At 48.7% G+C, this 72,089-nt stretch overlaps 2 protein-coding genes and 1 pseudogene across 2 annotated transcripts; all 3 read right to left on the bottom strand.

Annotated features, from left to right (window-relative positions):
- Window positions 1-23,292: 23,292 nt before the first annotated feature.
- Window positions 23,293-29,426, bottom strand: LOC142312719 (uncharacterized). The gene is made up of 2 exons (XM_075351708.1): window positions 29,423-29,426; window positions 23,293-24,880 (listed from the first exon to the last, which is right to left on the bottom strand). Exons 1-2 carry the CDS (start codon window positions 29,424-29,426, stop codon window positions 23,802-23,804), a joined length of 1,083 nt encoding a protein of 360 aa, XP_075207823.1. The 3' UTR covers window positions 23,293-23,801.
- A 5,095-nt stretch (window positions 29,427-34,521) lies between these two features.
- On the bottom strand, window positions 34,522-58,910 carry LOC142312720 (uncharacterized; annotated as a pseudogene).
- A 9,048-nt stretch (window positions 58,911-67,958) lies between these two features.
- LOC142312721 (uncharacterized) lies at window positions 67,959-69,627 on the bottom strand. The gene is made up of 2 exons (XM_075351710.1): window positions 69,612-69,627; window positions 67,959-69,318 (listed from the first exon to the last, which is right to left on the bottom strand). The coding sequence occupies exons 1-2, from the start codon at window positions 69,625-69,627 to the stop codon at window positions 68,240-68,242; spliced, it is 1,095 nt and encodes a 364-aa protein (XP_075207825.1). The 3' UTR covers window positions 67,959-68,239.
- Between the last annotated feature and the right edge of the window lie 2,462 nt (window positions 69,628-72,089).

The raw sequence follows: 72,089 nt of genomic DNA on the forward strand, positions 1-72,089 counted from the left end.
CTCATCTGCCTTCCTTTTCCCGCCTTCAGGACTGTGAACTCCTCAGTGGGTGGGGCCAACCGCCTGGCTCCACCCCACCTGGTGTGGACATCAGCCCCTGGAGGGAGGCAACAAGGATTTGGTGTCTGGCTGATGTGCCTATCTCGGGGTGTGGGGTGTGTTGTAGTACCTGTGACGACCTGGCTAGTCCAGGGCGCCACATTCCCCCTTGGTTAAATGCAGACCGTCCGCGGGCTGCTCGTCCATCACCAGTTTTATTTTGCAAAACTGTAGAAAGATAGAAAAACATATAAAAAACATTCAACAAAGCATTTTGTTTACGGATCTTCCTTTAAAGGGAGGCACGGTACTTCAACATTACAAACACATTTTTATTAACAATAACGGTCGGCTTCCGCTCTCCCACCCAAACAACCTGGCCCTGATGCTGCCCCTAAGAAGTGGGCAGCACCCCTTGACCCCAGTCCAGATCCAGGCTGCCCGAGCGGGAACGGGTACGGTGTTTCGCACCCTTCGGTCATTTCAGGGGACCCCACGTCCATGGGGGACCCCTGACCCCCCGGAGGATCGCCACCGGTTGCGGTAGTGGTGGGCCTGGGCCATCTCTTTCCTCCAGGCCCATCCTCCAAATCAGCCTCTCCGGAGGCGGTAACGGAAACATGCCAACATATTTACATTTCCACCAGTTTGTGGTTGCCCTGCTAGTTCTCAGGCATGTCCATAAGCAGTTCCTTATGCACGGTGCAAAGGGTCCCTATGGGGACTACTTGCCGGCAATGGCCGGGTCAATCACTGTCGACAATCAGGTAACATCTTCGGTTGATTACTTTCATTCAACAGGTAACGGTACTAGTGGTCCCAACGGGGACAACGGTGCAACGGAGGGACCGCTGACTTTACTTTAGATCCACAACGCAGACCGGATGAGGGGGCTGGGCCGGTTCTTGGGCCTCCTGGCCTCCTCTCAACTTGGCATCCAGGGCAAACCAGCCCCTCTCTCCACAGTGCCGCGTGTAAGTGACTAAGTCGCCTGGGAGCAGGTTGCGGCCCGGGTGGCCCTCTGGCAGATGGGCATTAACGTCCTGGCGGGCCACAAGCACCTCGGCCTCCAGGCCCGGCTCGAAGATAAATCCGTATCCCCGACGGATATTAAACCTTCTTACTTGCCCCTCGTGGATCGGGCCCCGTACCCGGAAGGTGGCTCTGCGGAGGCTTTCTTTTTCCTGTATGGTGCGGGCTATCAGCTCAGCCTTCCGGTTCTCCCTCTCCGCAATCTCTCGGCCCAGCGGGGTCGGTTCCCTGTCCCAGTAAGGAGCTGCTGCTTGCCCCTGCGCGCGGGTCAGGCCCCGCGGGACTTCCACTACACTGCCCACTACTGGCGCCCTCGGTGGAAGATCCCACGGTGACATGGCCTGGGGCGCTGCCTTGCAGCAACGACCCGGCGCAGCCTCAGCCGAGGCATGGGGGATGGGCACAGGGGTCCTCTCCCGCTTGACCTCCGCCCCCTCCTGCACGGGACGGATCACCGGAGCCGGAACGGGACTAGGCTCGGTCGCTTCTGGTGCCACTTGTACGTCTTCGCCGATGGGCCCTGTTTTCGGGAGCTTCCAGGGAAGCGGCTCGGGGCAGCTACGGGCTTCGGTTGCAGGCTGGTCCGCTTGGGCAGACAGGCAGGGTTCTGCTACCGGTTGCGGGGGTAGCGGGCCTAGTGGTGGGGCAGTGGCATCCAACACGGGTAGCGGGAGAGGCAGCAGGGCGAGCGGGCGCAGACCGGGCCCCTCAGCCGCAATGACCGATCCGGTAGGAACACAGGGGCATGGGTCGCTTACCCGCTCTTCCAATTCTTCCTCCACCTCGCGTCTCCGTATGGCCGCCACCATGTCCGCCATGTCGGCCTCCCACTCCTCCAGGAGGAGCTGCATTCGGACCTGCAGGCGGCTACTCAGCTGAACGGTCCGGACCTCCACCCACGCCGCGGTACCAGGCGCGGGAGCGGGGACTGCGGTGTTGCCGGATGGACGGTGCATACTGGCAGCGGTATCTCCCAGGAACCAAATATGGCCGCAGAGTCCTGGCGTCCCTGCTTTTATAGCCGCGGTCTACATACGGCCGGACGCCATTTTTCAGCACCTCCTCTTCAGGGGCGGAGCTTCGGCCTTCGCGCCTCCACTGCTCGAGAAGACGCTCGAGCGGGAAAATCTTCGCGCTCAAGATGGCGGCTTCTGAAATTTTTCGGCCGGACACCGCCGGCGGGACACAAGGCGCACTTCTACCAGCCGCTAGAACGGTAAGATCCTGTTCATGACGCCAAGTTGTCGCGGGCGGGGAGGGCGCTGCGCTCACCACGCTCGGGTCCGGTGCTGCTGCTGCTCGGTGGCTCGAGCGGTGGGCCAGATCCTTTGACTTGAGCGGTGCTCCTCGCCCGTGAGTGAAAGGAATGGTTTGGTTTGGGGGTTTGGTCCGTGACGCCACCCACGGTTTGTGGTGAGGTTGGGGCACCACCGCTGCTATTGACGGGGATCCCGAGAGCGATGGCAGGGAGCAGCTGGGATGTTTCTCTCCCCTCCATGGGTAGGGGGGTTGGTGGTCCCGGGGCCCGGTGAGCTGCGACGGGGAGGCAGGGTTGGTGAGGTGCAGGGTCGCGGGGGAGCGCGGTGCCGGATGGCACGGTGGTACTCACTCAGCCAAGAATGGATGCAGAGTCTCTGGTAAAACAAACGGCTGGATGGACAGGTCCCGCAGCCGGCTGCTGTGGTTTCTCTCGGACGGTTGGTGGTGGCTGCCTCTCCCTGCACCTTTTGTGTATCTTCGGTCCCGATGGCTTCCCACCGGTAACCTGCTCCCCAGCGTGGATATATGCTGGAGGAGCCCTTTTGCCCGCAGGCTCTGGCCCTGGGAATTCTAGCTGTGGCGGTTGCTGTATTTCCCTCCCACTGTTTGGACGGTTGCCTTCAGTCGGGACTTGGCTGTTTGGAAACCCCTGGGGTTCCAGTCACTAACGGATTTGACCTGTTTAACGGCGACTCCAAGCCTGGTCGGGGTCCGCAGGCCCTGTCGGTTTGTGCTGGCTTCACTTCGCTCCCCGGTTCGGTACCGGCGGGCCACCGCCTGTTCCCGGTTCTATGGTTCCGTGTCGATCTGCCTCTCCTCCAGACGGCCACCACCGTCTGCCAACTTTGCTCTTGGTGCCCGGGCCACGTACCCGGACACGGTCAGATTGCTCCTCCACTACCACTTCTCTAACTGACCTCTTCACTCTCCCTCACTCATCTGCCTTCCTTTTCCCGCCTTCAGGACTGTGAACTCCTCAGTGGGTGGGGCCAACCGCCTGGCTCCACCCGACCTGGTGTGGACATCAGCCCCTGGAGGGAGGCAACAAGGATTTGGTGTCTGGCTGATGTGCCTATCTCGGGGTGTGGGGTGTGTTGTAGTACCTGTGACAACCTGGCTAGTCCAGGGCGCCACAATACTCCTTCCATTTCAATATGATCGCTTGCACAGTGCTCCTTGGGATGTTTAAAGTTTTGGAAATCTTTTTGTAACCAAATCCAGCTTGAAACATCTCCACAACAGTATCACGGACCTGCCTGCTGTGTTCCTTGTCTTCATGATGCTATCTGTGCTTTAAACAGAACACTGAGACTATCACAGAGCAGGTGCATTTATACGAAGACTTGATTACACACAGGTAGCTTATATTTATCATCATCAGCCTTTTAGGACAACATTGGATCATTCAGAGATCCTCAATCAACTTCTGGAGTGAGTTTGCTGCACTGAAAGTAAAGGGAGCGAATAATATTGCACACCCCAATTTTCAGTTATTATTTTTTTAAAAAGTTTAAAATAAACAATGAATTTCGTTCAACTTCACAATTGTGTCCCACTTGTTATTGATTCTTCACCATAATACTGTATTAAAATTTGTATCTTTGTTTGAAGCCTGAAAAGTGGGAAAAGGTTGAAAAATTCAAGGGGGCCGAATACTTTCGCAAGGCACTATTTATACATAATAATACAGATACTGAATATTACACCCAGTATACAGGACAGGAGGAGTGGTACTGTGCAGTGTATATATATATACAGAATAATAATGATACTGAGGATTACACCCAGTATACAGGACAGGAGAAGTGGTACTGTGCAGTGTATATACAGAATAATACAGATACTGAGGATTACACCCAGTATACAGGACAGGAGAAGTGGTACTGTGCAATGTATATATACAGAATAATACAGATACTGGAGATTACACCCAGTATACAGGACAGTAGAAGTGGTACTGTGCAGTGTATATATATACAGAATAATACAGATACTGAGGATTACACCCAGTATACAGGACAGGAGAAGTGGTACTGTGCAGTGTATATATACAGAATAATACAGATACTGAGGATTACACCCAGTATACAGGACAGGATAAGTGGTACTGTGCAGTGTATATATACAGAATAATACAGATACTGAGGATTACACCCAGTATACAGGAGAAGTGGTACTGTGCAGTGTATATACAGAATAATACAGATACGAGGATTACACCCAGTATACAGGACAGGAGAAGTGGTACTGTGCAGTGTATATATATATATACAGAATAATACAGATACTGAGGATTACACCCAGTATACAGAACAGGAGAAGTGGTACGGTGCAGTGTATGTATACACAGAATAATACAGATACTGAGGATTACACCCAGTATACAGGACAGGAGAAGTGGTACTGTGCAGTGTATATACACAGAATAATACAGATACTGAGGATTACACCCAGTATACAGGACAGGAGAAGTGGTACTGTGCAGTGTATATACAGAATAATGCAGATACTGGAGATTACACCCAGTATACAGGACAGGAGAAGTGGTACTGTGCAGTGTATATATACAGAATAATACAGATACTGGAGATTACACCCAGTATACAGGACAGGAGAAGTGGTACTGTGCAGTGTATATATACAGAATAATACAGATACTGAGGATTACACCCAGTATACAGGACAGAAGAAGTGGTACTGTGCAGTGTATATATACAGAATAATACAGATACTGGGAATTACACCCAGTATACAGGACAGGAGAAGTGGTACTGTGCAGTGTATAAATACAGAATAATACAGATACTGAGGATTACACCCAGTATACAGGACAGAAGAAGTGGTACTGTGCAGTGTATATATACAGAATAATACAGATACTGGGAATTACAGCCAGTATACAGGACAGGAGAAGTGGTACTGTGCAGTGTATAAATACAGAATAATACAGATACTGAGGATTACACCCAGTATACAGGACAGGAGAAGTGGTACTGTGCAGTATATACACAGAATAATATAGATACTGAGAATTACACCCAGATAAAATGTAGTTTCTCTCAACGGCATCCAGAGGAGAAAAAGTAAGGTTTTTTTTTAAAACAATATTTATTGAAAAAGTCCATTAAAATCATTACAAAAGAAAAAAGGGAATGGATCCCCAGGGAATCAATATTCTTATTATACTTCTTGAACATGAGATTTCTTAGTCATAGTATGTACATAGTATGGCAGAGCTGTACACCCCGTACCAGCAATGCTCTGCTGCACGTACGCCCACCCGCAATGCTCTGCCGCATACACGCCCTCAATGCTCTGCCACCCGCTCTGCTGTATTCCGTGCTCCTCTGTATACCACGCTCTGCTGTATTCCATGCTTCGCTGTATACTGTGTTCTGCTATATTCCGTGCGCCGCTGTTTTCTGCGCCCTGCTGTATACTGTGCTGTGCTATATTCCGTGTGCCACTGTATACCGCATTCTGATGTATTCGATGCTCCCCCGTATACTGCTCTCCGCTGTATTCCGTGCTTTGCTGTATACTGTGCTCTGCTGTATTCCATGCTCCTCCATATACCGCGCTCCGCTGTATTCCGTGTGCCGCTGTATACCATGCTCTGCTGTATGCCATGCTCCTCTGAATACCGCTCTCCGCTGTATTCTGCGCTTTGCTTTATACTGTGCTCTGCTGTATTCTATGTGCCACTGAATTCTGCACCCTGTTGTATACCGCGCTCTCCTGTATACCATCCTCTGCTGTATTCCATGCTCTGCTGTATTCTGTGGTCCTCTATATATTGCGCTCTGCTGTATTCCCTAGGAGCGGCGGCCCAAGGTGAGCACATGAGTGCGAAGGGAGCGGCGGGGGGAGGGGCAGCGGTGGGGGGAGACAGCGGAGGCGGAGGGGAAAGAGTGGGGGAAGAGGGTTGGTGGGGGTGAGAGTGGCGGGGGGAGGAAGGGGTGAGGGTATTGGCGGCAGCCCGGCACCGGTACTCACACATTCCGGCGTGTGACGGGGAAAGTGCAGCACACAGCATAAGCTGTGAGCTCCACAAAGATGGCGCTGATCTACTCCCTCTGCTGTGATCTGGACAGCCCAGGGGGCGCATCCAGGTCATGGCAGGAAGCAGTCACAGTGCAGGAGATAGGGTTGCAGTCCGATAACGGTCTTCTATGCACAGGGGCTGCCATATTTGAGGTGAGTAACTGTCGATACACACAGCCAATCCAAGATGGCAGCCCCCAGTGCTTCAGTAAAACTAGAATTAAATATAAACTGAATAATCAGTGAATTTAATTTTGTATTAAAAATACTTGATTTCATAATCATTATTATTAATAGAAAAATAAAAAATCGCGACACCTTCCCTATAATTAAAAAAACAAACAAACAAAAAAACATGAAGATAACCAAGAGGAACCCGAGTCAGTATCAGATATATGATCATTTTATATTTTATATCATTTTTATTGAAATTTATACATACAAAATTTAAAATATTATGATTAATATCAGAGATGTAATCCCAGTCAAAAATATGCTATTCTGATTGATCCACTGCAAGGGATATAATTTACATGCTATATATGTTTAATACAGTGTGTTGCTAGTCTAAACCGTTATTATATTCACATGTATTAATTTCCATGTCCCACCCTGAAATCTTAAATTATTGTTTAAGACAAAGGGCCTTTATATAGAAATGCACCACAAATTCCTTATATTTCCCTCTTAAACTCATATGAGAGAGTCTTTATTTCGATGTTCTTGTATTCTATTAATCTATTACAAGTATTGCAGAATTATTCAGTGCATTACTACATAGTATTCAGTAGATGGCAGCATTTCCCCATCAGGTATAACTATCAATATCATCATGAAGCAAAAAAAAACCTTTTTACAGAAATGCATCAGAGAATCATTTTTATCTCTATCACAGATTATACAAACAACCTACATATATCAATTCAATACTAAAATCCATCCATGTTGCTTACACAATCTAGAAATCTATTACAAAAGTTCAAATACAAAAGTGTATTGTTTAGTGCACTACTGCATAAAGCCCAATAGGTGGCGACATGTCAATTACCCACTGAATAGCATATCGATTGCATCCATCATCGTCTTCACTGTCACAACATAAATTATTCAGATCGGTATAGTAGTAAGATAAATTAAAGATTATTATTTACCCATTGCCAATGTGGACCACACAGACAGCTCTGCAGATATGAAGTAGTCCAAACTCTCTACAGGGTGTAAAGGGTACTTTACACGCTGCGATATCGGTACAGATATCACTAGCGAGCGTACCCACCCCCGTCGGATGTACGTTATGGGCAAATCACTGCCCGTGGCGCACAAGATCGCTAACACCCGTCACACGGACTTACCTTCCCTGCGACGTCGCTCTGGCCGGCGATCCGCCTCCTTTCTAAGGGGGAGGTTTGTGCGGCATCACACGGCAGCCGTCCAATAGCAGAGGAGGGGCGGAGATGAGCATCCGGAACATGCCGCCCAACTCCTTCCTTCCGCATTGCCGGTGGAGGCAGGTAAGGAGATGTTCCTCCCTCCTGCAGTGCAATGTGTGCAGCTGCAGGAACGACGAACAACATCGCTACTTACCAGACAACGATGTTTGGTTAATGAACGACCTCTCATATACCAACGATTTTTGTCTCTTTTGCGATCGTTTAAGGTCGCTCCTGCCTGTTACACGCTGCAATGTCGCTAGCGACGCTGGATGTGCATACCTCCCAACTTTTGAATAAAGGAAAGAGGGCCAAAGTATGCGGCGCGCAGCACGCCACGGTAAATTTTTACCACGCCCCTAGCCACTCCCATTTGGCAGTAAGGGTCATTCAGCAGATGCCCCAGACTGTTCGTTAATATTTCTATGTGTCACTATATGACATGTTGCTTATTTGTGCCTATAAAGCCGTGTTCACACGTTGCATAAATCCTGTTTCTTGTTGTGTCTGCTGCTGTCTGCACCAAACTACACAATAACAATCTTCTCTGATTTTTCAATTTTTTTCTGCCTTTTCTCCATTATTTAATGTGTTTTTGGTTCAGATGTGAATCTGCGTTTTTAAGTGCTTTTATTGTAGAGAGAAGCTTTTTCCTGCATTTTTTTAGCTCCACATAAAAACCTCCAGAGAAAAAAACTCAAAACTGCAGAATTCAGTGGCGTCTTCTCATGGAATCCACTTTACTTGGACAATTACCGTATTTTTCACTTTATAAGACACACCTGATTATAAGACGCACCCCCAAATTTGGTGAAGGAAAAGAGAATTTTTTTTTTTAATGTTAAATGGGGTCCATCTTATAATGCCAGTGTCCGTCTAACAAATCATATAGGGTAAATGTCCCTCATAGACCCCCATCCTAAAATTAGCCCCCTTAATCTGGATATGGCCCCCTTATATTGACTATAGCCCCCTTGTGCTGGCACACGTTCCCCTGTGCTGCCTATGGCCCCCTATGGATTGCACATGTTCCGCGTGCTGCCTATGGCCCCCTATGGATTGCACACGTCCCTCTGTGCTGCCTATGGCCCCCTATGGATTGCACACATTCCCCTGTGCTGCCTATGGCCCCCTATGGATTGCACACATTCCCCTGTGCTGCCTATGCCCCCCTATGGATTGCATACGTTCCCCTGTGCTGCCTATAGCCCCCTATAGATTGCACACATTCCCCTGTGCTGCCTATGGCCCCCCTATGGATTGCACACATTCCCCTGTGCTGCCTATGTCCCCCTATGGATTGCATACGTTCCCCTGTGCTGCCTATGGCCCCCTATGGATTGCACAGATACCCCTGTGCTGCCTATGGCCCCCTATGGATTGCACACGTTCCCCTGTGCTGCCTATGGCCCCCTATGGATTGCATACGTTCCCCTGTGCTGCCTATGGCCCCCTATGGATTGCACATATTGCCCTGTGTTAGATATCGCCCCCATGCTGCTGCCCATAGTAAAATAAAACACTCTTTCCTTATCTCCTCCAGCGCTGATCTCCCTCCTGCCTCCCTCCGTGCTTCTGTTCCTCCCCTTCTGGGTTCTTGGTGCCGGTCATGTGATCGGCACAGCAGAGTGAGATCATCTCTGCGTGCCTGATCACAGTGGAAGCAGGGACACCAGGGAGAAACGCTAGAGGAGGTAAGTAAAGCTTTTTTATTTTAGGATGAGCAGCAGCATGGGGGACATATTTAACACAGGGAGGGCATGTGCCATCACAGTGGGGCGCAGGCTCATATAATATGCCCCGCTGCCCCAGCCCGTCACTGCGGTGCGGTTTCAGCACCATGGTGATGGACAGCGGCTGTGCATATTATATGAGCGGGAGCAGGGGATCGCAGCATTCACCTTCCCCCAGCAGCGCTCCAGAGCGGACCCTGCAGTGTATATATATATACAGTGCCTACAAGTAGTATTCAACCCCCTGCAGATTTAGCAGATTTGATAAGATGCAAATAAGTTAGAGCCTGCAAACTTCAAACAAGAGCAGGATTTATTAACAGATGCATAAATCTTACAAACCAACAAGTTATGTTGCTCAGTTAAATTTTAACAAATTTTCAACATAAAAGTGTGGGTCAATTATTATTCAACCCCTAGGTTTAATATTTTGTGGAATAACCCTTGTTTGCAATTACAGCTAATAATCGTCTTTTATAAGACCTGATCAGGCCGGCACAGGTCTCTGGAGTTATCTTGGCCCACTCCTCCATGCAGATCTTCTCCAAGTTATCTAGGTTCTTTGGGTGTCTCATGTGGACTTTAATCATGAGCTCCTTCTACAAGTTTTCAATTGGGTTAAGGTCAGGAGACTGACTAGGCCACTGCAACACCTTGATTTTTTCCCTCTTGAACCAGGCCTTGGTTTTCTTGGCTTTGTGCTTTGGGTCGTTGTCTTGTTTGAAGATGAAATGACGACCCATCTTAAGATCCTTGATGGAGGAGCGGAGATTCTTGGCCAAAATCTCCAGGTAGGCCGTGCCATCCATCTTCCCATGGATGCGGACCAGATGGCCAGGCCCCTTGGCTGAGAAACAGCCCCACAGCATGATGCTGCCACCACCATGCTTGACTGTAGGGATGCTATTCTTGGGGTCGTATGCAGTGCCATCCAGTCTCCAAACGTCACGTGTGTGGTTGGCACCAAAGATCTCGATCTTGGTCTCATCAGACCAGAGAACCTTGAACCAGTCTGTCTCAGAGTCCTCCAAGTGATCATGAGCAAACTGTAGACGAGCCTTGACATGACGCTTTGAAAGTAAAGGTACCTTACGGGCTCGTCTGGAACGGAGACCATTACGGTGGAGTACGTTACTTATGGTATTGACTGAAACCAATGTCCCCACTGCCATGAGATCTTCCCGAAGCTCCTTCCTTGTTGTCCTTGGGTTAGCCTTGATTCTTCGGACAAGCCTGGCCTCGGCACGGGTGGAAACGTTCAAAGGCTGTCCAGGCCATGGAAGGCTAACAGTAGGTCCATAAGCTTTCCACTTCCGGATGATGCTCCCAACAGTGGAGACAGGTAGGCCCAACTCCTTGGAAAGGGTTTTGTACCCCTTGCCAGCCTTGCGACCCTCCACGATCTTATCTCTGATGGCCTTGGAATGCTCCTTTGTCTTTCCCATGTTGACCAAGTATGAGTGCTGTTCACAAGTTTGGGGAGGGTCTTAATTAGTCAGAAAAGGCTGGAAAAAGAGATAATTAATCCAAACATGTGAAGCTCATTGTTCTTTGTGCCTGAAATACTTCTTAATACTTTAGGGGAACCAAACAGAATTCTTGTGGTTTGAGGGGTTGAATAATAAATGACCCTCTGAATAAACTTTTCACAATTTAAAAAAAAAAATAAAAAAAGAAATAACATTCTTTTTTGCTGCAGTGCATTTCACACTTCCAGGCTGATCTACAGTCCAAATGTCACAATGCCAAGTTAATTCCGAATGTGTAAACCTGCTAAATCTGCAGGGGGTTGAATACTACTTGTAGGCACTGTATATATATATATATATATATATATATATATATATATATATATACACACCCCCTCCCACCCCCCGTATATTCGGCTTATAAGACGCACCCCCTACTTTCCCCCAAAATTTGGGGGAACAAAAGTGCGTCTTATAAAGCAAAAAATACGGTAAATACAGCGGAATAAATGTGCAAAAAAACAGGAGGAAAAAAATGCAGCATTTACACTACATGTGAATATGGACTAATTGTCCAAGCAAAGTGGATCAGACGTCATGAAATCTCCGCCCCTGGTGCGTGGAAAGACGCCGCTGAACTGTGCGGATTTGGTGTTTTTTTTCTTTATAAGCTTCAGGATTCACATCTGCCCCAAACATGTATCAAATAAGGGGACGATGCATAAAAAATATCGCAGACATGCAATAATCAGAGAAGAATGTTATTGCACTTGTGGTACGGACACCTGCAGAAAAATTGCAGCATTTACACTACATGTGAACACGGCCTCAGAGATACATTTTTATTACATTTTTTATGGGTTTTAATAAAGAAAAATAATAAATTGCGCCATTTTTTCCCGCCATTTACCAATCCCAATAATTAATCTGATCGCTGAGTTGTTCTGGTCGTTACGATTACAGGGACACCAAATATGTCCATGTTATTTGCGGATTTGTGATGTTTATTATTTTATAAAAAAGTGTAATAAAATGACATTATTCTATTTTTTTTTATTATTTTTAGTAATTTTATTAGAAGAAAAAAAAACCCTCTTTTCCTCTCCCTCTAGAATACAGGAGATAGAGACACTGCTCTGTGCAATGGAGCTCTGACCTGTGTAATCAGAGGCTGCATTGTAGGTTCATTGATATAAAATCCTACATCTGACATCATCAATTCCTAGTGGCTCAACAGCTTAGATCATGTAGAAAGCCTAGGAGGCTGCTGGAGACATGTTTGAAAGTTGCTGGTTTGAATCCAAGGTGGAGAATGTAAAGAAAAAAAAGTTGTATTTGTATTTTTTTTCCTCATTTCTTTATAGTAGTTTTATGGGAAGAAATGAATCTCACTCTTTCCTTCACCTACAAAGAGATGCAGTATTTATCTATCTATCCATCCATCCATTATATATCTATCATGTATAATGTATCTATCCATCTATCTATCATGTATGTAGCTATCTATTATCTATCATGCATCTATATATCCCACTATCATCCATCCCTCTATCATCTATCCCTCTATCATCCATCCCTCTATCATCCATCCCTCTATCATCCATCTTTGCAACTGAATAATCTGCTTCTGGTTCCTCTACTGCAATATAGAGGTTAAGATAACCAAATCTTCTTATGCTTTCCAATTCAGGCAGTGGCTAAGTGGTAGAGCTGCTGCCTATGGAACAATGAGCTCATGATTTTCACAGGTTCGAGTTCCAGCCGCACTGCTAATTCAGAGCCGCTGAAAATTTAATTTATTTACTGCACTGAGAGGAGCCGGACATCAGCTGTGAGCCGCGGGAGTGCGGGACAGACCTTAAAAATCGGGGCAGTCCCACAGAATCCGGGACGGTTGCGAGGTATGCGGATGTGCGTAACTAACATCGTGACCCCGACGATATATCATTAGCAATGTCGCAGCGTGTAAATGGCCCTTTAGTGTATATTATGTAGGGCTGTGAGACATTGCTTTGGTCAACTTCCAGTTTGCTCTGCTTCATGTCTTTCAACCAACTTTATTGAGATAAAAACAACTGCGTCAAAACTTTTTACTAGAGAAAGGACAGTATGTAGCCCTGAAAAGGTGTTTTGTTTTAGTGGTGCTGCAGCGGTATACATTTACTGTGATAGCAATTAAACACTGCCTACATGTCTTCTCTAATCTAAGCTCTCCCTCCTAGACCAACTCTCCCTGAACTGCTTCCAGAGGAGAGTGTACCGAGCATCTTGTCACCGGGTCTTAGGCTATGTGCCCACGTGTGCGTTCTGCACCGCAGCGTACAAGGTCCGGTTCAGAGCGCAGCTGAAGAGCTCCGTTCTGAAGTGCCTGGTGCCTGCAGAATTCGTGCGCTCTGATTGCTGCCTCTCCCTAGAGACAGCATGCAAAGCGCACGAAAGAAGTGACATGTCACTTCTTAGAACGTAGTGATTTGGCAGCAGCCGAATCGCTGCGTTCTAATACGCCACGTGGGCATGGGTTAGGCACAATCTTCATAGATTGTACTGGGGACGCAGGACGCATGCAGTTACGCTGCGGTGCAGATCGCAGCGTAACTGCATGAAAATACGCCACGTGGGCACATAGCCTTATATAACGCCTGATGACAAGATGCAGCCAGCCAAACATAGTAATGCCAGTAACCAACCTGGCTACGGCATTATCCTGTATGGTAGGCAATCCTCACATGTTGATTGGCAGTCTAACGACCGCAAAATATGCGGGGCTGGGACTTGAGCATGGCGCTCAAACACTCACTCTACTTGATCTAGTAAAGAGCGCACCCGCTCTCCTCGATGCTCTATTGAGTATTGAGCAGTGGTGAGCACGCTCGCTCATTACTATTTGTCTCCCATTCAGTACATCTGCGATCTCATTGGTCAGCAATTGCAAAGGGAGCTGCCAGCAGCGGATCTGGATGATTTTGGGTGGCAGTAAAATCCTCAGACAACTACTAATATCTTTATTGATAGCATGCCGATGCATGTTAGTATGGCGCTCATACTTGTCACTAAATTAAGATATTTTGAAACTGTAGTTTCCATTTTTTTTTAAATAATTTACATATTATTAACCCCTTCACGACCGCGGGCAGTAAAATTACGTCCTATTTTAACGTGACTTAACGACCAGGGACGTAATTTTACTGCCTAAACTTCATTTGATTGCCGTGGCCATAGCAACGGCTTTCAAATGTTGTCCCCTGCTGTTTCTTACAGCAGGGGACCTTTGCTTGACCCCAGGGGGGGTGGCATCGCCACCCCCCATAGGCGATCGATGTGATTGGCTGTTCAAATCGGAACCGCCAATCACATTGATCACGCTGTTTTCGGCAAAAAAAAATGTCAAAAATAGCGTGATCTTGTAAAATCCAGCTAAGACCGGGGCTGCAGCAGCTCCGATCATTGGCTGGAAGCAAGCAGACACCGTGGCCCCCCCCTGCAGCACTGATTGGAGCGATCGTGCGATGACGCGCAATCGCTCCAATCAGTGTGCAGTGGGGCGGTCTGATCTGCCGGTGGCCGCCCTCCCCAGGCCTGTGCTGGTCTGGGGACCCTCCCCCAACATGTCTGCAGCGTGCAGCACTGGCTGGTACTAGTGGTACCACGCCACTGCTGCTGCTGCCGCTGCTGTCACGTCACGTCGCAGGAGCAGGAGCGGTGAGTATTGTGCTCACCTTGCAGCCCCTGCGCGTGCCCCCCTGCGATCTGCCCCCCCCCGACATCCCGATCTGCCCCCCCGACATCCCGATCTGCCCCCCCGACATCCCGATCTGCCCCCCTGACATCCCGATCTGCCCCCCTGACATCCCGATCTGCCCCCCCGCCATCTCGATTCTGCAGCTCCTCCGGTATCCCTCCTCCCCTGGTCTCTTGCAGCCCCTGCGCGCTCTTGTGATTTGCTCCTGCGTGCTCCCGTAATGGCCCCTGCCCGTGCCCCCCTGCGATCTGCCCCCCGCCATCCCGATCTGCCCCCCGCCATCCCGATCTGCCTTCCCGCCATCCCGATCTGCCCCCAGACATTCCGATCTGCCCCCCCCAGACATCCCGGTTTGCCCCCAGACATCCCGATCTGCCCCCAGACATCCCGGTCTGCCCCCAGACATCCCGGTCTGCCGGCCTCCCCCGTGATCTCTATTCTGCAGCTCCTCCGGTATCTCCCTCCTCTGCTCTCCCCCTCCCCCTCTGCTGTCCCCCTCTGCTGTCCCTCTCCCCCTCTGCTGTCCCCCTCCTCCTCTGCTGTCCCCCCGACGTCCTCTTACCTGTCTTCACCGGCCGATCACATCTGCCTCCATCGCTGGGTCCTTCTTCCTGGGTCTTCTGCTGAGCTGTCCAACTTCCTGCCTGCTGGCTGCTGCTGTAAAGCTGTTCCTCCTGCAAATCCTCTGGGTACTGTGAGTATAACTTTTTTTTTTTTTTTCTTTTCCTCTATCCCCTTTCTATTTTTACACCTCGTGCGTCCCGCCGAGCGCTGATCAGGGATGCAGATAACGTATCTGCATCCGTGGTCAGTTTTCGGCGGGACTTTTTTTCCTGTATTCCCGACGCTTTTTGTATCGCATCTGTCCGTGCGTCCCTCCGAGCGCTGATCAGGGATGTACATAACGGATCGGCATCCCTGCTCAATTTTTGGCGTGACAAAAAGCATCGGGGATACGGAAAAAAAAGTCACGCCAAAAATTGAGCAGGGATGCCGATCCGTTATGTGCATCCCTGATCAGCGCTCGGCGGGACGCACGGACTGATGCAATACAAAAAGCGTCGGGGATACGGAAAAAAAAGTATCGCATCTGTCCGTGCGTCCCGCTGAGCGCGGATCAACATCCCTGCTCAATTTTTGGCGTGACTTTTTTTTTTTTTTCGTATCCCCAGCGCTTTTTGTATCTCATCCGACCATGCCTCCTGCAGCGGCCGATCAGTGCACTGCGTCTGTGCGTTTGAAAAGTCAAATGGCGTTCCTTGTCTTCTGAGCCCCGCCATGCGCCCAAACAAATGATTTCCACCACATGTGAGGTATCTGCGTACTCAGGAAAAATTGCACCATACGTTTTATGGTGCATTTTTTCCTGATACCGTTGTAAAAAGAGAAAAAAAAAAACTACCTTGTTGCTGCAAAAATTTAAAAATTTTTTTTTAAAAAAACATAAATAATTTTCACGGTTCAACGTTATCAACTTTCAGTGGAGCCCCTGGGGGTACAAGGGGCTCACTAAACATCTAGATAAATTCCTTGAGGGGTCTAGTTCCAAAATGGGGTAATTTGTTGGGGAGCGCCACTGTTTAGGCACCATGGGGGGGGGTCTAAAAACGTGACATGGCGTCCGCTAATGATTCCAATCAATTTTGCTGTCAAATGGTGCCCTTCTCTTCTGAGCCCCGCCATGCGCCCAAACAATTACTTTCCACCACATGTGAGGTATCTGCGTACTCAGGAGAAAATGGACAATACGTTTTATGGTGCATTTTGTCCTGATACCCTTGTGAAAAAAAAAGCTACCTAGTTTTGTGGTAAAAAAAATTTTTTTCTTTTCACGGCTCAACGTTATAAACTTCTGTGAAGCCCCCAGGTGTTCAAAGTGCTCACCAAACATCTAGAAAAATTATTTGAGGGCTCTAGTTTCCAAAATGGGGTCACTTGTGGGGGAGCTCCATTGTTTAGGCACCTCAGGGGGTCTTCAAACCTGACATGGCGTCCGCTAATGAGTGCAGCTAATTTTGCATTCAAATGGCGCTCGCTCCTTGCCTTCCGAGCACTGCCGTGTGTCCAAACATTTGATTTCCACCACATATGAGGTATCTGCGTACTCAGGAGAAAATGGACAATACATTTTATGTTGCATTTTTTCCCGATACCCTTGTGAAAAAAAAGCTACCTAGTTGAAGCAACAGTTTTGTGGTAAAAAATTTTTTTTTTCTTTTCACGGCTCAACGTTATAAACTTCTGTGAAGCCCCCAGGTGTTCAAAGTGCTCACCAAACATCTAGAAAAATTATTTGAGGGCTCTAGTTTCCAAAATGGGGTCACTTGTGGGGGAGCTCCATTGTTTAGGCACCTCAGGGGGTCTTGAAACCTGACATGGCGTCCGCTAATGAGTGCAGCTAATTTTGCATTCAAATGGCGCTCCTTGCCTTCCGAGCACTGCCGTGTGTCCAAACATTTGATTTCCACCACATATGAGGTATCTGCGTACTCAGGAGAAAATGGACAATACATTTTATGTTGCATTTTTTCCCGATACCCTTGTGAAAAAAAAGCTACCTAGTTGAAGCAACAGTTTTGTGGTAAAAAAAAAATTTTTTCTTTTCACGGCTCAACGTTATAAACTTCTGTGAAGCCCCCAGGTCTTCAAAGTGCTCATCAAACATCTAGAAAAAATATTTGAGGGCTCTAGTTTCCAAAATGGGGTCACTTGTGGGGGAGCTCCATTGTTTAGGCACCTCAGGGGGTCTTCAAACCCGACATGGCGTCTGCTAATTAGTGCAGCTAATTTTGCGTTCAAAAATTCAAATGGCGCTCCTTGCCTTCCGAGCACTGCCGTGTGTCCAAACATTTGATTTCCACCACATATGAGGTATCTGCGTACTCAGGAGAAAATGGACAATACATTTTATGTTGCATTTTTTCCCGATATCCTTGTGAAAAAAAAAGCTACCTAGTTGAAACAACAGTTTTGTGGTAAAAATTTTTTTTTTTCTTTTCACGGCTCAACGTTATAAACTTCTGTGAAGCCCCCAGGTGTTCAAAGTGCTCATCAAACATCTAGAAAAAATATTTGAGGGCTCTAGTTTCCAAAATGGGGTCACTTGTGGGGGAGCTCCATTGTTTAGGCACCTCAGGGGGTCTTCAAACCCGACATGGCGTCCGCTAATTAGTGCAGCTAATTTTGCGTTCAAAAATTCAAATGGCGCTCCTTGCCTTCCGAGCACTGCCGTGTGTCCAAACATTTGATTTCCACCACATATGAGGTATCTGCGTACTCAGGAGAAAATGGACAATACATTTTATGTTGCATTTTTTCCCGATACCCTTGTGGAAAAAAAAGCTACCTAGTTGAAGCAACAGTTTTGTGGTAAAAAAATTTTTTTTTCTTTTCACGGCTCAACGTTATAAACTTCTGTGAAGCCCCCAGGTGTTCAAAGTGCTCACCAAACATCTAGAAAAATTATTTGAGGGCTCTAGTTTCCAAAATGGGGTCACTTGTGGGGGAGCTCCATTGTTTAGGCACCTCAGGGGGTCTTCAAACCTGACATGGCGTCCGCTAATGAGTGCAGCTAATTTTGCATTCAAATGGCGCTCGCTCCTTGCCTTCCGAGCACTGCCGTGTGTCCAAACATTTGATTTCCACCACATATGAGGTATCTGCGTACTCAGGAGAAAATGGACAATACATTTTATGTTGCATTTTTTCCCGATACCCTTGTGAAAAAAAAGCTACCTAGTTGAAGCAACAGTTTTGTGGTAAAAAAATTTTTTTTTCTTTTCACGGCTCAACGTTATAAACTTCTGTGAAGCCCCCAGGTGTTCAAAGTGCTCACCAAACATCTAGAAAAATTATTTGAGGGCTCTAGTTTCCAAAATGGGGTCACTTGTGGGGGAGCTCCATTGTTTAGGCACCTCAGGGGGTCTTCAAACCTGACATGGCGTCCGCTAATGAGTGCAGCTAATTTTGCATTCAAATGGCGCTCCTTGCCTTCCGAGCACTGCCGTGTGTCCAAACATTTGATTTCCACCACATATGAGGTATCTGCGTACTCAGGAGAAAATGGACAATACATTTTATGTTGCATTTTTTCCCGATACCCTTGTGAAAAAAAAGCTACCTAGTTGAAGCAACAGTTTTGTGGTAAAAAAAAAATTTTTTCTTTTCACGGCTCAACGTTATAAACTTCTGTGAAGCCCCCAGGTCTTCAAAGTGCTCATCAAACATCTAGAAAAAATATTTGAGGGCTCTAGTTTCCAAAATGGGGTCACTTGTGGGGGAGCTCCATTGTTTAGGCACCTCAGGGGGTCTTCAAACCCGACATGGCGTCTGCTAATTAGTGCAGCTAATTTTGCGTTCAAAAATTCAAATGGCGCTCCTTGCCTTCCGAGCACTGCCGTGTGTCCAAACATTTGATTTCCACCACATATGAGGTATCTGCATACTCAGGAGAAAATGGAAAATACATTTTATGTTGCATTTTTTCCCGATATCCTTGTGAAAAAAAAAGCTACCTAGTTGAAACAACAGTTTTGTGGTAAAATTTTTTTTTTTTCTTTTCACGGCTCAACGTTATAAACTTCTGTGAAGCCCCCAGGTGTTCAAAGTGCTCATCAAACATCTAGAAAAAATATTTGAGGGCTCTAGTTTCCAAAATGGGGTCACTTGTGGGGGAGCTCCATTGTTTAGGCACCTCAGGGGGTCTTCAAACCCGACATGGCGTCCGCTAATTAGTGCAGCTAATTTTGCGTTCAAAAATTCAAATGGCGCTCCTTGCCTTCCGAGCACTGCCGTGTGTCCAAACATTTGATTTCCACCACATATGAGGTATCTGCGTACTCAGGAGAAAATGGACAATACATTTTATGTTGCATTTTTTCCCGATACCCTTGTGGAAAAAAAAGCTACCTAGTTGAAGCAACAGTTTTGTGGTAAAAAAATGTTTTTTTCTTTTCACGGCTCAACGTTATAAACTTCTGTGAAGCCCCCAGGTGTTAAAAGTGCTCATCAAACATCTAGAAAAAATATTTGAGGGCTCTAGTTTCCAAAATGGGGTCACTTGTGGGGGAGCTCCATTGTTTAGGCACCTCAGGGGGTCTTCAAACCCGACATGGCGTCCGCTAATGAGTGCAGCTAATTTTGTGTTCAAAAATTCAAATGGCACTCCTTGCCTTTCGACCTCTGCCGTGCACCCAAACAATTTATTTTTACCCCATATGGGGTATCAGCGTACTCAGGAGAAAATGCATAATAAATTGTAGGGTGCACTTTCTCTTTTCTCCCTTGTAAAAATGAAAATTTTATGGCTAAAGTAACATTTTTGTGTTAAAAAGTAAAATTTTAATTTTTTCTTCCACATTGCTTTGGTTCCTGTGACGCACCTAAAGGGTTAATAAACTTCTTGGATGTGGTTTTGAGCAGTGTGAGGGGTGCAGTTTTTAGAATGGGGTCACTTTTGGGTATTTTCTGTCACTTCGGCCTCTCAAAGGCACTTCAAATGTGATGTGGTCCCTAAAAAAAATATTTTGTAAATTTTGTTGGAAAAATTAGAAATTGCTGATGAACTTTGACCCCTTCTAACTTCCTAACGAAAAAAAAATTTCTTTTGAAAATTAAGCTGGTGTAAAGTTGACAAGTGGGAAATGTTATTTAGTAACTATTTTGTGTGGCATATCTCTCAGATTTATGGCCATAAATTTTCAAAGTTTGAAAATTGCGAAATTTTCCAAATTTTCGCACAATTTCCTAAATTTTCACAAATAAACACAAAAAATATCGGCCTAAATTTACCACTGACATGAAGTACAATATGTCACGAAAAAACAATGTCAGAATCGCCAGGATCCGTTGAAGCGTTCCAGAGTTATAACCTGTCAAAGTGACACTGGTCAGAATTGCAAAAAATGGCCCGGTCATTAGGGTGTTTTAGTGGCCGGGGGTGAAGGGGTTAACATGTGTATCGATTCTGTGATTTCCATCACTCCATGGCTTTTCCTTCTTAGTCTTGCAATATTAATGGTGAGGAGTGTATATGTGTCGCGGGCGGGGAGGAGGGTGTCGGCACACTACGCTCACCCCTTCTGCTCGGGTCCGGCAGCTGCTCAGTGGTGGCTCAAGCTGTGGGCCGGATCCCGGGGTTTCTCGAGCGACACTCCTCGCCCGTGAGTGAAAGGGGGTTTGTTGGGTGTGGGGGATTGTTATAGTTCGTGACGCCACCCACGGTTGTGGTGATTGCACCACCGCTGCTCAGTATGGGGGTCCCGGGGATGGTGATGCGGAGCAGCCAGGTGTTGTGTTGCCCCTCCGTGGGTAGGGGTTGGTGATCCCGGGGCCCAGTGAAGAGATGCAAAGTGTAGGGCCTGGAGGGCGCAGGGACGCGGGGGCAGCGCTGTGCCTTGCGGCACTGTGGTACTCACTCAGCCTGAGACGTGGACACAGTTTGTACGGTAAACCAAACGGCTGGTAGGACGGTCCCCCAGACGGCTGCACCTGCACTCCCGGTAGGTGACGGTGATGTCCCTCTTCCTTGCACCTATGTTTGACTTGTGGTAGCGGTGGATTCCCTCCGGTTACCCGCTCCCCGGCTGCAATATGGGCCGGAGGAGCTCTACACTTTGCCCGCAGGCGCTGGCCCTGAGAAACTGGTGCCGTGGCGGTGGCGGTGTCTCTCCGGTTCAGGTTGGGCTGTTGCCTTCAATCGGGACTTGGTTGCTGGGGGATCTACGTCCCCTTCACTGACGGATTTGGCAAATCTGGCGACTCCTAGCCTTGCCGGGGTCCGAGAGGCCCCTGCCCTGGTGCTGACTGTCCTTCGGTACACTGCTCCAGACCACCGGGCACACAGCCAACGGGGTCCTTCCAGGAACTTCCAAACGGTCCCCCTCCAGACAGTCACCGCCGTCGCTGACCTTGCTGATCTGGCCCTGCACCAAGCTGGACCCTTCAGGCTTTCTTTCTCTTCTGTCACTTCACTTGCTTTCCTCCTTTTTCCACTTTTCTACTTTCACTTTCACTGTCTTAACTCCTCTGCTTAGCTCCTCACTCCTGCTCCTCCCTGAGCTCTCTCTGTTCACCCTTTCATGTCCCTCACTGGACTCTATCTCAACTCTATCTGCACTCAAGCCCTGCCTGGGCTAATCTCTCTCTCCTTCCACTTCCTCCTCCTAAACTCAACTGCCTGGTTTTTCCCGCCTCCAGAGTTGTGAGCTCCTCGGTGGGCGGAGCCAACCGCCTGGCCCACCCCCTGGTGTGCATCATCAGCCTCCTGGAGGAAGGCAACAAGGATTTGTAGGTTAGCTGTGATGTGCCTACCTGGAGTGTGGGGTGTGGTGGTGTGTGACCTGTGTCCCCTGGCTTGCCCAGGGCGACACATATGTTTATATATTGTCACAGCGTATGTTCACCTGCATATTTATTTAATAATATAGGTGTGCTGGACCTTTTTATTCAGGTGTTTTCATTATGCGTATTGGGGTGTGCGGCCGCGCTCTCAGCAGTGCATCTTTATACAACCAGATTTCTTAGCTAGGTTTTAATTAGAACTAAGCCTGGATCCCATCTCTAACCTCCGTTCATTTGAGCCCTGTCTGGGCACATAGAGAGGAAAGTCACTAGAATTAAGGACCACTGATATTACGTCACCTTGTCGTAATTTGGATGGGTTTTACACTTTTTTAATAAAAAAAAATCTAGCAATAGTGGAATTTGCGAATTGCTATAGCATAGTGAATTTATATATAAACACATGCACAGTCCGGGCTCTTTTCCACTTGCAATTTTCATGTGCGAGTACAATCTGATAAAAAATCACTCGCACCAGTGTTAATCAATGAGGCAGTTTCCTCTTTTCTGTTATTTCTCCACACGAATCGTGCTCTCGGTGCAATCGCAGCATGCTGCATTTTGTAGCAAGTCTCAGCTCACGCACCCCCCATGCAAGTCTATGGGAGCGTGTGTAAAATCGCACTGCACTCGCGTGTTATGCGACTGCAGTGCGGTGCACGCAGAGACAGACAGCGGAGGAGATGGGGAGAAAGTGCTCCCTGCATCTTCTCCGCTCTTGTGATGTGATCGCAATATCGTATCACAGTCGCATGACCCTCAGCTGACACCTGCAGCAGAGGGTCATTAGCATATCGCTCCCATGCTCTTGCATCGGAATCGGTACGCAAGTGGAAAAGAGCGCTCAGTCTGATAGTAAAAACAAATGTCTTTATTTCTTGGATATCCTCTGAGCATCAGTTGACGACACCAAGGTAAAAAATGTATTAATGTTGAACAATCTAATCATTTCTAAAAAGTTCATTAATAATATTGAGATTAACCAACATTAAAGAGATAGCTCATAAAAATCTGATTGGTGGGGGAGTAACACCTGACACCCCTGCCAATCAGCTGTCCCCGATGCTGCCACCAGTCAGAACTACTCAGTTGCAGAGCTCCACAACTTCGTCGATGGAAAAGTGGCCACAGCCAGGTACTGCACATCAATGGTCAAAGCCATGGCCATTATACAGTTAACAGAGCTGTAATTTGAAGCTCCACAAATTAGTAGTTCTGGACAGCTGCACCAGGAACAGCTGATCAGCAGAGGTGCCAGTGTTGCATCCCCACCGATCAGAAATTGATGAGCTATCCGAGAGATTCGTCATCAATGTTAAAGGCTTGGACAACACTCTTAGCTCAATACATGACACCATTCTTGCCAGTCCCAGTATCTAAAACTGCCATCTTTAAGAGGAATAAATATACTTCTCTCTTTTGATCCTAATCTGTCTTATATTTAAAAAAAAATATCTTTGAAATGTTAACAGATTTTATTATACTAGGAGGTGATCCAAAGCCCTCTCATTCAGCTGCCTGTAATAGGAAACTAGGCATGGTCACCATGAGAATAATCATTTTTCTCCGAGATCTCTGAGATATAAATTCAAGACCATTCAATAGATAATAAAGTAATGTTAGCTGTTGAATTTTCACAGTATATCAAAGCACATAGGTTATAGAATCTAGCGCAAATGAACAGTAGATATGGTCATGATCATAGTGTTACCCACTATTTATGTTTCTGTTTAGCATGCATCTCTTGATGCCTGAGAATGTATTTCAAGGAGATAAAAGATTTCCCACATTCCGGACAGGAGTATGGCTTCTCTCCTGTGTGGCTCATCTTATGTTCAGTTAATTGTGTGCTGCGTATAAAACCTTTTCCACATTCAGGACAATAAAATGGCTTCTTCTCAGCATGAGATCTCTGATGTCTCACAAGATTAGTGAGATAAGGAAAAGACTTGTTGCATTCTTCACACTTAAAGGACACTCCTGCGTGAATCATCACATGCTCTATAAGATGGGAATTTCGATTAAAAGATTTTCCACATTCTGGACACTGAAATGGTTTCTCCCCTGTGTGAATTCGGAGATGTTTCTCAAAATGTGACTGGTAGACAAAGCATTTCCCACACTCAGGACATAGCAGTGTTTGTCCTGTATGAAATCTTTGATGGGCAACAAGGTGCGATTTATACCTAAATGTCTTGTCACACTCCGTGCAAGGGAAGGGTCTTTCACCAGTGTGAACTCTGTAATGGGCCTGTAGGTTTCCAATATTAACAAAACACTTGCCACATTCTGAACATTGGCAAGGTTTCTCTCCTGTGTGGACTCTCATATGAAACTCTTGTCTGCTCTTGGAAGGGAAAAATTTATCACATTCTGAACATGGGAAGATTTTAGACAAGGTATGTATCCTGAGATGAGCTTCAAAATTTCCCTTATGAGAAAAACTACAATGACACTCCGTACAAGGAAATGGCCTCTTTTTCCTCTCCACATCGCTTTGGTCTAATAGACATTTTTCACAGAATTTTTTGCTCCCAGTGGAGTCAGTATCTGTCTCAATCTGTCCAACATCACTTCTCTTAAGTTCTTTTCCACATTTACTGCATGGTACTGCTATCTGCTTTTTATACCTCTTTTTGTGTTTTTCAATATTTGATTGTTTTTTAAAACATTTTGTTGACTTGACCACATGGTGTGGTGGGGTCAGGACACAGACGTTCTCCGAGGAATCTTTGCTTTGTTTGTGCAATTCAAGTATCCTTTCTTTACGGAAATCTTGAGAAGATGGTTTATCTGAGGGTAAAAAGCCATTAGGTATGAGTAAGTAAACAAGACATCAATTCACCTTATTACATAAAGTTAGAAAGAGCAACAGGTTTTCCTACATATCAGCCATTAATTAGTGATGGGCGATGCCCCTGATGGTCGGGATCGGGATCGAGATAACACCATCTTGCGTCTGAACCCTGAGTTTAGACTTTACAGTTATGGGATTTGGCGGGGGGGGGGGTGGGGGGTGGTGGTTGTAAAATAAAGAATATCGTTAATAATAAACATTGTCATTATACTTACAGGTCCCACGACGCATCCTGCAGAATCTGTCTCCTGCCGCTTCTGCTTGATCATTGCTGTGACGCCGGTAACCAACACTGACTTACAGGACCTTCAATGATGTCATAACCATGTGACCAGTCACATGTGAATTTTGTATAACCTCATTGGTTACGGACTGGTCACATGGCTATGATGTCATGCAATGGTGTCTAATAGGTGGAGTACTCCTGGGGAGAGGTGTATAGGTGCCCAATGTGTGTGGGGGGCATGGCCGAGCGGGCACAGTGTGTGGGGGGCATGGCTGAGCGGGCACAGTGTGTGAGGGAACGTGGCCGAGCGGGCACAGCGTGTGGGGGGGCGTGGCCGGGCGGGCAGAGGGTGGGGGCGTGGCCGAGCATGCCGAGCGTCGGGGGGCGTGGCCCAGCGGACAGAGCGTGTGGGGGGCGTGGCCCAGCGGGCAGAGTGTGCAGGGGCATGGCCGGGCCGAGCGGCCAATGCGACGGTTGTCACTGTAATGACTCATATTAGAGCAAGATAGACAGAATAAGGCAATTATATTTATAGATAATACAGATACTGAGAATTACACACAGACAAAATGTAGTTTCCCTCAACGGCATCCAGAGGAGAAAAAATTAGTTGTTTTTTTTTTAAAACAATATTTATTGAAAACGTCAATTAAAATCATTACAAAAGAAAAAAGGAAATGGATCCCCAGGGAATAAATATTCTTATTATGCTTTTTGAACATGAGATTTCTTAGTCATAGTATGTACATAGTATGGCAGAGCTGCACACCCCGTACAAGCAATGCTCTGCTGCACGTACGCCCACCCGCAATGCTCTGCCACACGCTCTGCTGTTTTCCGTGCTCTGCTGTTTTCTGCGCCCTGCTGTATACTGTGCTGTGCTGTATTCTGTGTGCCACTGTATACCGCATTCTGCTGTATTCCATGCTCCCCCGTATACTGCTCTCCTCTGTATTCCGTGCTTCGCTGTATACTGTGCTCTGCTGTATTCCGTGCTCCTCCATATACCGCACTCCGCTGTATTCCGTGTGCCGCTGTGAAGCCCCACAGGTGTTGTGTCGGTGCATTACCTTCAGGGACTCCACATGGGATGAACAGTCTGGTCACAGGTAGGTTGCTCCTTTAGGATTTTCGTGACGCCACTCTCGGTATTGCGGTCAGGGTGACCGCCACTACAGATTAAAAGGTGCCTGGGACTGATGGTGGGTGCAGTCAGTTGAAGTGGCCTCCCGAGAGTGAGGCGAGCCCCAGGGTCCTGTGTAAGTGTGTGGAACCACAAGGCACAGAATGACTGAAACACAGTCCAGGCAGTCTTTCATGGTTTTTACTCACAGTTGATGGCAGGGTGAGTAACCCGGGTGTAGCTGGGACGAACCAGGCTGGAACCAGGTATCCTTCCGGCTAGCTGATGAGGGTGACTACCAACTCGCCTTCCTAGCCCTGTGTGTTTTGGGGTGACCCCTACTTGAAGCCCTGCTGGGGTCGCCCAGGGAAGTTGCTGAAGCCTCTCTCCCCTTCTTTTGGCCTGTTTACTTGTAGCCTGGACCAGGTCACTCCGGCTGCTTGCCTCCTGTGAACTATGGGCCCTCTCTTTGCTACGTGGCTGCGGACTCTCTGGTGGTATGGTGTGAGTCTAAAGTGCCCCCACCGGCAGGTTTGGCAGGAGAAAACTTGATGAATCTCTGCACTGGGACCTGTTACCCTTGCGGGCCTGGTACCTCCCTGGCAGTCCCCTTTACTCTGCCACTCCTTTGCTCTCTCTAGCCTTGGATTTCAGGTGGCACTACCAGGTGACCGATCTCCCCTGTTGGTAGTCACTGCGCGTACGTTGTCTGACTAGTGGCAGCCTCAGGTCTCCTCTTTGCGTCTGCTCTCCCTGAGCTCCACTGCAGACTCGGCTCACTCCTTCCTACTCTGTCTGCCTACACAACCTAGCAACCAGGCTCTCTACCACACCCCTTGAGTGGACATGGAGGCCACGCCCCTTCCTGGATTCCCCAGGTGTCACTATCAAAGGTAAATGTGTGAGACCTGATTACTATGCGCCTGTGTAGTCACACCTCGGTCAGCCTTCTGGATTACCTGTATTGTACTGCCCCCAGCATGGGTGCAGTACTCAGTGGTGCTTGACCAGGTCAGGGGCGCCACACCGCTGTATACCATGCTCTGCTGTATTCTATGCTCCTCTGAATACCGCACTCCGCTGTATTCTGCGCTTCGCTTTATACTGTGCTCTGCTGTATTCCATGTGCCACTGAATTCTGCACCCTGTTGTTTACCGTGCTCTGCTGTATATCGTCCACTGCTGTATAACGTCCTCTGCTGTATTCCGTAGTAGCGGCGGCCCGAGGTGAGCACAGGAGTGCGGAGGCAGCGGTGGGGGGAGGGGCGGCGGTGAGGGGGAGACAGCGAAGGCGGAGGGGAAAGAGCGGGGGAAGAGGGTTGGTGGGGGTGAGAGTGGCGAGGGAGGAAGGGGTGAGGGTAGCGGCGGCAGCCCGGCACCGGTACTCACACATTCCGGTGTGTGACGGGGAAAGTGCAGCACACAGCATAAGCTGTGAGCTCCACAAAGATGGCGCTGATCTACTCCCTCTGCTGTGATCTGGATAGCCCAGGGGGCGCATCCAGGTCACGGCAGGAAGCAGTCACAGTGCAGGAGATAGGGTTGCAGTCCGACAACGGTCTTCTATGCACAGGGGCTGCCATATTTGAGGTGAGTAACTGTCGATACACACAGCAAATCCAAGATGGCAGCCCCCAGTGCTTCAGTAAAACTAGAATTAAATATAAACTGAATAATCAGTGAATTTAATTTTGTATTAAAAATACTTGATTACTATTATTAATACAAAAATAAAATACGCGGCACCTTCCCTTTAATTAAAAAAAACAAACAAACAAAAAAAACATGAAGGTAACCAAGAGGAACCCGAGTCAGTATCAAATATATATTCATTTTATATTTTATATCATTTTTATTGAAATTTATACATACAAAATTTAAAATATTATGATTAGTATCAGAGATGTAATCCCAGTCAAAAATATGCTATTCTGATTGATCCACTGCAAGGGATATAATTTACAGCTATATATGTTTAATACAGTGTGTTGCTAGTCTAAACCGTTATTATATTCACATGTATTAATTTCCATGTCCCACCCTGAAATCTTAAATTATTGTTTAAGACAAAGGGCCTTTATATAGAAATGCACCACAAATTCCTTATATTTCCCTCTTAAACTCATATTAGAGAGTCTTTATCTGGATGTTCTTGTATTCTATTAATCTATTTGGCTAAGTTCACACATCCTGTGTTTTCAATCCGTCAGGTCCGTCAGCAACGGAGCAGTCATTTTCAAGATGTCAACTGATGCAACTGATGTGTTTTTCACAGGATTCCTTTCACAGGAATCCTGTGAAAAAACGGATCAGTTGCGTCCGTTACATCCGCTGTGCGTCCGTTTTTTGACGGATCAGTCATGATCCGTCTGTGTTTGGGACAGCCCAGTGGGCGTGCCAAGCATGCTGGGCATGCTCAGTAGAGCATGACGGAATCCTGCGCTGGATTCCGTTGTAAGACGGATTACGACGGAATCCAGCACCATAGACATGCATTACAAGCTTGACGGATGGCGACGGATTCCTGCGCAGCGCGTTAATTTTGACGGCCCAAAAAACGTTACATTCTGCGTTGCTCCCCGCTCGGCGGTCAGTCAAAAACGACGGACCGCGACGCAGCGGATGCAACGCAGGGTCATCAGTCGCAATCCGTCGCTAATAGAAGTCTATGGGGAAATACAGGATTCCTGCAAAATATTTTGCAGGATACCGTAATTCCCCAAGGCGACGGATTGTGACTGATGCAAAACACAGGATGTGTGAACTTAGCCTTACAAGTATTGCAGAATTATTCAGTGCATTACTACATAGTATTCAGTAGATGGCAGCATTTTCCCATCAGGTATAACTATCAGTATCATCATGAAGCAAAAAAAAACCTTTTTACAGAAATGCATCAGAGAATCATTTTTATCTCTATCACAGATTATACAAACAACCTACATATATCAATTCAATACTAAAATCCATCCATGTTGCTTACACAATCTATCAATCTATTACAAAAGTTATCTGATGTCAATTACCCACTGAATAGCATATCGATTGCATCCATCATCGTCTTCACTGTCACAACATAAATTATTCAGATAGGTATAGCAGTAAGATAAATTAAAGATTATTATTTACCCATTGTCAATGTGGACCACACAGACAGCTCTGCAGATATGAAGTAGTCCAAACTCTCTACAGGGTGTAAATGGTACTTTACACGCTGCGATATCGGTACAGATATCACTAGCGAGCGTACCCACCCCCGTCGGTTGTACGTCACGGGCAAATCACTTCCCGTGGCGCACATCGCTAACACCTGTCACACTACTTACCTTCCCTGTCGCTCTGGCCAGTGATCCGCCTCCTTTCTAAGGGGGCGGTTCGTGCGGCGTCACAGCGACGTCACACGGCAGCCGTCCAATAGTAGAGGAGGGGCGGAGATGAGCGGGATGTAGCATCCCGCCCACGTCCTTCCTTCCGCTTTGCCGGTGGAGGCAGGTAAGGAGATGTTCCTCACTCCTGCGGTGTCACACATAGCGATGTATGCTGCCGCAGGAACGAGGAACAACATCGCTACTTACCAGACAACGATCTTTGGTAAATGAACGACCTCTCATATACCAACGATTTTTGTCTCTTTTGCGATCGTTTAAGGTCGCTCCTGCCTGTCACACTCTGCAATGTCGCTAACGACGCCGGATGTGCATACCTTCCAACTTTTGAAGAAAGGAAAGAGGGTCAAAGTATGCGGCGCGCAGTGGCAAATTTTGACCACGCCCCTAGCCACACCCATTTGGCAGTAAGGGTCATTCAGTAGATGTCCCGGACTGTTCGTTAATAGTCATAGCAGCCAGAATTTTCTTATATTTATATGTGACACTATATGACATGTTGCTTTTTTGTACCTATAAAGCCGCATTCATACGTTGCATAAATTCTGTTTCTTGTTGTGTCTGCCGCTGTCTACACCAAACTACACAATAACAATCTTCTCTGTTTTTTCCATTTTTGCTGCATTTTTTCTGCCTTTTCTCCATTATTTAATGTGTTTTTGGTTCAGATGTGAATCTACGTTTTTAAGTGCTTTTATTGTAGAGAGAAGCTTTTTCCTGCATTTTTTTTTAGTGCCACATAAAAACCTCAAGAAAAAAAACCCTCAAAACCACAGAGTTCAGCGGCGTCTTTTCATGGAATCACATCCACTTTACTTGGACAATTAAATACAGCGGAATAAATGTGCAAAACAACAGGAGAAAAAAATGCAGCATTTACACTACATGTGAACACGGACTAATTGTCCAAGCAATGTGGATCAGACGTCATGAAATCTCCGCCCCTGGTGCGTGGAAAGACGCCGCTGAACTGTGCGGATTTGGTTTTTTTTCTTTATAAGCTTCAGGATTCACATCTGCACCAAACATGTATCAAATAAGGGGACAATGCATAAAAAATACCACAGACATGCAATAATCAGAGAAGAATGTTATTGCACTTGTGGTACGGAATACCTGCAGAAAAAATGCAGCATTTACACTACATGTGAACACGGCCTCAGTGATACATTTTTATTACATTTTGTATGGGTTTTAATAAAGTAAAATAATAAATTGCGCAATTTTTTTCCACCATTTACCAATCCCCATAATTAATCTGATCGCTGAGTTGTTCAGGTCATTACGATTACAGGGACACCAAATATGTCCATGTTATTTACTGATTTGTGATGTTTATTATTTTATAAAAAAGTGTAATAAAATTACATTATTCTATTTTTTTTATTATATTTAGTAATTTTATTAGAAGACAAAAAAAACCTCTTTTCCTCTCCCTCTAGAATACAGGACACAGACACGCTGCTCTATACAATGGAGCTCTGTGTCCTGTGTAATCAGAGGCTGCATTGTAGGTTCATTTATATAAAATCCTCCATCTGACATCATCAATTCCTAGTGGCTCAACAGCTTAGATCATGTAGAAAGCCTAGGAGGCTGCTGGAGACATGTTTGAAAGTTGCTGGTTTGAATCCAAGGTGGAGAACGTAAAGAAAAAAAGAATTGTATTTGTATTTTTTTCCTCATTTCTTTATAGTAGTTTTATTGGAAGAAATTAATCTCACTCTTTCCTTCACCTACAAAGAGATGCAGTATTTATCTATCTATCCATCCATCCATCCATCCATCCATCCATCCATCTATTATATATCTATCATGTATCTATCCATCTATCTATCTATCATGTATGTAGCTATCTATTATCTATCATGCATCTATATATCCCTCTTCTATCATCCATCCCTCTATCATCCGTCCATCCCTCTATCATCCATCCCTCTATCATCCATCCCTCTATCATCCATCTTTGCAACTAAATAATCTGCTTCTGGTTCCTCTACTGCTATATAGAGGTTAAGATAACCAAATCTTCCTATGCTTTCCAATTCAGGCAGTGACTAAGTGGTAGAGCTGCTGCCTATGGAACAATGAGCTCATGGTTTTCACGGGTTCGAGTCCTGGCCTCCCTGCTAATTCAGAGCCGCTGAAAATTTAATTTAATTTATTCACTGCACTGAGAGGAGCCGGACATCAGCTGTGAGCCGCGGGAGTGCGGGACAGACCTTAAAAATCGGGGCAGTCCCACAGAATCCGGGACGGTTGGGAGGTATGCGGATGTGCGTCACTAACATTGTGACCCCGACGATATATCATTAGTGATGTCGCAGCGTGTAAATGGCCCTTTAGTGTATATTATGCAGGGCGGTGAGACATTACTTTGCTTTGGTCAACTTCCAGTTTGCTCTGCTTCAGGTCTTTCAACCAACTTTATTGAGATAAAAACAACTGCGTCAAAACTTTTTACTAGAGAAAGGACAGTATGTAGCCCTGAAAAGGTGTTTTGTTTTAGTGGTGCTGCAGCGGTATACATTTACTGTGATAGCAATTAAACACTGCCTACATGTCTTCTCTAATCTAAGCTCTCCCTCCTAGACCAACTTTCCTGAACTGCTTCCAGAGGAGAGTGTGCCGAGCATCTTGTCACCGGGTCTTAGGCTATGTGCCCACGTGTGCGCTCTGCACCGCAGCGTACAAGGTCCGCTTCAGAGCACAGCTGAAAAGCTCCGTTCTGAAGCGCCTGGTGCCTGCAGAATTTGTGCGCTCTGAATGCTGCCTCTCCCTATAGACAGCATGCAAAGCGCACGAAAGAAGTGACATGTCACTTCTTAGAACGTAGTGATTTGGCAGCAGCCGAATCGCTGCGTTCTAATACGCCACGTGGGCATGGGTTAGGCACAATCTTCATAGATTGTACTGTGGACGCAGGACGCATGCAGTTACGCTGCGGTGCAGATCGCAGCGTAACTGCATGAAAATACGGCACGTGGGCAAATAGCCTTATATAACGCCTGATGACAAGATGCAGCCAGCCAAATATAGTAATGCCAGTAACCAACCTGGCTACGGCATTATCCTGTATGGTAGGCAATCCTCACATGTTGATTGGCAGTCTAACGACCGCAAAATATGCGGGGCTGGTACTTGAGCATGGCGCTCAAACACTCACTCTACTTGATCTAGTAAAGAGCGCACCCGCTCTCCTCGATGCTCTATTGAGTATTGAGCAGTGGTGAGCACGCTCGCTCATTACTATTTGTCTCCCATTCAGTACATCTGCGATCTGATTGGTCAGCAATTGCAAAGGGAACTGCCAGCAGCGGATCTAGATGATTTTGGGTGGCAGTAAAATCCTCAGACAACTACTAATATCTTTATTGATAGCATGCCGATGCATGTTAGTATGGCGCTCATACTTGTCACTAAATTAAGATATTTTGAAACTGTAGTTTCCATTTTTTTTAAATAATTTACATATTATTAACATGTATATCGATTCTGTGATTTCTATCACTCCATGACTTTTCCTTCTTAGTCTTGCAATATTAATGGTGAGGAGTGTATATGTTTAGATATTGTCACAGCGTATGTTCACCTGCATATTTATTTAATAATATAGGTGTGCTGGACCTTTTTATTCAGGTGTTTTCATTATGTGTATTGGGGTGTGCGGCCGCACTCTCAGCAGTGCATCTTTATACAACCAGATTTCTTAGCTAGGTTTTAATTAGAACTAAGCCTGGATCCCATCTCTAACCTCCGTTCATTTGAGCCCTGTCTGCGGTGCACGCAGAGACAAACAGCGGAGGAGATGGGGAGAAAGTGCTCCCTGCATCTTCTCCGCTCTTGTGATGTGATCGCAATATCGTATCACAGTCGCATGACCCTCAGCTGACACCCGCAGCAGAGGGTCATTAGCATATCACTTCCCATGCTCTTGCATCGGAATCGGTACGCAAGTGGAAAAGAGCCCTCAGTCTGATAGTAAAAACAAATGTCTTTATTTCTTGGATATCCTCTGAGCATCAGTTGACGACACCAAGGAAAAAAATGTATTAATGTTGAACAATCTAATCATTTCTAAAAAGTTAATTAATAATATTGAGATTAATCAACATTAAAGAGATAGCTCATAAAAATCTGATTGGTGGGGGGAGTAACACCTGACACCCCTGCCAATCAGCTGTTCCCGATGCTGCCACCAGTCAGAAGTACTCAGTTGCAGAGCTCCACAACTTCGTCGATGGAAAAGTGGCCGCAGCCAGGTACTGAACATCAATGGTCAAAGCCATGGCCACTATACAGTTAACAGAGCTGTAATTTGAAGCTCCACAACTTAGTAGTTCTGGACAGCTGCACCAGGAACAGCTGATCAGCAGAGGTGCCAGTGTTGCATCCCCACCGATCAGAAATTGATGAGCTATCCGAGAGATACGTCATCAATGTTAAAGGCTTGGACAACACTCTTAGCTCAATACATGACACCATTCTTGCCAGTCCCAGTATCTAAAACTGCCATCTTTAAGAGGAATAAATATACTTCTCTCTTTTGATCCTAATCTGTCTTATATTTAAAAAAAATAAATCTTTGAAATGTTAACAGATTTTATTATACTAGGAGGTGATCCAAAGCCCTCTCATTCAGCTGCCTGTAATAGGAAACTAGGCATGGTCACCATGAGAATAATCATTTTTCTCCGAAATCTCTGAGATATAAATTCAAGACCATTCAATAGATAATAAAGTAATGTTAGCTGTTGAATTTTCACAGTATATCAAATGACATAGGTTATAGAATCTAGCGCAAATGAACAGTGGATATGGTCATGATCATAGCGTTACCCACTATTTATGTTTCTGTTTAGCATGCATCTCCTGATGCCTGAGAATGTATTTCAAGGAGATAAAAGATTTCCCACATTCTGGACAGGAGTATGGCTTCTCTCCTGTGTGGCTCATCTTATGTTCAGTTAATTGTGTGCTGTGTAAAAAACCTTTTCCACATTCAGGACAATAAAATGCATACCTCCCAACTTTTAAAGAAGGAAAAGAGGGACAAAGTTTGCGGCGCGCGTAGCGCGCCGCGGCAAATTTTTAGGCCACGCCCCCTAACCACACCCATTTCACAGTCACGCCCATATCCACTCCCCATCCACACCCATTCAGCACAAACACGCAGGCAGCCGGCGGGCCTCCAGCACGGACACGCAGGCAGCCGGCGGGCCTCCAGCACGGACACGCAGGCAGCCGGCGGGCCTCCAGCACGGACACGCAGGCAGCCGGCGGGCCTCCAGCACGGACACGCAGGCAGCCGGCGGGCCTCCAGCACGGACACGCAGGCAGCCGGCGGGCCTCCAGCACGGACACGCAGGCAGCCGGCGGGCCTCCAGCACGGACACGCAGGCAGCCGGCGGGCCTCCAGCACGGACACGCAGGCAGCCGGCGGGCCTCCAGCACGGACACGCAGGCAGCCGGCGGGCCTCCAGCACGGACACGCAGGCAGCCGGCGGGCCTCCAGCACGGACACGCAGGCAGCCGGCGGGCCTCCAGCACGGACACGCAGGCAGCCGGCGGGCCTCCAGCACGGACACGCAGGCAGCCGGCGGGCCTCCAGCACGGACACGCAGGCAGCCGGCGGGCCTCCAGCACAAACACGCAGGCAGCCGGCGGGCCTCCAGCACGGACACGCAGGCAGCCGGCGGGCCTCCAGCACGGACACGCAGGCAGCCGGCGGGCCTCCAGCACGGACACGCAGGCAGCCGGCGGGCCTCCAGCACGGACACGCAGGCAGCCACAGTGAGGCGGCCGGTCGCCCGCACAGTGAGGCGGCCGGTCGCCTTCACAGACAGGCGGCCGGCCGCCTTCACAGACAGGCGGCGGGCCGCCCGCACAGAGAGGCGGCCAGCCGCCCGCACAGAGAGGCGGCCGGCTGCCCGCACAATGAGGCGGCGGGCCGCCCGCACAGACAGGCGGCGGGGGGCGCCCGCACAGACAGGCGGCAGGGGGGCGCCCGCACAGACAGGCGGCAGGGGGGCGCCCGCACAGACAGGCGGCAGGGGGGCGCCCGCACAGACAGGCGGCAGGGGGGCGCCCGCACAGACAGGCGGCGGGGGGCGCCCGCACAGACAGGCGGCGGGTGGCGCCCGCACAGACAGGCGGCAGGGGGGCGCCCGCACAGACAGGTGGCGGGCCGACCGCACAGACAGGCGGCCGGCCGACCGCACAGACAGGCGGCCGGCCGACCGCACAGACAGGCTCCGGCCGGGGGTGAGGGGGGAGGGAGGGAAATCAGCGCTGGGGAGATTAGTTTACTGTACCAGCAGCAGCACAGGCAGCGCTCCTCTCTATGCCACGTCTACTAGGATGGTAGGAGGGAAAAGCAGGGAGGCGGAGAGAGAGTGGGTGGGCGGAGCCCGGGAGCCGGCCGTCCCGCCCGTGGCAACGGGACAAACAACGTAAAGCGTGAAAGTCCCGCTGTATCCGGGACGGTTGGGAGGTATGCAGCATGTTAGAATGTGTACATAAGATCCCGCTGGTGGTGGCCGCAGCTTATAGGCCCCAAATCTGGTGACAGGTTCCCTTTAAAGTGAACCTGTCAGGTGCAATATGCACTCAGAGCCAGGAGCAGTTCTGGGCACATATTGCTAATCCCTGCCTAACCGTCCCTGTATACACTAGCATAGATAAAGAGATCAAGAACAAATATTTTTAAAGATCTTATATCTTATGCTAATGAGCGCGGGGACTAGTCCGAAGGGCGTTACTTCACTTGGCTAGTCGGCTCGCATAGCATGTTAGCATGTTATTACGCCCCTGTGTGAGTACTAATACGCTATGTGAGCCGACTAGCCAAGTGAAGTAACGCCCTTGGGACTAGTCCCCGCGCTAATTAGCATAAGATATAAGCTCTTTAAAAATACTTTTTCTATAGATGCCTTTATCTATGCTAGTGTATACAGGGACAGTTAGGGAGGGATTAGCAATATACACCCAGAACTGCTCCTGGCTCTGAGTGCAGATTGCACCTGACAGGTTCCCTTTAAAGGGAAACTGTCACCAGAAATTTAGCAAAAAAAATAAAAGATTCCCCTCTGCAGCTCCTGGGCTGCATTCTAGAAAGGTTCCTGTTGTTATTGTGCCCACTTTGAGACCTAAAAAAATACTTTATGAAGTCTTACCTTTTTGTATGCAAATCTGTTTTTATGGTCACGGGGGCGGGCTGCCTGGCGTCCGTTATTCCCCCTCCTGCCGCTGTACGCCGTCCCCCATTGCTCATTTCCATACATGAGGACGCCTTCCTCATGTAACTGTCCTCCTGAAGTTTTGTGCATGCCCAGTGCCACTCTCGCGGGACTGAGCACTGTGCAAAGTGTGAACGCTTTTGAGGTGATTGCGCAGGCGCGAGATTATGGGCGGCGCTGTGATTGTCATCAGCAGCGTCATCCAAGTACCTGCCCATAATCTCGTGCCCGCACTTCTCACTCTGCCTCCACCGTTATGCGCAAGCACTGGCCATATGAACCACGTTACCTATTACCATGGGCGCGAGATTATGGGCGGCGCTGTGATTGTCATCAGCAGCGTCATCCAAGTACCTGCCCATAATCTTGTGCCCGCGCTTCTCACTCTGCCTCCACCGTTATGCGCAAGCACTGGCCATATGAACCACGTTACCTATTACCATGGGCGCGAGATTATGGGCGGCGCTGTGATTGTCATCAGCAAAGTCATCCAAGTACCTGCCCATAATCTTGTGCAAGCAGTAATAGGTAACATGGTTCATATGGCCAGCACTTGCGCATAACGGTGGAGTCAGAGGGAAAAGTGCGGGCACGAGATTATGGGCGGGTACTTGGTTAACGCTGTTGATGACAATCACAGCGCCGCCCATAATCTCATGCCTGCGCAATCACCTGAAAAAGCGTTCACATGCGCAAATCTTCGGGAGGACAGTTACATGAGGAAGGCGTTCTTGTGTATGTAAATGAGCAATGGGGGACTGCGTAAAGCGGCAGGAGGGGGAATAACGGACGCCAGACAGCCCGCCCCCGTGACCATAAAAACACATTTGCATACAAAAAGGTAAGACTTCATAAAGTATTTTTGTAGGTCTCAAAGGGGGCACAATAACAACAGGAACCTTTCTAGAAGCAGCCCAGGAGCTGGAGAGGGGAATCTATTACTTTTATTGTGAAATTTCTGCTGACATGTTCCCTTTAACTGGTAGGGCAGCCAGGATAAAGCAGAGCTGAAGTTGTTGGGAAGCTAGGACCCAGCAGCTCTGCTCCACAGGCAGGAGACCACTGATCGGTAAGCTAATAGAAGCCTGCAGATGTCACTCTGCATAGGTTATTGTCACTGCTATCTGCAGGAGAGAGAAGTGCTGATTGCACGGTCTCCTCAGCTTCCTGATTCCCGTGTGTCTGCAGCAGTGAGAAGCCGCACACGGGGAATCAGAGAACAGCTGCAGACAAACGCAGGCTCCGGGACTGGGGGGGGTCGGCTCTGGGGGAGGGGGGGTCGCTCTGCTGCAGGGGGATCGCTCTGCTGCAGGGGGTGATTCATACCTCAGCAGCAGTCACAGGAGTAGGTGCGCGGTCGGCTCTGTAATGAATAGAAGGGAGAAACAGCGAGGCGGGGCTACAGTGGGTGGGTGGAGCCCGGGATAAACAGCCTCACGGGCGGGAGCCGGGATCAAAGGCTCAGAAGAGGGACTGTCCCGCTGTATCCGGGACGGTTGGGAGGTATGAAAATGGCTTCTTCTCAGCATGAGATCTCTGATGTCTCACAAGATTAGTGAGATAAGGAAAAGACTTGCTACATTCTTCACACTTAAAGGCCCCGTCACACTAAGCAACATCGCTAGCAACATCGCTGCGAACGAACAACTTTTGTGACGTTGCTAGCGATGTTGCTTAGTGTGACATCCAGCAACAACCTGGCCCCTGCTGTGAGGTCGTTGGTTGTTGCTGAATGTCCTGGGCCATTTTTTAGTTGTTGCTGTCCCGCTGTGAAGCACAGATCGCTGTGTGTGACAGCGAGACAGCAACAACTAAATGTGCAGGCAGCAGGAGCCGGCTTCTGCGGAGGCTGGTAACCAATGTAAACATCGGGTAACCAAGAAGCCCTGTCCTTGGTTACCCGATATTTACCTTTGATACCAGCCTCCGCCGCTCTCACTGCCTGTGCTGCCGGCTCCTGCTCTGTGCACATGTAGCTGCAGCACACATCGGGTTAATTAACCCGATGTGTGCTGTAACTAGGAGAGCAGGGAGCCAGCGCTATGCAGTGTGCGCTGCTCCCTGCTCTGTGCACATTTAGCTGCAGCACACATCGGGTAATTAACCCGATGTGTGCTGTAACTAGGAGAGCAAGGAGCCAACGCTCAGTGTGCTCTGCTCCCTGCTCTGTGCACATTTAGCTGCAGCACACATCGGGTAATTAACCCGATGTGTGCTGTAACTAGGAGAGCAGGGAGCCAGCGCTCAGTGTGCGCTGCTCCCTGCTCTCTGCACGTGCGGTGGTAACCAAGGTAAATATCGGGTTGGTTACCCGATATTTACCTTAGTTACCAAGCGCAGCATCTTCCACGCGGCGCTGGGGGCTGGTCACTGGTTGCTGGTGAGCTCACCAGCAACTTGTGTAGCGACGCTCCAGCGATCCCTGCCAGGTCAGGTTGCTGGTGGGATCGCTGGAGCGTTGCAGTGTGACATCTCACCAGCAACCTCCTAGCAACTTACCAGCGATCCCTATCGTTGTTGGGATCGCTGGTAAGTTGCTTAGTGTGACGGTACCTTAAAGGACACTCCTGTGTGAATCATCACATGGTCTATAAGATAGGAATTTTTAGTAAAAGATTTTCCACATTCTGGACACTCAAATGGTTTCTCCCCTGTGTGACTTCGGAGATGTTTCTCAAAATGTGACTGGTAGACAAAGCATTTTCCACACTCAGGACACAGCAGTGTTTGTCCTGTATGAAATCTTTGATGGGTAACAAGGTGTGATTTATACCTAAATGTCTTGTCACATTCCGTGTGTTACGGTTGCTGCGAGCACTGGAGACTATTTCCAGATTTCTTGCTACTGCACATGTGCGAGCGCTGGAGACTAAATCCAGATTTCTTGCTACTGCACATGTGCGAGCGCCGGAGACTAAGGGGCACTTTGCACACTGCGACATCGCAGCCCGATGCTGCGATGCCGAGTGTGATAGTCCCCGCCCCCGTCGCAGCAGCGATATGTGGTGATAGCTGGCGTAGCGAAAGTTATCGCTACGCCAGCTTCACACACACACTCACCTGCCGTGCGACGTCCCTGTGGCCGGCGACCCGCCTCCTTGTTAAGGGGGCGGGTCGTGCGGCGTCACTGCGACGTCACACGGCAGGCGGCCAATCAGAGCGGAGGGGCGGAGATGAGCAGGATGTCAACATCCTGCCCACCTCCTTCCTTCCGCATATCCTACGGAAGCCGCAGTGAGGCCGGTAGGAGACGTTCCTCGCTCCTGCGACTTCACACACAGCGATGTGTGCAGCCGCAGGAGCGAGGTACAACATCGGACCGTCGCGTCAGCGTAATCATGGATTACGCCGACGCTGCACCGATGATACGATTACGACGCTTTTGCGCTCGTTAATCGTATCATCCAGCCTTTACACACTGCGATGTCGCATGCGATGCCGGAAGTGCGTCATTTTCAATTTGACCCCACCGACATCGCACCTGCGATGTCGCAGTGTGCAAAGTGCCCCTTAGTCCTATCTTGGAGCCATTGCACATGTGCGGGTGACATCATCGCTGACACGAGGTCACATGTCTCTGACACCTTCTATGCCGATTGGTCGCTGGTCATGTGCTTGTGACGCCTTGCTCGGTGATAGGCCAGCATGACGTCACTCCTGTCGTTCTGGCAGCGGATTGGCTCTGGTGCCCTCCATCTTGGATGAGGCACAGAGTCTATATAAGACCCTGACACATGCCGCATGGTGCTCAGTCCTCTTGGTTCATGCATAAGAGTAGACGCTCTGTGCGCGTTCCTCTAGGCATTCCTCTGTCTATGCTAGGTGAGCGCTACCGGCAGGGTAGCGTTCTTATACCTTACAGCTTCGGCTGCCGTCCGTATCCTTACCTCTTAGGGGAGCGGACATAGGCAGGTGCCTGAGGCACATGGTCTGGCTGGGCTTTGTGATTCGACTCGTAGGTGGACGTTGCCGCTAGGGGAACGTTCCTTTTACTGCGTCTGGCAGTTGTTCGTATCCTCGCACACTAGGGGAGCGAACAGAGGTAGGAGCTTTGTGCGGCTTACGCTGCTGTTCGTCTCTTTTGCACCACTAGAAGAGCGGACCTAGGCAGGTGCCATATCTAGTGGTTCGTGTCCTCACACACTAGTGGAGCGAACGCAGGTAGGAGCTTTGTGCGGCTTACGCTGCTGTTCGTCTCTTTTGCACCACTAGAAGAGCGGATGTTACGGTTGCTGCGAGCACTGGAGACTATGTCCAGATTTCTTGCTACTGCACATGTGCGAGCACTGGAGACTAAGTCCAGATTTCTTGCTACTGCACATGTGCGAGCGCTGGAGACTAAGTCCAGATTTCTTGCTACTGCACATGTGCGAGCGCTGGAGACTAAGTCCAGATTTCTTGCTACTGCACATGTGCGAGCGCTGGAGACTAAGTCCTATCTTGGAGCCATTGCACATGTGCGGGTGACATCATCGCTGACACGAGGTCACATGTCTCTGACACCTTCTATGCCGATTGGTCGCTGGTCATGTGCTTGTGACGCCTTGCTCGGTGATAGGCCAGCATGACGTCACTCCTGTCATTCTGGCAGCGGATTGGCTCTGGTGTCCTCCATCTTGGATGAGGCACAGAGTCTATATAAGACCCTGACACACGCCGCATGGTGCTCAGTCCTCTTGGTTCATGCATAAGAGTAGACGCTCTGTGCGCGTTCCTCTAGGTATTCCTCTGTCTATGCTAGGTGAGCGCTACCGGCAGGGTAGCGTTCTTATACCTTATGTCACGCTCTCCGGGTCCCCTGCTCTGCTCCCCGGCTCACCTGCCACGCTCCCCGGCTTCCCTGCTTCTCTCCCCGGTCTCCAGCCTCCATTGCCTGCGGTCTCCAGGCGGCCCGGTCCCCGCTCCCGGCGCCCGTCGGCTACTCAGCCCCAGCCCGGCTCTCCTGCTTCCTGCTCACCGCTCCCTGCCCTGGCTTCTGGCACCCGGGCCTCGCGCATGCGCATTAGGGCGCGCGCGCGGTCATTGACCCTTTCTTAAAGGGCCAGCGTCCACTGACAGGAAATTGAACACACAGGTACAGGGTATAAAGGGGTTTAGTGTCCAAGTGGGCGGGGCCTGTTCTTCGTGTTTCCTAAGCTAGGAGTCAGGTCTCCTTGTGTCTCTGTGCCATACTTACCTATCTCTCTTCTAGAGCCGCTCCTGCCTCGCCATCCGGTCCTGCCGATTCCCGAACGCTGACTATCTGCCATCCCGTCAGTCCGTACCATCTCTGATCCCTGTGGTGACCCGTCCTCTCGCTCCATCGGTTCCGGACCCTGCCTGACAACATCTCGGCCTCCGAACCTGAGCTCCGTCACCCGGACTACCATCAGTGACTCCGTGGTCCCAGGGACTTCTCCATTCCACTCTTGTGCACGGACTGTCCTGCTACCCGTAGTGCTCCGGCTACCGGACCCCTTGCCTTCATCAAGGAGTTCGGCCCAGTGGATCCACCTCCTGGGTCTGCCCGTCCACCTGGCCCTAACAGTAAGAACAGGCCATGGATCCCGCCGAAGCACTAGCGGCCTTGCAGGAGGAACTCACACGCCAGCGTGAGACCCAGACCCGTATGCTGAACTTTATGTCTTCCGTGGACGCCCGCCTGAACACGCTACAAGCGTCGGTTACATCTTCGGCATCTCGAGCTTCCACTGGACGATCCACGGCCCCAGCTCCCGTGGCAGCCTCCTCGGATGCTTCCAGGCTTCGTCTGGCCTCACCACCCCGGTACGCCGGAGATCCCAAGACCTGCAGGGGATTCATAAACCAATGCTCTTTCCATTTCACGCAACTGCCGCATTTGTTTGCCTCCGACCAAGCCAAGGTCGCGTTCATGATGTCCCATCTAGAGGGTGAGGCACTGGCGTGGATGAACCCCTTGTGGGAGAAGGAGGACCCTGTGACCACTAACATCCAGGAGTTCCTGCAGGCATTTCGTGGCACCTTTGATGAGCCCGGACGCGCCTCCGCGTCTGCCTCATCTCTCCTCCGGTTACGTCAGGGGACTCTGACGGTGGGTCAATATGCCATCCGTTTTCGCACCTTGGCCTCGGAACTCGGGTGGAACAATGAGGCTCTAACCGCCGCCTTCTGGGAAGGCCTCTCGGGTCGAATTAAAGATGAGCTGTCTGGTAGTGATGTGCCGTCTACCCTGGATGCCCTGATTACGCTAGCAACTCGAGTGGATCTTCGTTTTCAGGAACGATCCAAAGAGGTGTCCCGTGAGAGACGTCCGATACGGCATTCCTCTCCGCAGAAGCCCGCCGTACTTCAGTCAACATCATCTGGTGTCTCCGTCCACGAGCCCATGCAGATCGACCGTTTGCGGCAGTCTGAAGAACGCCGAGCAGAACGACTCGCCAAGGGCCTCTGCTTCTACTGCGGAGAGGGCACACACCTTCTACGCTCCTGTCCAGAGAGGCCGGGAAACTCCAAAGCCTAGGGTTGGTAGGAGAGGCCACCCTAGGTGCTGGGACTCTCTCAGACCCGGTTACGTGGACAGTTCAAGTGACAACGGGAGAGGCGCGGTTCACGGCCGAGGCATACCTCGATTCCGGGGCAGCAGGCAATTTCATCCAGCAAGCCACGGTGGACAAGTACCAGGTGCCTGTTACTCCACTCGACAAACCCCTAGTGATTGCCTCTGTGGATGGGAGACCCCTCTCTGACACCATCTCGTGGATCACCAAGCCGGTGGAACTGCGTATCGGTGCCCTGCACACCGAGAACATCGCTCTCTATGTCCTCCCACACATGTCCCATCAAATCCTGCTGGGACTCCCCTGCTTACGGACACACGAACCCTCAGTCAGCTGGGGTACTGGTGAAATCACCCGATGGGGCTCCTCTTGCCACGAGAACTGTCTGAAGACTATACAACCCATCTGACGACCTCCGGTTCCAGAGTCCCTACCGGCACTGCCCTCGGCCTATTGGTCCTTCGCGGACGTCTTTGATAAAAAGGAGTCAGAGGTACTGCCGCCACATCGTCCTTACGATTGTGCCATCGACCTGCTCCCGGGAACTACACCACCTCGAGGACGGATATATCCGCTGCCTCCTGCCGAAACAAGGGCCATGTCTACCTACATCACAGAGAACCTGGCAAGGGGATTAATTCGGAGATCCTCCTCTCCTGCTGGAGCAGGCTTCTTCTTCGTTAAGAAGAAAGAGGGCGACCTACGCCCATGCATTGACTACCGGGGATTGAACCAAATCACCGTGAAAAATAAATACCCCCTGCCGCTCATCCCCGAATTGTTTGATCGGCTTAGAGGAGCTCGTGTGTTTACCAAGTTGGATCTTCAGGGTGCCTACAACTTGGTCCGCATCCGCTCTGGGGACGAATGGAAGACCGCGTTCAATACCCGTGATGGGCACTATGAATACTGTGTGATGCCCTTCGGCCTGTGTAACGCACCAGCAGTCTTTCAAGAATTGGTGAACGACGTGTTCCGGGACCTTCTCTACATCTGTGTGGTGGTGTATCTTGATGACATCCTGGTCTTTTCTCCGGACCTCCAAACCCACAGAGAGAACGTGCAGCTGGTACTACAACGACTGAGGGAAAATCGTCTGTACGCCAAGTACGAGAAGTGTGTCTTCGAGCAGTCTTCTCTTCCCTTCCTGGGTTACGTAATCTCCGATACCGGACTGCAGATGGATCCGCAGAAGGTCTCTTCCATTCTCAACTGCCCCCTCCTTCTGGACTGAAGGCAATCCAACGCTTTCTGGGATTCGCAAACTATTACCGCCAGTTCATCCCTCACTTCTCGGCTCTGACTGCTCCTCTCTCCGCCTTGACCAAGAAGGGGGCTAATCCACAGGACTGGTCACCTGCGGCCGACGCCGCGTTTGGCTCTCTGAAACGGGCATTTGCTTCCTCCCCTGTGCTCCACCGTCCGGAGTTAAACCGACAGTTCACCTTGGAGGTGGATGCCTCCTCCTCGGGAGCCGGAGCAGTGCTCATGCAGAAGTCCTCCTCCGGGAAGATGGTGACTTGCGGTTTCTTCTCCAAGAGCTTCTCAGCGCCTGAACGCAACTACACCATCGGTGACCGAGATCTATTGGCAGTCAAACTGGCTCTGGAGGAATGGCGCTACCTTCTAGAGGGAGCAGTGTACCCCGTGATCATTTACACGGACCACAAGAACCTGGAATACCTGCGGTCTGCTCAGCGACTGAACCCACGGCAAGCCAGGTGGTCCTTATTCTTTGCCAGGTTCGATTTCCAGCTCCATTTCCGACCTGCGGACAAGAATGTACGCGCAGATGCTTTGTCCAGGTCATTCCTGCCCATGGAACAGGAGGAGGAGACATCCCAGCCCATCATCTGTCCTAGTAAGATCATTCCGGTGGCCCCTGTCACCCTGGCCCAGATACCGCCCGGGAAGACCTATGTCTCTGAGACTGACAGGCAAAAAGTGTTGCACTGGGGCCATGCCTCGAAAACAGCCGGCCATGCTGGTCAGAAGAGAACATGGAGTACGATCGTACGTCATTACTGGTGGCCATCCCTTCGCACGGACGTCGCTTCTTTTGTCTCAGCCTGCTCCTCTTGTGCCAGGAACAAGACGCCCAAACATCTGCCTTATGGCCGTCTTCTGCCTCTGCCTATACCCTCAGTTCCGTGGCAACACATTGCGATGGACTTTATTACGGACTTGCCACTGTCCTCCGGACACACAGTCATATGGGTCGTGGTGGATCGGTTCTCCAAAATGGCTCATTTCGTCCCTATGGCTGGACTGCCCTCTGCCCAGGAACTCGCTGCAGCCTATATACAACACATCTTCCGCTTGCATGGTTTTCCATCACACATTGTGTCCGACAGAGGAACTCAGTTCACCTCCCGCTTCTGGAGGGCCCTCTGCAAACATCTGGGAGTGACTCTGGACTTTTCTTCAGCCTACCATCCTCAGTCGAATGGCCAAGTGGAACGAGTCAATCAGATCTTGACCTCCTTCTTACGTCACTACGTCAACGCCCATCATGACGACTGGTCCACGCTTCTTCCTTGGGCTGAATTCTCCCATAACCACCACGTCAGTGAGTCCTCCTCCAGCTCTCCCTTGCATGTTGTTTACGGACTTCAGCCTTCCGTCCCATTACCTGTATCCTCTTCCTCGGATGTCCCTGCTGCTGATGCTGTAGCCCGTGACTTTGCAACCATTTGGGACTCTGTCAAGGCGTCCCTTGGACGTGCTTCCCTGCGGATGAAGAGACACGCAGACAAGAGGCGTCTGGACCCTCCGTGTTTCTCTCCAGGAGATCTCGTCTGGCTTGCTTCCAAGTACGTCCGATTGAAGCTACCATCCTACAAGCCTGGTCCTCGCTACATCGGGCCGTTTAAAGTCCTCAGCAAGATCAATGAGGTCTCCTACAAACTGCAGCTCCCGGCCACGATGAGGATACCCAACTCCTTCCACGTCTCCCTGCTCAAGCCGGTTGTCCTTGGTCCCTTCTCCGCTGCTGCCAGTTCGGCTCCTCCTCCTATTGCCGATGATGACATCTATGCGGTAAGGGATATCGTGGCCATGAAAACCGTACGGGGCCGACAGTTCTTCCTGGTAGACTGGGCAGGGTATGGCCCTGAGGATAGGTCCTGGGAGCCCCGGGAGAATGTGGGTACTCCCCTGATTCGTGCCTTCCTGTCCCGGTTGCGGGGAGGGGGGCGTGGGGGGGGTACTGTCACGCTCTCCGGGTCCCCTGCTCTGCTCCCCGGCTCACCTGCCACGCTCCCCGGCTTCCCTGCTTCTCTCCCCGGTCTCCAGCCTCCATTGCCTGCGGTCTCCAGGCGGCCCGGTCCCCGCTCCCGGCGCCCGTCGGCTACTCAGCCCCAGCCCGGCTCTCCTGCTTCCTGCTCACCGCTCCCTGCCCTGGCTTCTGGCACCCGGGCCTCGCGCATGCGCATTAGGGCGCGCGCGCGGTCATTGACCCTTTCCTTAAGGGCCAGCGTCCACTGACAGGAAATTGAACACACAGGTACAGGGTATAAAGGGGTTTAGTGTCGAAGTGGGCGGGGCCTGTTCTTCGTGTTTCCTAAGCTAGGAGTCAGGTCTCCTTGTGTCTCTGTGCCATACTTACCTAGCTCTCTTCTAGAGCCGCTCCTGCCTCGCCATCCGGTCCTGCCGATTCCCGAACGCTGACTATCTGCCATCCCGTCAGTCCGTACCATCTCTGATCCCTGTGGTGACCCGTCCTCTCGCTCCATCGATTCCGGACCCTGCCTGACAACATCTCGGCCTCCGAACCTGAGCTCCGTCACCCGGACTACCATCAGTGACTCCGTGGTCCCAGGGACTTCTCCGTTCCACTCTTGTGCACGGACTGTCCTGCTACCCGTAGTGCTCCGGCTACCGGACCCCTTGCCTTCATCAAGGAGTTCGGCCCAGTGGATCCACCTCCTGGGTCTGCCCGTCCACCTGGCCCTAACACCTTACAGCTTCGGCTGCCATCCGTATCCTTACCTCTTAGGGGAGCGGACATAGGCAGGTGCCTGAAGCACATGGTCTGGCTGGGCTTTGTGATTCGACTCGTAGGTGGACGTTGCCGCTAGGGGAACGTTCCTTTTACTGCGTCTGGCAGTTGTTCGTATCCTCGCACACTAGGGGAGCGAATAGAGGTAGGAGCTTTGTGCGGCTTACGCTGCTGTTCGTCTCTTTTGCACCACTAGAAGAGCGGACCTAGGCAGGTGCCATATCTAGTGGTTCCTGTCCTCGCACACTAGTGGAGCGAACGCAAGTAGAAGCTTTGTGCGGCTTACGCTGCTGTTCGTCTCTTTTGCACCACTAGAAGAGCGGACCTAGGTAGGTGCCATTTCGCATACATTGCCTTTGTCTCTGTGATTATTAACAGAGATCATTCCACACACCCAAGTAAGGGAGGAATTGCTTTACTTACTTATTATATCCTTCTGTGAGTTAACAGAGGTATTGCACTCTGCCATAGTCTGCAGCAGAGTCTTTGCACGGTGGACCCTGACTGTCTGATACTCCTTTAGGTTATTATCAGACAGCCCCCCGTAACATTAGGACTGAGCCAAGGGTCTGGCAGTTATGGCAGAATATCAGCAGTTACACCGTTACATACAAGTACTTGAGTCATGGCTCAAGAGTATAGAGGATAAACCTCAGACCATGGTGACATCTGCACATGATCCTCGACTTGCTCTGCCAAACAGATATTCTGGCGATGCCAGATCATGTCGTGGTTTCATTAGTCAGTGTCAGATACACCTAGAGGTCAACTCTTCTCGCTTCTCTATGGAGAGGTCCAGAGTAGGCTTTATCATCTCCTTACTTCAGGACAAAGCCTTGGAATGGGCGACTCCCCTATGGGAGCGCTCTGATGTGGTTACTCTGAGACATCAAGACTTTCTTGATGCTCTTAAGGCGGTATTCATGGGTCCGCAGGTTACCCATGATGCGGCCCTGAGACTGTTAGATCTATCTCAGGGTTCGTTATCCACTAGTTCTTATGCCATTGCTTTTAGAACTCTGGTGGCAGAACTAGATTGGCCAGAGAAGGTGTTGATTCCTATCTTCTGGAGAGGGTTGGCAGGCTATGTCAAGGATGCTCTTGCTACTCGTGAGGTCCCTGCTTCTCTGGAGGACTTGATCACAGTAGCAACGAGGATCGATGTACGCCATAAGGAACGTAGACTCGAGGTCTCTTCCTCACGCCCTAAGCATCGGGCTATTCCAGTTGTTGAGGGTCCACTACCATCTTCCTCAGCATCTGAAACATCTCCCACTCCTATGGAGTTAGGTCATACGTCTTCCAGACTACGCAAGTCTGGTCCTCCTATATGTTACGTATGTCGTCAGGCTGGGCACTATGCCAACAAGTGTCCTAGTCGTCAGGGAAACTCCCTGGCCTAGTAACCATTAGAGGGGGGTTACTAGAGACGTCTTCTGCACCCTCTAAGTTTTGTATCCCAGGTCAGCTCTCGTTATCTGAGAATACATGGCCTATTATGGCTTTTGTGGATTCCGGAGCTGACGGGACTTTTGTGTCTTCAGGATTTGTAAAGGGACACAATATTCCCTCTATCATGTTAGAGGCGCCTATTCCTGTCCGTGTTGTTAATGGAACTATGTTGTCTGACTCCATTACATTGAGGACAGTTCCCTTGCGCCTTTCCCTGTCTCAGGGTCACATAGAGGAGATTTCTTTTCTTGTTTTGCCTGAGGGTATAGACGACGTCCTTCTGGGTCTCCCATGGCTTCGGACTCATGCTCCTCACATTGACTGGGAGTCTGACAGCATTATTAGTTGGGGTTCAAAATGTCAGTCCCGATGTCTTCCCTTACCACCTAAGGTCATTACGGTTGCATCTACTGATCTCTCTTCCATACCTACACCCTATCTGGATTTCGCTGACGTGCTCTCCAAACAGGGTGCTGAGGTTCTTCCACCCCATAGGCCGTATGACTGTGCCATAGACCTTATCCCAGGTTCGGATCTACCTAAAGGCAGGGTTTACCCTCTGTCGATACCTGAGTCGGAGGCCATGTCGACCTATATAAGAGAGAGTTTAGAGAAGGGGTTCATTCGTAAGTCTGTCTCTCCCGCGGGAGCTGGGTTTTTCTTTGTTCGGAAGAAAGAGGGTGATTTTCGTCCCTGCATAGATTACAGGGGTCTCAACGAAATCACAATAAAGAACAAATACCAATAACCTTTAATTTCGGAGCTCTTTGACAGACTGAGTGGAGCTCAAGTTTTTACGAAGTTGGATCTGCGGGGTGCGTATAACTTGGTACGAATTCGAAAGGGTGACGAATGGAAGACCGCTTTTAACACCCGAGACGGTCACTATGAATACCTCGTCATGCCTTTTGGGTTATGTAATGCACCCGCAGTATTTCAGGACTTCGTAAACGATGTGTTCAGGGATTTACTGTTATCCTCAGTAGTGGTGTATCTGGACGACATCCTGATTTTTTTCTCCTGATCTGGAGACTCATCGTCAGGATGTCGTTCGTGTCCTTTCCCGTTTAAGGGAGCACTCATTGTTTGCTAAACTCGAGAAATGTGTATTCGAGCAGTCCTCATTGCCTTTTTTGGGTTACATTATCTCACAAGAGGGCCTGGCTATGGATCCTGCGAAGCTCTCTGCTGTCCTGCAATGGTCCGAACCTCATTCCTTGAAGGCGGTGCAACGCTTCTTAGGATTCATAAATTATTACAGGCAGTTCATACCCCATTTTTCTACTTTGTTGGCCCCTTTGGTGGCCTTGACTAAGAAAGGTGCTAATCCAAAAGCCTGGTCTACTGAGACATCTCAGGCTTTTGAGGCAGTAAAAAGACACTTTTCAACTGCTCCCGTTCTTCAAGGACCCGATGAGAGTAAGCCCTTCCTCTTAGAGGTTGATGCCTCTTCAGTGGGTGCTGGTGCGGTCTTGTATCAAAAGAACGGTGCAGGTAGAAAAAGGCCGTGTTTCTTCTTTGCTAAAACCTTTTCACCGGCAGAGAGAAACTATACCATTGGGGATAGGGAACTGTGCTCGCCTTGAGATTAGCCTTGGAGGAGTGGCGTCACTTGCTGGAAGGAGCGAAACATCCTTTCCAGGTCTATACAGACCATAAGAATCTGACGTACTTATAAACCGCTCAGCGTCTGAATCCTCGCCAAGCCCGCTGGTCCTTGTTTTTCTCCCGCTTTCACTTCTCCATCAACTATCTGTCTGGGAGTAAGAATAACAAGGCAGACGCCGTGTCTCACTCTATGCTTTCTACCCAGGAAGAGATTGACGAACCTCGTCTTATCCTTCCCTCCAGGGTTTTTCATACGCTCTCCCCTGTGACGTTAGACCAAATCCCACCGGGCAAGACCTTTGTTCCGCCTGATCGACAGAATGATATACTGTCATGGGCCCACACCTCAAAGGTGGGTGGGCATTTTGGTATTAGGCGGACACGAGAGTTACTGGAGAGGTGGTATTGGTGGCCACACTGAGCCAGCCACATCAAGAGATATGTCGGTTCATGCGACTCGTGTGCTCGCAACCGGCCATTACGGCAGAGACCTGCTGGGCTCTTGCATCCTTTACCAGTGCCAGATAGACCATGGGAGGTGGTAGGCATGGACTTTGTGGGTGATCTTCCATGTTCACAGGGACATAGATTTGTGTGGGTCATTACGGACCATTTCTCCCGGATGGTTCATCTCGTACCGTTATCGAGAATCCCATCTTCCAGGGTACTAGCCAAACTATTCCTCAAGCATGTCTTTAGGCTTCACGGGATGCCAGATCGTATCATTTGTGATAGAGGCCCGCAATTTGCTTCCCTTTTCTGGCGAGATCTTTGTAGTCTTCTGCAAATTGAGTTGAATCTCTCTTCGGCATTCCATCCGGAGACCAATGGTTTGGTTGAGCGTACCAATCAATCTATGATTATATACCTTCAACACTTTGTTGCTGAGAACCACGATAACTGGTCCTCCCTCCTACCCTGGGCAGAATTTGCCCTTAACAATTCGCTGGCTGAGGCCACTGGGCAGACACCGTTCGTACTCAATAATGGGCAACACCCTAGGGTACCGGTACCGTTTCCCGCTGCTGCACCTCCTCCTCTTGTGGCCGACTGGGCAACTAATGCCAGAGAGGTTTGGGATCGCACTCAAGAGTCGATCCAAGCAGCTAAGGACCGTATGAAGACGGTGTCCGATCGGTTTCGTCGCCCGGCTCCTGTCTTTTCCCCAGGGGACTTTGTGTGGCTCTCTGCAAAACACGTGAGACTTAGAGTGAGCTCTGTCAAATTTGCTCCTCGCTTCCTGGGTCCTTATGAGGTTCTTCGACAGGTAAATCCTGTAGTCTACCAATTGAAGTTACCCGTCCATCTTAGGATTCATGACAAATTCCATGTCTCACTGCTAAAGCCGGCTATTTTACCTCACGCTCGTGAGGTGCACTCTCCTGCCTCTGATTCCTCTCGCTCTAGCTATGAGGTACGAGCCATAGTTGGTTCTAAGATGGTTAGAGGGCGCAGGTTCTTCTTGATAGATTGGGAGGGTTACGGCCCGGAACATCACTCTTGGGAGCCTGAGGAGGCTGTCCATGCTCCCGACTTAGTTGCCAATTACCTGCGTCGCCGGGAGGGGGGCCCTTGAGGGGGAGGTACTGTTACGGTTGCTGCAAGCACTGGAGACTAAGTCCAGATTTCTTGCTACTGCACATGTGCGAGTGCTGGAGACTAAGTCCAGATTTCTTGCTACTGCACATGTGCGAGCGCTGGAGACTAAGTCCTATCTTGGAGCCATTGCACATGTGCGGGTGACATCATCGCTGACACGAGGTCACATGTCTCTGACACCTTCTATGCCGATTGGTCGCTGGTCATGTGCTTGTGACGCCTTGCTCGGTGATAGGCCAGCATGACGTCACTCCTGTCGTTCTGGCAGCGGATTGGCTCTGGTGTCCTCCATCTTGGATGAGGCACAGAGTCTATATAAGACACTGACACACGCCGCATGGTGCTCAGTCCTCTTGGTTCATGCATAAGAGTAGACGCTCTGTGCGCGTTCCTCTAGGCATTCCTCTGTCTATGCTAGGTGAGCGCTACCGGCAGGGTAGCGTTCTTATACCTTACAGCTTCGGCTGCCGTCCGTATCCTTACCTCTTAGGGGAGCGGACATAGGCAGGTGCCTGAGGCACATGGTCTGGCTGGGCCTTGTGATTCGACTCGTAGGTGGACGTTGCCGCTAGGGTAACGTTCCTTTTACTGCGTCTGGCAGTTGTTCGTATCCTCGCACACTAGGGGAGCGAACAGAGGTAGGAGCTTTGTGCGGCTTACGCTGCTGTTCGTCTCTTTTGCACAACTAGAAGAGCGGACCTAGGCAGGTGCCATATCTAGTGGTTCGTGTCCTCGCACACTAGTGGAGCGAACGCAGGTAGGAGCTTTGTGCGGCTTACGCTGCTGTTCGTCTCTTTTGCACCACTAGAAGAGCGGACCTAGGTAGGTGCCATTTCGCACACATTGCCTTTGTCTCTGTGATTATTAACAGAGATCATTCCACACACCCAAGTAAGGGAGAAATTGCTTTACTTACTTATTATATCCTTCTGTGAGTTAACAGAGGTATTGCACTCTGCCATAGTCTGCAGCAGAGTCTTTGCACGGTGGACCCTGACTGTCTGATACTCCTTTAGGTTATTATCAGACAGCCCTCTGTAACACCGTGCAAGGGAAGGGTCTTTCACCAGTGTGAACTCTGTAATGGGCCTGTAGGTTTCCAGTACTAACAAAACACTTGCCACATTCTGAACATTGGCAAGGTTTCTCTCCTGTGTGGACTCTCATAAGAATCTCTTGTCTAGTCTTGGAAGGGAAAAATTTATCACATTTTTAACATGGGAAGATTTTAGACAAGGTATGTATCCTGAGATGATTTTGAAGATGTCCCTTATGAGAAAAACTACAATGACACTCCGTACAAGGAAATGGCCTCTTTTTCCTCTCCACATCGCTTTGGTCTAATAGACATTTTTCACAGAATTTTTTGCTCCCAGTGGAGTCAGTATCTGTCTCAATCTGTCCAACATCAGTTGTCTTAAGTTCTTTTCCACATTTACTGCATGGTACTGCTATATGCTCTTTATACCTCTTTTTGTGTTTTTCAATATTTGATTGTTTTTTAAAACATTTTGTGGACTTGACCACATGGTATGGTGGGGTCAGGACACAGACGTTCTCCGAGGAATCTTTGCTTTGTTTGTGCAATTCAAGTATCCTTTCTTTACGGAAATCTTGAGAAGATGGTTTATCTGAGGGTAAAAAGCCATTAGGTATGAGTAAGTAAACAAGACATCAATTCACCTTATTACATAAAGTTAGAAAGAGCAACAGGTTTTCCTACATATCAGCCATTAATTAGTGATGGGCGATGCCCCTGATGGTCGGGATCGGGATCGAGATAACACCATCTTGCGTCTGAACCCTGAGTTTAGACTTTACAGTTATGGGATTTGGCGGGGGGGGGGGGCCTGTAAAATAAAGAATATCGTTAATAATAAACATTGTCATTATACTTACAGGTCCCACGACGCATCCTGCAGAATCTGTCTCCTGCCGCTTCTGCTTGATCATTGCTGTGACGCCGGTAACCAGCACTGACTTACAGGACCTCCAATGATGTCATAACCATGTAACCAGTCACATGTGAATTTTGTATAACCTCATTGGTTACGGACTGGTCACATGGCTATGATGTCATGCAATGGTGTCTAATAGGTGGAGTGTTCCTGGGGAGAGGTGTATAGGTGCCCAATGTGTGTGGGGGGTGTGGCCGAGCGGGCACAGTGTGTGGGGGGCGTGACCGAGCGGGCACAGCGTGTGGGGGGCGTGGCCGAGCGGGCACAGCGTGTGGGGGGCGTGGCCGAGCGGGCACAGCGTGTGGGGGGCATGGCCGAGCGGGCAGAGGGTGGGGGGCGTGGCCGAGCATGCCGAGCGTCGGGGGGTGTGGCCCAGCAGACAGAGCAAGTGGGGGGTGTGGCCCAGCGGGCAGAGTGTGCAGGGGCGTGGCCGGGCCGAGCCGAGCGGCCAATGCGTGTGGGGGGCATGGCCGGGCCGAGCGGCCAATGCGACGGTTGTCACTGTAATGACTCATATTGGAGCAAGATAGACAGAATAAGGCAATTATATTTATAGATAATACAGATACTGAGAATTACACACAGACAAAATGTAGTTTCCCTCAATGGCATCCAGAGGAGAAAAAGTTAGTTGTTTTTTTTTTTTAAAACAATATTTATTGAAAACGTCAATTAAAATTATTACAAAAGAAAAAAGGGAATGGATCCCCAGGGAATAAATATTCTTATTATGCTTTTTGAACATGAGATTTCTTAGTCATAGTATGTACATAGTATGGCAGAGCTGCACACCCCGTACCAGCAATGCTCTGCTGCACGTACGCTCACCCGCAATGCTCTGCCACACGCTCTGCTGTATTCCGTGCTCTGCTGTTTTCTGCGCCCTGCAGTATACTGTGCTGTATTCCGTGTGCCACTGTATACCGCATTCTGCTGTATTCCATGCTCCCCCGTATACTGCTCTCCTCTGTATTCCGTGCTTCGCTGTATACTGTGCTCCGCTGTATTCCGTGCTCCTCCATATACCGCACTCCGCTGTATTCCGTGTGCCGCTGTGAAGCCCCATAGGTGTTGTGTCGGTGCATTACCTTCAGGGACTCCACGTGGGATGAACAGTCTGGTCACAGGTAGGTTGCTCATTTAAGATTTTCGTGATGCCACTCTCGGTATTGCGGTCAGGGTGACTGGCACTGCAGATTAAGGGGTGCCTGGGACTGATGGTGGGTGCAGTCAGTTGAAGTGGCCTCCCGAGAGTGAGGCGAGCCCCAGGGTCCTGTGTAAGTGTGTGGAACCACAAGGCAAAGAATGACTGAAACACAGTCCAGGCAGTCTTTCATGGTTTTTACTCACAGTTGATGGCAGGGTGAGTAACCCGAGCGTAGCTGGGACGAACCAGGCTGGTACCAGGTATCCTTCCGGCTGGCTGATGACGGTGACTACCAACTCGCCTTCCTAGCCCTGTGTGTTTTGGGGTGACCCCTACTTGAAGCCCTGCTGGGGTCGCCCAGGGAAGTTGCTGAAGCCTCTCTCCTCTTCTTTTGGCCTGTTTGCTTGTAACCTGGACCAGGTCACTCCGGCTGCTTGCCTCCTGTGAACTATGGGCCCTCTCTTTGCTACGTGGTTGCGGACTCTCTGGTGGTATGGTATGGGTCTAAAGTGCCCCCACCAGCAGGTTTGGCAGGAGAAAACTTGATGAATCTCTGCACTGGGACCTGTTACCCTTGCGGGCCTGGTACCTCCCTGGCAGTCCCCTTTACTCTGCCACTCCTTTGCTCTCTCTAGCCTTGGATTTCGGGTGGCACTACCAGGTGACCGATCTCCCCCGTTGGTAGTCACTGCGCGTACGTTGTCTGACTAGTGGCAGCCTCAGGTCTCCTCTTTGCGTCTGCTCTCCCTGAGCTCCACTTCAGACTCGGCTCACTCCTTCCTACTCTGTCTGCCTACACAACTTAGCAACCAGGCTCTCTACCACACCCCTTGAGTGGACATGGAGGCCACGCCCCCTCCTGGATTCCTCAGGTGTCCCTATCAAAGGTAGATGTGTGAGACCTGATTACTATGCGCCTGTGTAGTCACACCTCGGTCAGCCTTCTGGATTACCTGTATTGTACTGCCCCCAGCATGGGTGCAGTACTCAGTGATGCCTGACCAGGTCAGGGGCGCCACACCGCTGTATACCATGCTCTGCTGTATTCCATGCTCCTCTGAATACCGCTCTCCGCTGAATTCTGCGCTTTGCTTTATACTGTGCTCTGCTGTATTCCATGTGCCACTGAATTCTGAACCCTGTTGTATACCGCGCTCTGCTGTATATCGTCCACTGCTGTATACTGTCCTCTGCTGTATTTCGTAGGAGCGGCGGCCCGAGGTGAGCACAGGAGTGCGGAGGCAGCGGCGGGGGGAGGGGCGGCGGTGAGGGGGAGACAGCGAAGGCGGAGGGGAAAGAGCGGGGGAAGAGGGTTGGTGGGGGTGAGAGTGGCGAGGGAGGAAGGGGTGAGGGTAGCGGCAGCAGGCCGGCACCGGTACTCACACATTCCGGCGTGTGACGGGGAAAGTGCAGCACACAGCATAAGCTGTGAGCTCCACAAAGATGGCGCTGATCTACTCCCTCTGCTGTGATCTGGATAGCCCAGGGGGCGCATCCAGGTCACGGCAGGAAGCAGTCACAGTGCAGGAGATAGGGTTGCAGTCCAACAACGGTCTTCTATGCACAGGGGCTGCCATATTTGAGGTGAGTAACTGTCGATACACACAGCAAATCCAAGATGGCAGCCCCCAGTGCTTTAGTAAAACTAGAATTAAATATAAACTAAATAATCAGTGAATTTAATTTTGTATTTAAAATACTTAATTTCATAATCCCTATTATTAATACAAAAATAAAAAAGTAACACTTTCCCTTTAATTAAAAAAAAACCAAAACATGAAGATAACCAAGAGGAACCTCAGTCAGAATCAAATATATATTCATTTTCATTGAAATTTATACATACAAAATGTAAAATATTATGATTAATGTCAGAGTAATGTAATCCCAGTCAGAAAGATGCTATTCTAATTGATCCACTGCAAGGGATATAATTTACAGCTATATATGTTTAATACAGTGTGTTGCTAGTCTAAACCGTTATTATATTCACATGTATTAATTTCCATGTCCCACCCTGAAATCTTAAATTATTGTTTAAGACAAAGGGCCTTTATATAGAAATGCACCACAAATTCCTTATATTTCCCTCTTAAACTCGTATGAGAGAGACTTTATTTGGTAGTTGGATGTTCTTGTATTCTATTAATCTATTACAAGTATTGCAGAATTATTCAGTGCATTACTACATAGTATTCAAATTGTCTCTCCAGTAAAGGAGACAAACTCTAGCACAGCGCCACCTATTGGAAGTAGCGATCCTAAAAGTCACAAGTGGATTTTCAACAATCCTTTGCAATATGACTCAGGATATATAAGCCAGATCAGAATCCCAATTTGCAGACACGGTGTTTCGGGGTGCTTGCCCCTCGTCAGTGCAAAGTATGGGGGTGTCTGATCTGGCTTATGAGAAAGCTATGTGGGGACCACGGGGGAACACTATTCTCCTTAAGGAGACTTTGCAAGCCAGTCTGGCTGCCAGGTAAGGGGACTTATAGCTGCCACGCCCCTCTAAGAAATATTCAAATTGTCTCTCCAGTAAAGGAGACAAACTCTAGCACAGCGCCACCTATTGGAAGTAGCGATCCTAGAATACATAGTATTCAGTAGATGGCAGCATTTCCCTATCAGGTATAACTATCAGTATCATCATGAAGCAAACAAAACCTTTTTACAGAAATGCATCAGAGAATCATTTCATCTCTATCACAGATTATACAAACAACCTACATATATCAATTCAATCATAAAATCCATCCATGTTGCTTACACAATCTATAAATCTATTACAAAAGTTATCTGATGTCAATTACCCACTGAATAGCATATCGATTGCATCCATCATCGTCTTCACTGTCACAACATAAATTATTCAGATAGGTATAGCAGTAAGATAAATTAAAGATTATTATTTACCAATTGCCACTGTGGACCACACAGACAGCTCCCCGACACGCGTTTCGCAACTTGCTTTCTCAGAAAAACATCAAGATCTGAAGTAATCCACCAAATCTGACGTAGTCCAAACTCTCTACAGGGCGTAAGTGTATATTATGTAGGGAGGCGAGACATTATTTTGCTTTGGTCAACTTCCAGTTTGCTCTGCTTCATGTCTTTCAACCAAATTTATTGAGATAAAAACAACTGTGTCAACAACTTTTTACTAGAGAAAGGACAGTATGTAGCTCTAAAAAGGTGTTTTGTTTTAATGGTGCAGCAGCGGTATACAATTACTGTAATAGCAATTAAACACTGCCTATGACGTCTCTCATCTAAGCTACGCGATGCAGCCAGCCAAACATAGTCATGCCAGTTACCAACCTGGCTACGGCATTATCCTGTATGGTAGGCAATCCCCACATGGCTGTCTAACAGCCGCAAAATATACGGTGCTGGGACTTGAGCATGGCGCTCAAACACTCACTATACTTGATCTAGTAAAGAGCGCACCCGCTCTCCCCGATCCTCCATCTAGTATTGAGCAGTGGTGAGCAAGCTCGCTCATTACTATTTGTCTCCCATTCAGTACATCTGCGATCTGATTGGTCAGCAATTGCAAAGGGAACTGCCAGCAGCGGATCTAGATGATTTTGGGTGGCAGTAAAATCCTCAGACAACTACTAATATCTTTATTGATAGCATACCGATGCATGTTAGTATGGCGCTCATACTTGTCACTAAATTAAGATATTTTAAAACTTTAGTTTCCATTTCTTAAAATACATATTATTAACATGTCTATTGATCCTGTGATTTCCATTACTCTATGGCTTTTCCTTCTTAAGGGGGCTTTACACGCAACAACATCGCTAACAAGATGTCGTTGGGGGTCCCGGAATTCGTGACGCACATTCGGCCTCGTTAGCGACGTCGTTGCGTGTCAAATGCAGGAACGACCGTTAACGATAAAAATTACTCACCTAATCATTGATCGTTGACGTGTCTTTCTAATCCCAATTATCGTTGCTGTTGCAGGACGCAGGTTGTTCGTCGTTCCTGCGGCAGCACACATCGCTATGTGTGACACCGCAGGAATGAGGAACAACACCGCACCTGCGGCCGCCGGTAATGAGGAAGGAAGGAGGTGGGCGGGATGTTCCGGCCGCTCATCTCCGCCCCTCCACTTCTATTGGACGGCCGCTTAGTGACGCCGAACGAATCTCCCCCTTAAAGGAGAGATTGTTCGGCGGCCACAGCGACGTCGGTGAAGAGGTAATTGCGTGTGATGCTGCGATATTGTTCGCTACGGCAGCGAACACCCCTAGCGATGTCGCAGCGTGTAAAGCCCGCTTTAGTCTTTCAATATTAATGGTGAGGAGTGTATATGTTTATATATTGCCACAACGTATGTTCACCTGCATATTTATTTAATACTATAGGTGTGCTGGGCCTTTTTTTTCAGGTTTTCATTATGTGTATTGGGGTGTGCGGTCGCGCTCTCAGCAGTGGACCCTTATGTAACCAGATTTCTTAGCTAGGTTTTAATTAGAACTAAGGGGCACTTTGCACGCTGCGACATTGCAAGCCAATGCTTGCGATGCCGAGCGCGATAGTCCCCGTCCCCGTCACAGCAGCGATATCTTGTGATAGCTGCCGTAGCGAACATTATCGCTATGGCAGCTTCACATGCACTCACCTGCCCTGCGACGTCTCTCTGGCCGGCGACCCGCCTCCTTATTAAGGGGGCGGGTCATGCGGCATCATAGTGACGTCACACGGCAGGTGGCCAATAGAAGCGGAGGGGCGGAGATGAGCGGGACGTAAACATCCCGCCCACCTCCTTCCTTCCGCATAGCCAGCGTAAGCCGCAGGACACAGGTAGGAGATGTTCCTCGCTCCTGCGGCTTTACACACAGCGATGTGTGCTGCCGCAGGAACGAGGAACAACATCGTAACATCGGTCATTTCCAAATTATGGAAATGACCGACGCTACACCGATGATACGATTACGACGATTTTGCGCTCGTTAATCGTATCAAAAAGGCTTTACACACTACGATATCACCTGCGACGCCGGATGTGCGTCACTTTCCATTTGACCCCACCAACATCGCACCTGCGATGTCGTAGTGTGCAAAGTACCCCTAAGCCTGGATCCCATCTTTAACCTACGTTCATTTGAGCCCTGTCTGGGCACATGGGGAGGTAAGTCACTAGAATTAAGGACCACTGATATTAGGTCACCTTGTCATGCTTTGGATGAGTTTTTCACTTTTTGATAAAAAAAATTTAACCTGTACCTCACCTTTTTAATGTATCTAGCAATAGTGAAATTTGCGAATTGCTATAGCATAGTGAATTTATATATAAACACATGCACAGTCCGGGCTCTTTTCCACTTGCAATTTGTATGTGCGAATACAATCCGATAAAAAATCGGATTGCACTCGCACCAGTGTTAATCAAGTTTCCTCTTTTCTGTTATTTCTCCACATGAATCGTGCTCTCGGTGCAATCGCAGCATGCTGCGTTTTGTAGCGAGTCTCAGCTCACGCACCCCCATACAAGTCTATGGGAGCGTGTGTAAAATCGCACTGCACTCGAATGTTATGTGACTAGAGTGCGGTGCACGCAAAGACAGACAGTGGAGGAGATGGGGAGAAAGTGCTCCCTCCATCTTCTCTGCTCCTGTTATGCGATCACAAGATCGTATCACAGTCGCATGACCCTCGGCTGACACCCGCAGCAGAGGGTCATTAGCATATCACTTCTGATGCTCCCGCATCGGAAGCTGTACGCAAGTGGAAAAGAGCCCTTAGTCTGATAGTAAAAACAAATGTTTTTATTTCTTGGATATCCTCTGAGCATTGGTAGACAACACCAAGGAAAAAAATGTATTAATGTTGAACAAGCTAATCATTTCTAAAAAGTTCATTAATACTATTGAGATTAACCAACATTAAAGAGATAGCTCATAAAAATCTGATTGGTGGGGGAGTAACACTTGACATTCCTTCCAATCAGCTGTTCCCGATGCTGCTGTGACGCCCTGGAGAATCCAGTTAGTCTTAAATAGGCCCCTGCATAACACCTTCCCTCATTAGGGAACATTCAGCCAACCATTAAACCTTAGTCACCCCCTTAGGGACAGCTAGACACACCAGTGGGCGTAGCCAGGAGGTTGGGGCACGCCCACCCAGGGGTTTAGACAGCCCAGGGAGGGAAAGTAAACAGTTGAATGTTGAAGTTCAAGTTGAGAGGAGCTTGGGCTAGGTGTAGTGACAGCAGCAGGAGAGAGAGTTCAAGATGAACGGCGCCAGGGTTGGAGCCCTGGTACCACTGGCTAGGAGGCAGACAGTTGTCTCCGTCAGCAGGAGACGGGAAGATGGCTCAGTGGAAGGGAAGGGGGACTGGGCCAGGTTTGTAGCCTGCCGGTACCGACACGGGGAACCGAACCGGAAACCGTAGCACAAAGGGGGGTACTCGGACCCGAATCGACTGGAGCTGGTTAATTAACCGATTGAGGCCAGGACTAGAGGTTCTGTCCCACCCAAAGTCCCTCTAGAAGACAACAGCCCACCGAATCGGGATAAGCGGTCACCGCCAAGGCCCATAGATCCCACGGGCCAGCGTCTGCGGGCACGGCTCCTTAGGCCACATCCAGCCGGGAGCGGACTCCTACGTTCCATACTAGGAAGTCTTTCTACAAGTAAACCGTGCAGGGAAAGGATAGAGACCACCAGCCGGTTGGGGGACCCTAAGTACAGCCGACCGTGGCACCGGCCACCACCACCTTGGTTTACCAGAGACTCGTGTGTTTGATTCCAACAGTGAGTACACCAACGCCCTCTGTGATCGCTATTCCCTGCACGAACTCACTGGGTCCCGGGGCCACCATCCCTGCCCACGGAGGGGTTAACAACTTGCTGCACAACATCTCCCCCGGGTGCCCCGCAACAGCAGCAGTGGTGTCCCATCTCACCACGCACAGTGGGTGGCGTCACGAACTTACAACGTACATATACGTCCAACCCCCTTTTCACTCGGCGTGTCCGCGAAGCCCCCGGGTCCAGAGACCCTCGAGCCACCACTCCTGAAAGTCCGGACTCGAGCAGCGTCGGCTGCTTGCACAGGGCGGCACACTGCCACCAGTCAGAACTACTAAGTTGCAGAGCTCCACAGCTTCGTCGATTGAATAGTGGCCACAGCCAGGTACTGCACATCAATGGTTAAAGCCGTGGCCACTATACAGTTGACAGAGCTGTAATTTGCAGCTTCTCAACTTAGTAGTTCTGGACAGCTGCACCAGGAACAGCTGATCAGCAGAGGTGCCAGTGTTGCATCCCCACGATCAGAAATTGATGACCTATCCGAGAGATACGTCATCAATGTTAAAGGCTTGGACAGCACTCTTAGCTCAATACATGACACCATTCTTGCCAGTCCCAGTATCTAAAATTGCCATATGTAACAGGAATAAATATGCCTCTCTCCTTTGATCCTAATCTGTCTTAACCCCTTCACCCCCGGCCACTAAAACACCCTAATGACCGGGCCATTTTTTGCAATTCTGACCAGTGTCACTTTGACAGGTTATAACTCTGGAACGCTTCAACGGATCCTGGCGATTCTGAGATTGTTTTTTCGTGACATATTGTACTTCATGTCAGTGGTAAATTTAGGCCGATATTTTTTGCGTTTATTTGTGAAAATGTAGGAAATTTGGCGAAAATTTTGAAAATTTCGCAATTTTCAAACTTTGAAAATTTATGCCCATAAATCTGAGAGATATGTCACACAAAATAGTTACTATATAACATTTCCCACTTGTCTACTTTACATCAGCGCAATTTTCGAAACAAATTTTTTTTCCGTTAGGAAGTTAGAAGGGGTCAAAGGTCATCAGCAAATTCTCATTTTTCCAACAAAATTTACAAAATAATTTTTTTTAGGGACCACATTACATTTGAGGTGACTTTGAGAGGCCTAGGTGACAGAAAATACCCAAAAGTGACCCCATTCTAAAAACTACACCCCTCACACTGCTCAAAACCACATCCAAGAAGTGTATTAACCCTTTAGGTGCTTCACAGGAACCAAAGCAATGTGGAAGGAAAAAATGAAAATTTTACTTTTTAACACAAAAATGTTACTTTAGCCATAAAATTTTCATTTTTACAAGGGAGAAAAGAGAAAGCACACAATACAATTTATTGTGCATGTTCTCCTGAGTACGCTGATACCCCATATGTGGTAAAAATCAATTGTTTGGGCGCACGGCAGAGCTCGGAAGGGAAGGAGCGCCATTTGAATTTTTGAACGCAAAATTAGCTGCACTCATTAGCGGACGCCATGTCGGGTTTGAAGACCCCCTGAGGTGCCTAACCAATGGAGCTCCCCCACAAGTGACCCCATTTTGGAAACTAGAGCCCTCAAATAATTTTTCTAGATGTTTGGTGAGCACTTTGAACCCCTGGGGGCTTCACAGAAGTTTATAGCGTTCAGTCGTGAAAAGAAAAAAATTTTTTTTTTTACCACAAAACGGTTGCTTCAACTAGGTAGCTTTTTTTTTCACAAGGGTAACAGGAAAAAATGCACCATAAAATGTATTGTGCATTTTCTCCTGAGTACGCAGATACCTCATATGTGGTGGAAATCAAATGTTTGGACACACAGCAGTGCTCGGAAGGCAAGGAGCGCCATTTGAATTTTTGAGTGCAAAATTAGCTGCACCTGTTAGCGGACGCCATGTCGAGTTTGAAGACCCCCTGAGGTGCCTAAACAATGGAGCTCCCCCACAATTGACCCCATTTTGGAAACTAGAGCCCTCAAATAATTGTTCTAGATGTTTGGTGAGCACTTTGAACACCTGGGGGCTTCACAGAAGTTTCAATCAAAAATTTCAAGGTGACAGATGGGGTATATAATAGAAGTAAAGTACGGCCACTCCATAAGGGCATCAATAGAAAACAAAAGAAAAGGAGTATTAAATGGCCAACCATATAGTCAGAAAAAATCATCAAGACCATTGTCATTATAATATGAAAACTAAGAAAGTTTATTGAATACAATTTCAGACAATGGTAAAATCACATAAATAGAAAAAAGCATGATAGGTAGGAGATCAGTCCCAGATAAATAATCCCAAAACAAGGACATCAGCCCAATAAAGTAAGGGCAAATACACAGAGTGGGCAAGCAGCACCCAAAGGATGTAGTCGAGGAAGTTCCTCTGACTGCAAATACAAAAGGATGTCCCTAGAACAAGGCTGCTTACCCATTACAAAGTGCAAAGTGCTTCAATAGTGCCAGGGCAGATGTCCAGAAGTACGTGGGAGAAGCCCACTTCACAGAAGTTTATAGCGTTGAGCCGTGAAAAGAAAACAATTTTTTTTTACAACAAAATGGTTGCTTCAACTAGGTAGCTTTTTTTTTCACAAGGGTAACAGGAAAAAATGCACCATAAAATGTATTGTGCATTTTCTCCTGAATACGCAGATACCTCATATGTGGTGGAAATCAAATCTTTGGACATACGGCAGTGCTCGGAAGGCAAGGAGCGCCATTTGAATTTTTGAGTGCAAAATTAGCTGCACTCATTAGCGGACGCCATGTGGGGTATGAAGACCCCCTGAGGTGCCTAAACAATGGAGCTCCCCCACAAGTCACCCCATTTTGGAAACTAGAGCCCTCAAATAATTTTTCTAGATGTTTGGTGAGCACTTTGAACACCTGGGGGCTTCACAGAAGTTTATAGCGTTGAGCCGTGAAAAGAAAAAACAATTTTTTTACCACAAAACGGTTGCTTCAACTAGGTAGCTTTTTTTTTCACAAGGCTATCAGGAAAAAATGCACCATAAAATGTATTGTGCATTTTCTACTGAGTACGCAGATACCTCATATGTGGTGGAAAGTAATTGTTTGGGCGCATGGTGGGGCTCAGAAGAGAAGGAGCGCCATTTGACAGCAAAATTGGTTGGAATCATTAGCGGACGCCATGTCACGTTTGGAGACCCCCTGAGGTGCCTAAACAGTGGAGCTCCCCCACAAGTGACACCATTTTGGAAACTAGAGCCCTCAAATAATTTTTCTAGATGTTTGGTGAGCACTTTGAACACCTGGGGGCTTCACAGAAGTTTATAGCGTTGAGCCGTGAAAAGAAAAAAAATTTTTTTTACCACAAAACGGTTGCTTCAACTAGGTAGCTTTTTTTTTCACAAGGCTATCAGGAAAAAATGCACCATAAAATGTATTGTGCATTTTCTCCTGAGTACGCAGATACCTCATATGTGGTGGAAAGTAATTGTTTGGGCGCATGGCGGGGCTCAGAAGAGAAGGAGCGCCATTTGACAGCAAAATTGGTTGGAATCATTAGCGGACGCCATGTCACGTTTGGAGACCCCCTATGGTGCCTAAACAGTGGAGCTCCCCCACAAGTGACACCATTTTGGAAACTAGAGCCCTCAAATAATTTTTCTAGATGTTTGGTGAGCACTTTGAACACCTGGGGGCTTCACAGAAGTTTATAGCGTTGAGCCGTGAAAAGAAAAAAATTTTTTTTTACCACAAAACGGTTGCTTCAACTAGGTAGCTTTTTTTTTCACAAGGCTATCAGGAAAAAATGCACCATAAAATGTATTGTGCATTTTCTCCTGAGTACGCAGATACCTCATATGTGGTGGAAAGTAATTGTTTGGGCGCATGGCGGGGCTCAGAAGAGAAGGAGCGCCATTTGACTTTTCAAACGCACAGACGCAGTGCACTGATCGGCCACTGCAGGACGCACGGTCGGATGCGATAAAAAAAAGCGTCGGGGATACGTAAAAAAAAAAGTCACGCCAAAAATTGACCATGGATGCAGATACGTTATGTGCATCCCTGATCAGCGCTTGGTGGGATGCACGGACGGATGCGATACAAAAAGCGTCGCAAATACGGAAAAAAGTCACGCCAAAAATTGAGCAGGGATGCCGATCAGTTATCTGCATCCCTAATCAGCGCTCGGCGGGACGCACGGACGGATGTGATACAAAAAGCGTCGTGAATACGGAAAAAGTCACGCCAAAAACTGAACACGGATGCAGATCCGTTATCTGCATCCCTGATCAGCGCTCGGCGGGACGCACGGACGGATGCGATACAAAAAGCGTCGTGAATACGGAAAAAAGTCACGCCAAAAATTGAGCAGGGATGTTGATCCGCGCTCAGCGGGACGCACGGACAGATGCGATACTTTTTTTTCCGTATCCCCGACGCTTTTTGTATTGCATCAGTCCGTGCGTCCCGCCGAGCGCTGATCAGGGATGCACATAACGGATCGGCATCCCTGCTCAATTTTTGGCGTGACTTTTTTTTCCGTATCCCCGATGCTTTTTGTCACGCCAAAAATTGAGCAGGGATGCCGATCCGTTATGTGCATCCCTGATCAGCGCTCGGCGGGACGCACGGACTAATGCAATACAAAAAGCGTCGGGAATACGGGAAAAAAAGTCCCGCCGAAAACTGACCACGGATGCAGATACGTTATCTGCATCCCTGATCAGCGCTCGGCGGGACGCACGGACGCATGAGGTGTAAGAATTGACAGGGGATAGAGGAAAAAAAGAAAAAAAAAAAAAGTTATACTCACAGTACCCAGAGGTTTAGCAGGAGGAACAGCTTTGCAGCAGCCAGCAGGCAGGAAGTTGGACAGCTCAGCAGAAGACCCAGGAAGAAGGACCCAGCGATGGAGGCAGATGTGATCGGCCGGTGAAGACAGGTAAGAGGACGTCGGGGGGACAGCAGAGGGGGAGGGGGAGAGCAGAGGGGGAGAGGGACAGCAGAGGGGGACAGCAGAGGGGGAGAGCGACAGCAGAGGGGGAGGGGGAGAGCAGAGGAGGGAGATACCGGAGGAGCTGCAGATTAGAGATCACGGGGGAGGCCGGCAGACTGGGATGTCTGGGGGCAGATCGGGAATGCTGGGGGCAGATCGGGAATGCTGGGGGCAGATCGGAAATGCTGGGGGCAGATCGGAAATGCTGGGGGCAGATCGGGAATGCTGGGGGCAGATCGGGAATGCTGGGGGCAGATCGGAAATGCTGGGGGCAGATCGGGAATGCTGGGGGCAGATCGGGAATGCTGGGGGCAGATCGGGAATGCTGGGGGCAGATCGGGAATGCTGGGGGCAGACCGGGATGTCTGGGGGGGGGCAGATCGCAGGGGGGCACGCGCAGGGGCTGCAAGGTGAGCACAATACTCACCGCTCCTGCTCCTGCGACGTGACGTGACAGCAGCGGCAGCAGCAGCAGTGGCGTGGTACCACTAGTACCAGCCAGTGCTGCACGCTGCAGACATGTTGGGGGAGGGTCCCCAGACCAGCACAGGCCTGGGGAGGGCGGCCACCGGCAGATCAGACCGCCCCACTGCACACTGATTGGAGCGATTGCGCGTCATTGCACGATCGCTCCAATCAGTGCTGCGGGGGGGGCCACGGTGTCTGCTTGCTTCCAGCCAATGATCGGAGCTGCTGCAGCTCCAGTCCTAGCTGGATTTTACAAGATCACGCTATTTTTGGCATTTTTTTTTGCCGAAAACAGCGTGATCAATGTGATTGGCGGTTCCGATTTGAACAGCCAATCACATCGATCGCCTATGGGGGGTGGCGATGCCACCCCCCCTGGGGTCAAGCAAAGGTCCCCTGCTGTAAGAAACAGCAGGGGACATCATTTGAAAGCCGTTGCTATGGCCACGGCAATCAAATGAAGTTTAGGCCGTAAAATTACGTCCCTGGTCGTTAAGTCACGTTAAAATAGGACGTAATTTTACTGCCCGCGGTCGTGAAGGGGTTAATATTGTAAAAAAAATATTTGAAATGTTAACAGATTTTATTATACTAGGTGATCCAAAGCACTCTCATTCAGCTGCCTGTAATAGGAAACTAGGCATGGTCACCATGAGAATAATCATTTTTCTCCGATTTCTCTGAGATATAAATTCAAGACCATTCAATAGATAATAAAGTGATGTTAGTTGTTCAATTTTGACAGTATATCAAAGCACATAGGTTATAGAATCTAGTGCAAATGAATGGTGGATATGGTCATGATCCTTGCGTTACCCACTATTGATGTTTCTTTTTAGCATGCGTCTCTTGATGCCTGAGCATGTATTTCAATGAGATAAAAGATTTCCCACATTCTGGACAGGAGTATGGCTTCTCTCCTGTGTGGATCATCTTATGGTTAGTTAAATGTGTGCTGCGTAAAAAACCTTTTCCACATTCAGGACAATAAAATGGCTTCTTCTCAGCATGAGATCTCTGATGTCTCAAAAGACTAGCAAGAAAAGGATAAGACTTGCTACATTCTTCACACTTAAAGGACACTCCTGTGTGAATCATCACATGCTCTATAAGATGGGAATTTCGATTAAAAGATTTTCCACATTCTGGACACTCAAATGGTTTCTCCCCTGTGTGACTTCGGAGATGTTTCTCAAAATGTGACTGGTAGACAAAGCATTTCCCACACTCAGGACATAGCAGTGTTTGTCCTGTATGAAATCTTTGATGGGCAACAAGGTTCGATTTATACCTAAAGGTCTTGTCACACTCCGTGCAAGGGAAGGGTCTTTCACCAGTGTGAACTCTGTAATGGGCCTTTAGGTTTCCAATATTAACAAAACACTTGCCACATTCTGAACATTGGCAAGGTTTCTCTCCTGTGTGGACTCTCATATGAAACTCTTGTCTGCTCTTGGAAGGGAAAAATTTATCACATTCTGGACATGGGAAGATTTTAGACAAGGTATGCATCCTGAGATGAGCGTCAAGATTTCCCTTATGAGAAAAACTACAATGACACTCCGTACAAGGAAATGGCCTCTTTTTCCTCTCCACATCGTTTCGGTTTAATAGACATTTTTCACAGAACTTTATGCTCCCAGTGGAATCAGTATCTGTCTCAATCTGTCCAACATCAGTTGTCTTAAGTTCTTTTCCACATTTACTGCATAGTACTGCTATTTGCTCTTTATACTTCTTTTTGTGTTTTTCAATAATTGATTGTTTTTTAAAACATTTTGTGGACTTGACCACATGGAGTGGTGGGGTCAGGACACAGATGTTCTCCGAGGAATCTTTGCCTTGTTTGTGCAATTCAAGAATCCTTTCTTTACGGAAATCTAGAGAAGATGGTTTATCTGAGGATAAGAAGCCAATAGATATGAGTAAGTAAACAAGACATCCATTCACCTTATTACTTAAAGTTAGAAAGAGCACAAGCTTTTCCTACATATTAGCAATTAATTAGTGATGGGCGATCCCCTCGATGGTTGGGATCGGGGAGACTCGCCCGATCGATTTGCAAAAATCGGGATCGAGATAACAATATCTTGCGTCCGAATCCTGAGCTTAGACTTTACAGTTATGAAATGGGGCGGGGGACTGTAAAATAAAGAATATAGTTAATAATAAACATTGTCATTATACTTACAGGTCCCACAACGCATCTTGCAGACTCTGTCTTTCGCCGCTTCTGCTTGATCATTGCTGTGCCGCCGGTAACCAGCACTGACTTACAGGACCTTCAATGACGTCATAATCATGTGACCAGTCACATGTGAATTTTGTATAACCTTGTTGGTTACAGACTGATTACATGGCTATGATGCAAGGTCCTGTAGTGTCAATGGATAGGGATGGGTGAGCATGCTTGCCAGTACTCAGTGCTCGCCCGAGCATCTCAGTACTCGAGATACTTGGCGAGCGCCGATTACCAGCGAGATGCTCGAGCACATGCTCGGCTCCCCCTCCCTGCATGTTGGCGCTCTATACAGAGTCAGCCCACATGCAGGGATTAGCTGCCACACACTGTAATTCCACAGCCGATGAATAGCGGTGCCGGGAATCAGGTGGTCGGAGATCACGATGATATAGTAACCTGCTCGTTAGGTTACTATGGCAACGGTGGCAGTGGTGATGTCACCACTTACCAACCTGCAGTCTCTGCTCACTAATTGAGTGATTAGTCTGCAGGTGGAGCAGAAGCTTTCTGATATAGCAAACATAGATCGGTGACAAAAGAACAGGATCATGGAGGGGTGATAGGGAGTAATAAAGATGGAGCCCCTAAGTGTGTCTGTGTATTTATTTCTAATAAAGTATTTTTTCTGTGTGTGGTGTCTTCTTTCTAACCCTTTATTGGATATTCTTAATGGCCTGGTCAAACTTGACATTAAGAATCTCAGGCTTAATACCAGCTGGTAAAACAAAGCTGGTATTAACCCCTTATTACCCAGCGTGACACCCGCCAACTTGGCCGCTGGAAGAGTTGGATACAGCGCCAGAAGATGGCGCTTCTATGAAAGCGCCATTTTCTGGGGAGGCTGCAGACTGCAATTCGCAGCGGGGGGCCCAGAAAGCTTGGGACACTCTGTGCTGCGGATTCCAATCCCCAGTTGCCTAGTTGCACCTGGCTGGACGCAAATATTGGGCGAAGCCCATGTCATTTTATTTTAATTACTGTATTTAATGAAATTCATGAAATAATTAAAAAAGGGCTTCCCTATATTTTTGGTTCCCAGCCAGGTACAAATTGGCAGCTGGGGGGTTGCGGGCAGCCCGTACATGCCTGCTGTACCTGGCTAGCATACTTCAATATGGCAAAGCCCACGTCATTTTTTTGTTTCGTTTTTTGGCAAAAAAAAACTTTAAAAAAAAAAAAAAAAAAGGGGCTTCCCTGGATTTTCCATTGCCAGTGCAGGTAACACAAAACAGTGGGGGTTAGCAGCCAGTAGCTGCTCGGATTACCCTTAGCTAGCAATAGAAAATGCAGCTGGAGCCCAAGCATTTTTTTTAATTATGTTTTTAAATAACTAAAAAAAATGGGCTTCCCTGTATTTTGATTGCCAGCCAAGGTAAACCCAAGCAGATGGGGTTGGCTGAAAATAAAAAATACCGCAGAGCACTATGTCATTTTTTAAAATTATTCATTCTTATACAACTATATATTGTGCACATTACATATACAGTAGAGATTAGCGAGCCTCTAGAGGCTCGAGTTCGGTTCGTCGAACAGAGGCCGAGTTCGGTTCGGCGAGCCGTTCCATGAACCTCTCGAACCCCATTGAAAACGATGGGAGGCAATCACAAACACAAAAAAACACCTAGAAAACACCTTCAAAGGTGTCCAAAAGGTGACAAACATCTCCCAAGACAACACAAACACATGGGAAAGTGACAAGGACAAATACTCATGCGAAAACAAAACAGCTGGACGAGGAAAAAGAGGAGGAGACACAGATATATGAGTATATGCAAGTGAACATCGATGCCATTACTTTGCAACTTGAGCCTTGCTCATTTTAGGCTTCCAATCTGGATAAATTGTCTGAGCTCGCCACTTACACCTTGGGGATCTTGTCGTGTCCTGCAGCCAGCGATCTCTCGGAACGTGTCTTCAGTGCTGCTGGGTGTGTGCTGACAGATAAGCGCATGCGTCTGTCCACTGACAATGTGGACAGACTAACATTCATCAAGATGAGGAAGTCATGGATCACAGAGGACTTTTCTTCCCCTGTGTCATCCAGGGGAGGCGAAAGGCAGGTGTAGTTTTGAGAGTGCTTCATGCAAAGCATCTTTGTAAGATTGCAACTGGGGGACAACTGATGCCAGTCAAGTGGTGTGTGTGTGTGTGTGTGTGGCCCAAGTTTTGGAAACAAGGGAGACTGTGGTTGGAGTCCCCTTGCTGTGTTTTACATGCTTTTAGAAGGGCATGACATGCCTAAGAGGTTGACTTTCAGCATCTGCAAACTGTTGGCTACCGAAATGCTGCCTTTCCAACCTTTTTAACCGAGGATTTTCGAGACCTTATGCCCATAGCAGTGCCCCTAGAGCCGATGCCCAGTCGCCACTCCTTCTCCAACAAAGGCGTGCTCGCGCTACAGCAGCATGTCGCACAAAACATCACCAC

This window comes from Anomaloglossus baeobatrachus, chromosome 5, assembly GCF_048569485.1.
Source record: "Anomaloglossus baeobatrachus isolate aAnoBae1 chromosome 5, aAnoBae1.hap1, whole genome shotgun sequence".
Taxonomy (NCBI): Eukaryota; Metazoa; Chordata; class Amphibia; order Anura; family Aromobatidae; genus Anomaloglossus; species Anomaloglossus baeobatrachus.